At 45.5% G+C, this 60,948-nt stretch overlaps 1 protein-coding gene across 1 annotated transcript; it reads left to right on the top strand.

Moving 5' to 3' along the window:
- The first annotated feature begins 211 nt into the window (after positions 1–211).
- On the top strand, positions 212–55,279 carry LOC118770862 (potassium voltage-gated channel subfamily B member 2-like). The gene is made up of 3 exons (XM_036518613.1): positions 212–621; positions 3,301–3,993; positions 53,158–55,279. The coding sequence occupies exons 2-3, from the start codon at positions 3,415–3,417 to the stop codon at positions 55,108–55,110; spliced, it is 2,532 nt and encodes an 843-aa protein (XP_036374506.1). The 5' UTR covers positions 212–621; positions 3,301–3,414; the 3' UTR covers positions 55,111–55,279.
- The last annotated feature ends 5,669 nt before the right edge of the window (positions 55,280–60,948 follow it).

The following is a 60,948-nucleotide window of genomic DNA, read 5'->3' as shown; positions in this document are numbered from 1 at the left end:
TTTCACGAAAAGACTTGAGCGCACCCATTCACGATCGGCATTGTTTTTTTCCCCGTCAAACACAGGCTGAAGTTGTTTGCCTCAAACAAGAGATGTAAGGGGAAAATTAACAAAAAAAACCACGACGTTCTCGCTCAAGCGGAACTTCAAGGGAACGAGGGAACTCGATCCTCTCTTGATGATTCCTGCACACGGGAGAGATCTGCTCGGGCTGATCTGCCGCTGTCCTTGGTGATGTACGGTGCAATCCAATTAGGTTTCACCTCTAGGCTGTGATGCGGCTCGCGAATCCTCAATCCTCCATTCAGTCGATGCCGTGCGCGTCGCCCTGCAGCTCGCTCCGCTCCATGGTGCGCTCTCCCCCGTCGCTCTGCTATTTTTACGCGCTCGATACGTCCGCGCACGTCCCGTTTGACCATATCAGCAACCCATGGAGAGCGAGCTCAACCCGAGCGGCTTTTCCTACAGCGAGAACGGCGATCCCGTCTAGCTGTGTGTCCGAAGACGCCCGTTTCCTTTTCTGAGGGATTTTTTTTTTTTTTATTACAAGAACAATGTGGGATATGGACACTGAATACACACCTTCCCCTCAGAGCCTGGAGCCTTAGCAGCCTGGAGAAGGTAATCACAATGCTTTCCTTTTCCCTCTCACTGGAATAGATGCTTTTGTAAGAATAACGCGGTTGTGCGTGTTTTTGTAGAGGTGTAAGGTGATTTTACGTAGTTTCGGCGGAGATGTAGTTGCTAATAAACCAAGCTCTTTACTTTGACAAGCTGTGGAACTTGGTGCGACTCTACGTTCCAATACACTTGTGTCGAGCGGTTATTGCGATTTGATGTAAGACGTTCGTGTTCACGAAGATCTGCGTGAATGCTCAAATATACGCTGCATGAAACATGTGTAGCAACTCGTGACGAAGAATTCAAGGGTGATGGTAGAACTGAAAGGTGTAGGCAACATATCTAATAAAATCATACGATATACGTTTTAAGACGTTAAATGAATGTTTGCTCTTATCAAGACGCCAGGTTTGTGCCCTGGTGTGTCTCAACTCATGTCTTAAAACTTAATAAAAGGAATATATTTAAGTACATTAAATGAACGCTCTTTTTGAGTGTAATGGACAACATTATTATAATAACTGAAATGTGTGGTCATGTTGAAACTGAAGAAACTTGCGTTTTTGGTAATATCAGAAGGTCAAGTAAGCAAAGATCTGGTATAACATAACACATGCTTGGAGCGTGAAAATAGTTAATAAAACGTATTACAACGAATCTGGAATATGAACAGAAACGTGTTAATTCACGAAAAGCTACCTAGGCCAATTTTATCGCAAGATCAATAAATAGTAGATTTGCTTGCGTAAAACTCAAGCAAATCTACTATTTGTTGATCTTACGATAAAATTGCGTGAAAATAACACCAAAGTGCTCAATGTCTCCCTATCCTCACTGTTGTGTGTGTTCATGTAGTGTCTTAAAATTCGGTAATTAAAGGGAAAACACATGTATTGTGCACCACATAAACTTTTTTTTCAGGACAGCACTGCACCTCGGGGCCCCGCTCTGTCTGGCTTATATAATAATACCGTCACCTTGAGGAGATAAAACGCGAAGGTAAAGATTTATATTGAACACGGCAGGCAGTGTAATACCTGTATGTGCGCTCTGCCGGGAGCTAGTAAACGTTTTATTTCTCCACTTTAGGTTCATCGAACATAGCGCAATCGATGGCATAACGTCCGTTCTGTTCGAGAGTTTAAAATAGTATGGCTATTACAAAGTCTTTTAAGTGCAGTAAATATAAACCAGCTAAATACCCCAGCTGGGATTTATAGCTAAGACTCTGAGAGACACAATCTCGTTTAAGGCCTTTTGTACTTGGAGAGGAAAGTTAAGGGACCATCTTCACCTAAGTATTCTGTCAAACTCAACTCACAATCGAAAATGTGAATTATACCACTGTGCCACAATGTGACTAAGTTGAAATAAATTAAGATAGTTCAATTATAATACCAGGTATTTTGATTGACACACCCAGAGTAAAAAAACTGGATATTTAAAAGAGAGGATTCATCAAACATCTCTCAGTGCAGGAAATAGGTCCTAAGTGCTCGACAGTCCTGAAAGTGATGTCAGTTTGGTCCTACTCTTACTCCTAAGAGTAAAAGCGATTCATCAAGCTTCTTTAGACTTAAAAGTACTCCTACCTCGGCAGGTATGTAGGAGTCCTGGCGAGCTGTCCTAAACCGTTAGGAGTTGCCGACAGGTGGCTACATCGAGGCGGCGGTCATGCATTTTCGGCAGAGCAAATACGTTTTGCATACATTTGACGACAAAGAGCAGTTACGAAGATATCGGTGGGATAAGGCGGGTATTTTATTTACCAGCGACCTCGTCAGAGACGTTGTCACTCCTTCCATGAGAAGAACGTCACCACTTACCGCTCTAATAAAGAGTATTTTAAACTTTGTTTATAGGCGGTCGGAATTTTTTTTTTATTTATTTAAGATGACGTACCACGGCTTGCTACATGTCAGATGATTATGTTGCATTTTAGTATTTATAGCCATATATGGCAGTGTATGCGACCCATCAGTTACTTAATCAACATTTCACATATCAGTTGTGTCATCTATGGGGTTCATAAGATCACGTGCAGCGTTGTGGTATTGGGCAACTGAAAAAGAGTGGAAACCATCCGTGCAAATCTGGTGGCATTTATTCACGTTTATGACGTGTTTGATCATGTTCAAAACTTCCAGCGCTATGACTATTATATTTAATGGGCATCTTCTCAACATAGGGGTCGACCTGTGAAAAATGTCATCACTATAGTTCGTTTCGTAAAAATCAAGGAAACAGTGTTGCTGCCAACCAAGAGTAGGTAGGCGTAAACCTTCATAAGTTACCCCACTTCCTACTCTGAGGTGGGACTTTTTACTCTCAAAACTGCTTTTAGCAGGACTCTTAGCAGTAACTCTTGGACGCATGGTGAACATGGGCTCAGGTATCTATGACTGACTGTGAGCTAATAAAGGAAAAATGCTCACCCTCAGGGGAAGCAGGTTTCCCCATTCATGGACTGAACTTCCACAGGCCATTGATCTGGGTATCATGTTCTCAGTGATGCTAAAGAGTGCATCCGCTTGCTCTTATGACATCGCAGCATCTCCATCTCCATCTCCGCTGAAGCTGCATATATGTTTTACTACGTTTTACCGTTACTGTCTGCAGGAATACGGATTTGATGTGGCCCCAGACTAAAGCTGTGTTCCTGCCCTCTTTCCCTCACAGTGTCCGCCATGGAGGGACTCGTCTAAGGACGCGTGCGTTTCCCATATCTCTCACACCTTTTCGTTCGATTGCTTCTCTTCGCCGTGAGCGTCGCGCCTCAACCCCCGCCTCGCCATGGCCGATAAGGTTGGGTCGGGGGCGCCCAAGGCGACCGCCCGGCCCGGCGGGGCCCTCCCGCCCGAGCCCATCGAGATCATCCGGGTCAAGGCCCGGTCCCGGAGGGTGCGGATCAATGTGGGGGGGATCATCCACGAAGTCCTGTGGAGGACCCTGGACCGGCTGCCCCGGACCCGGCTGGGGAAACTTCGCGACTGCAACACCCACGACACCCTGATGGAGATCTGCGATGACTACAGCCTCAACGACAACGAGTACTTCTTCGACCGGCACCCGGGCGCCTTCACCTCCATCCTCAACTTCTACCGCACGGGCAAGCTGCACATGATGGAGGAGATGTGCGCCCTCTCCTTCGGCCAGGAGCTCGACTACTGGGGCATCGACGAGATCTACCTGGAGTCCTGCTGCCAGGCGCGCTACCACCAGAAGAAAGAGCAGATGAACGAGGAGCTGAGGCGGGAGGCTGAGACGCTCCGGGAGAAGGAGGGCGACGATTTCGACAACAACTGCTGCCCCGACAAAAGGCGCAAGCTGTGGGACCTGCTGGAGAAGCCCAGCTCCTCTGTCGCTGCCAAGGTAAGGCGGCCCCCGCCCCCCCTGAAACGCACGCGCATCCCCTCTGGTGCCTCTTGCTCCATTTTGAGCTACGGAAAGGGGTCACACTTCTTCGCCCTAAAGGCCCTGGCCAAAAAAGCTCAGCTCCGCTTTCTTCTCTGCTGAAGTCAAGCACAGAATACATTAGTTTAAGTTACTTGTATTTTTTGTGTTGATTGTGTAAGGACAAGGCTGTCAGATCATATTTTAGCAAAGATAAATTTTTATAGCCCAGTAATTCCACATGGGGTCCTTGGCCTTCATGCACAGAGGAAACCAGAGAGGATGAAGGAGAAGCTGTTCTCCAGAGTATAACAGTTAAATTGAGTCTAAACTTAGTGCAAAAGAAACAACATCATATGGGGTGGGGGAAATCATAAAGATTGCTAACAGTTTAGAGCTGATGGCCCTACACAGACTTATGCATTGGGGTTAGTGAAAACATATGAAAGAATACAGATTTCCTGATTTCTGCTGGTGCAAGGTGAGAACCTGGAGTTCACTATTATTTCGACTCCTGTTGGCTGTAGGTGTGGGTTGAGGGAGGCTCCTCAATGATATACTTCCACTGCCCTAAGTGCAGTAAGACAGACATCCTCTGATAAACAATGGCTCTGACGATTGCGTGCGCACATGTTCGAAAAAACTAAATCATGTGTTTGTCCCCAAGCACAGTATGAAACTCCATTACTTTAGTGTAAATAATGACTCCTTCCAAAGACATATGGATTCATTCATAATTTCAGGCAGGCAAATGAGTAATATCAATAAATCTGTTATTTTATTCAGGGCTGTAAGACTCCCCTTCATTAATATTGATGAGCTAGAGTATCCTATTCTCTGAAAATTGTTTCATTATTTATTTTTAATGAGTCATTCAAATATAGATTCAGATAATCGAACATGTGATCTCATATTCAGATATTTGAATAATCAAATATTTGGTGTTGTGCCTAGAATTCACTGTCAATTTTCCCTGACCCACTGCAAGACAGCTGTCAAGCAGAGGATACTGCAGTCTGGTCGCCTGCCATATGCGGTCAGCACGGCACTCAGAATATCAGATGCTGCATGTCAGAACGGTGGTGGGCATGTGGGTAGCGTCTGCAGTTCAATCCATACAGGAACTATCTACATTTATTTGTCTAGCAGACGCTCTTATGCTGAGCGAGTTACACAGGTTACGCAGTTCCTGCATGTTGTCCACGGCTGCAGATGGGTATTTACTGAGGCATTTCTGGGTTAAGTACGTTGCCCAAGGGTACAGCAGCCATGCCAGAGCAGGGAACCAATCCAGAAAACTTCTGGAGCTTTCAGGAGCCTCACTCCTTGCCGCTACGCCAGGCTGATGCCCGTATGTGTGTTTGGAGGTGTATGTAAAGACTATCTGTAAAGATAATCCCATCTGTATGTTGGGACCTATGCGTGAACATACTCTGATCACCCTTGGGCTAATCTTCTTCAGAAAATAATCATCGTTCTTTTGGTTGTACACTTCCACAGTTGTGGCAGGAACTCACCAGTATTATGTAAGTACATATTTGTTTTGCAATGTAATTTCACTTGTATACAGTGCTGTACTTGTTTTTTTTTTTTTTTTTTACTTTGACAGTTACATACTTTATGCATATGTAATTAAACAGGCACAATACGTCACTGAAACGTAAAGTAAGAACAAACAGTATTATTTCAGTTAACCTAATTTCATGCTCTCTAAATCAAAATGTGATTGACCAGAGAGCCTGATAAAGTATTTGTAGCGGGCACCATGAAAGATTAAGTTTTATGCATTAAAATGAATGGATTTATCATCCTTTTGGAAAGGATGATACATTTTGCTGATCATGATAAATCCTTCAGTGAACCGAAAATAATTGGGCCACCAAAAAAGCAAGAGAAGTGATATAATACGGACCCAAGTGCATTGCTTTGCTGAAAAAAAAGCACAATTCATACATTGATGTCTAGACAAAAGCTTTGTAATCACAGGCCAGGTTGTATTGCTATTCACAAACGCTCAGACCTAATTTGTTAATGCGGATGCACGGTTGATCTATTTTTAATGCCTGCTCATAATTTTGAATAATGGATGTTTACAAAGCCCCCATGATTTTCAGTGCTGATGTATTTTAGCCATGTTTGAAGACAGCGGTGAGTTCAGGATACGTTTTAATGCAATATTTAACATGCAGGTGCTCGGTTTTACAGGTCAAGGGAAAGTCTTATTAGACCGTTTCCTGTTACCTGCATGTGTGGGCCGTGTCTCTGAGAGTGAGCATATGCACTAAACCGCGTAGACGATGGCTAAGAACAGGACAGATCTGCAGCAGATGAGCCAATCAGAACTTAGGAAAAGTCTGCCTTCAGTGTTGTAATAGAAGCATGATGTTCAGCAGTGGAACAGGACACAGCAGAACCTATTCGCAATGTATAATAGGGCAGCGCTTACTCTCAATGATTCAACAGAGCAGCTTTCATTCTCAATGATGCAATAGAGCAGAATTCATTCTCAATGATGCAATAGAGCAGAATTCATATCTCAATGATGCAATAGAGCAGCTTTCATTCTCAATGTTGCAACGGAGCAGCTTTCATTCTCAATGATGCAATAGAGCAGCTTTCATTCTCAATGATGCAATAGAGCAGCTTTCATTCTCAATGTTGCAACGGAGCAGCTTTCATTCTCAATGATGCAATAGAGCAGCTTTCATTCTCAATGATGCAATAGAGCAGCATTCATTCTCAGTAGTGAAAGAGGGCAGCACTGACTGTCAGTGTTGTAACAGGGCATTGTCATTCTCAGTGCTGTACATGGGGCAGGTTATTGTGGTGATAATGCTTGCTGCATGTTAGCCAAACCCAGTTAATTGAGCTGAGCTGGATCGAACCCCAGCGTGCACAGCGGTTCCCCGGGACTGCGATCACTCAGCTCTCCGTGTGAAGCCTCGGCACCGAGCTCTGCGTCGCCTCTTCCCCCTCCACAGTCTGCATCCGCAGAGGGCAGCCGTTCAAACAGAGTTGAATTTTGGCACATGGCGAGTCTCTATAAATACATAACCTCCACTTACGGCAGTACCCTGAAGGGCAGGTAAAGCAAAGCCTCCCTTCCAAGGTGATCTTTCGCAGGAGCCCGACCGGAGGCAGCAAAACTTTTATAGTTCGGAAATGTGTCTGATTATTCTGAGCCCACGGGAAGCAGCACACAGACCCTCAGAATGGATTGAGAGTCGGTAAGGGTTGAGAGACTGGAAAGGGTGAGACGATAGGTCCGACCCTGCCCATCAGGAACAGGAGCAGCAAAGACACATGGCACGTTGTGAGAGTTTGTGTTCATTTTTTAGGATTATTCTTCCGATGTTCTTTTTGTTATTCACCTGATTTGATTTTGTCATAGCATCACCCCAGCCACCTTGTAGTGCCACCTTACTGAATCTGGTTAATTTACAAAGGTAGGACCATGTGATTGTGAATTACTTCTAGAACTGCGGTGTTTAGTGTTCACTTTTGGAGGCCGTTAAAACTATTTTTTCAGCCTACTTTGACAATGAATTGTCACTTAGTAGGGGGATACTGCATCATGTTATGTTACGGATATGTGGTGCTACTCTGCATTCACAAGTAGCACTAGTATCGTATTCCATGACAACAGATGGCAAGCATTTGTTAAAGAAATTACTTCCAAGACTGATGCACAGCCAAGATACTATATTTTAAAAACACACCGTCACTGTCTGTTGGATTGTTATACATTCAAGCAGGAGTTTCCAGGGAAGGAGGCTTAGTCAGTGAGTGAGTGGTTGGTGTATTTGAATGTTTTCTACAGCCTTAAACATCAGCAAAGATCACAGAAAGAGATAAAAGTCAAAATGGGACTCCATTCAAATACAAAAGACGATGTTGCAACGTGTAACCATCCCTCATGAAATGAGCTATTATTTGATGCTTCAGTGAAAATGATGATGCGCCTCACAAAAGTGGTGTAATTCGGAAAGTTTCATTTTCTGTCAGAATGTCATTAAACCGTACAGACTTATCGAAAAATAAAACAAAGTGGCATAACAATGCATTTCACAGATAGCAGAAGTTTCTGAAAATGACTTCTGACATGTGAAATGTGACCAGAATGGTGTGCTGTCTCAGATGGAAGGAAGGGATTAGAGCATTTTCATGCTGCTCAATTTCTCCCAAATCTGATTAGTTTGTTTTTTTTTTTCACTTCTTTTCTCGTTCTCTCTTCTCTTTCTGTCTGTCTTGCTGCTACATTCAGTCTTCTTCTTAACCATTTTAAGCAGCCCTTAACAATTAAGACTATTCAGAATATCTGAAAACTGTCATGGGAAGTTCAATGTATCTAATTACTCAGTTATGTATGGTACTGCAAAACCCTAAATTTGTCCCAGTTTGAGTGGCTGTGCTGATTGTCAAGGTGGAGCAGGAATCCTCTAGTAAGTGATTTTCCTTTATCTGAAGTTCATCTGGTGTGATTTTGTCTGTCTGATTGTCAGTAGGTAATCCCTTTTTTCACTGGGGAGAGCAAAACCAGCAAAACAGAATTTTAAAAAAGCAAAGTAAGTCATATTACATGAATTACTTTGCTTACTTTGTTTTATAAGGGATTTTTACCATGCTTGAAGAATGGACTACCTTATTGTGTGTAACAATGTCATACAAACCGTTTGTTATAACTTCCAGTCAATGCAATGTAACAATCTGAAATAATAATCTGAAAACTAGTTCTTTTGTTTTGTGGCAGCAGAGATTTAAGTTCGGGTGTAATTTACACAGCATCGGGTCCCGAGATCAGTTCTCAGTTCTTTGTGCAGCGTGTTAACATCGTGCACTCACACGAGAATCACTGCAAGCAGAGATTCTGCCAGCCGCTCTGAATGGGACATGTTTCAATGTCACCGAGAAACAGGATCCTAAATAGAGCAGGGAACCTTTTTTTGGACGCCCGTGCATTTATCGGAGGCTGGTCCTGGGAACGTTACTATTATTAATAATCTCCCGTAGAGAAATTATGCTAAGTCATGGCAGGCATTATATGACAACCAACCCGCAGACTCCCGTTACACTTGGATGTTACACTTGGATTGTGTATTGTGTATTGTCACTGGTGTGCCGCTGTTTCTTGCTCTCGGTCCCTTACATATCTTTCTCAGACAATCTGCCAATCAGTTTTCAGACTCCTCCCACATCCTCAGACCCGAACCCCCCCCCCCCCCCCCCCCCCGCCCTACAATCCCACCCACACCCAGCGCGCCCGTTGCATAATATTTTCCAAAGGGACATAATCAGTTCAGGCCAACATTTAGGCCCCGCGTCCTAAATCCTCTTTCTGCCCCGCATTTGTAATCAGATAAGGAAGGACCTGTAAGATTATGGGTAATGTGCGTTCTTACGGCTCCACCAGTGCCACAGAGAGGCTGGTTGTAGGGGTAAAAGCCAAGCAGTTTCAGCTCCGGAGTGTGAAAGTCTTTCTGTACACAGCAGAACAGGCACGTACAATGACGAGGCATGCAATGATTGGCAGCATTTGAATTTAGCCTAGAAAGATATTTCAGCTTTAGTTTGACAGGGGTTACCAAGTATATGTCCAATAACTGTATTTGTGCTGTATTCACTGTGCTTCTGTTGTGGACAAAGCGTCGACAATCCATTTTTCTTAACAAGGGAAAACATTTCAATTATTTCAAGGTGTGGTGTCCCCCACAAAGAAGGAACGAGGAACCCTGAGATTTCAGTGCTGTGTCCGTGATTGGTTAGCAGTTGAGTTTGGTATGCAGGACTGCTTGTGATTGGATGAACTGCTGTTTCCCTTCAGTAACCATGGAGACTGTTTTTTGGAAATACGAGTGGTCGCTAAAGTGTGCCCTGTGAGGTGGTTTACATTTCCTTGGTATTTGGTGTAATCATACTAATTATACTAATTTTATTTTGAGGATATCTGGGGTGTGGTAGGACCCAAAGAATAAACACAAGACCAGATTTAATCCAGCAGTACTGTGCTTAACCTTAACCGTCAGACATGTAGTCCTGCAATCAATGACTCACGCATCTAAACCAATCACAGAGTCCTGGACTGTAAAGTAGAGTCTTTTGATTGGCTCATACAGGTCAGGTATTTACAGCACACTGACTCTCCCGTTACTCATGTAATGTGGTGGTTTTCTGTTCACAGAAATTGACGAAATTAAAGTAAACTACAAAGCAAACTAAAAATAAACTATAAAAAAGTTCACAGAAAGTGTGCACTGCAGGTTGACTGGCTCTGGCCCAGAGCTAATCATGCAGGAAGAAATCAGATAAAATGAGTCTGATTTTATAAAGCAATGAAAAAAGAAGATCTTTGCCACCATTATTATGTAGCCGAATTCATTAAGAACCCGACCACCGAGTGTTTCATTCAATCAATCAAATACATTTAAATGCAAATTTTTTCTTGTGCAAAGATTACTATCAAGAACATGTGGACTTAAGAATTTCTTTTTTAGATTCAGATTTTCACCAATAATCAGTCTCCCAGATTGGTTTAAACCAAGCCAGTTCCATGCCAAATGGATAAAATATGCCGTAATAGCAACTCATAACCAGTGTGTCCTAAAACACGTCCTGTTGTGTACAAAATACATCCTGTACTGTACAGTACCTGCGGTGTTGCAGATTGGTCATGGATGGAATGCTGTCATGCCCTGGGAACAAACTGAAATCTGTCCTGACAGACAGAGGTGAGTGAATCTTATGACACGCTGTTCGATGTGGAGAATTACGAGCGAGGCCCTCTCTCGGGGAGCAGAGGGGTAATGAGCGGAATTATGTGTGGAAGTGTAATGGTGTGTAATGGACGTGTAAAGGAGTGTAATGGACAGAAGAATGGCCCAGTACGAGAGCAGGACAGCGGCTTTGCACAGCCTACGCACAACCTAATGGTCCCGCCACACCCAGTTCCAAGAAACGCCACGTCCCATTAGAAGAAAAGGCTTTTATGTTTATTTGTTGTTTTGTAGAGCAGAGTGGGAGTGGGGGGGGGGGGGGGGGGGGAGACAGGCGCGGTGCGGTAATGAACCGCCTGAGTTCCCCCAGCAAGGCGTTCTCTGGCCGCAGTCTGAAACGTTTAATGGAAGCCTCTGGGGGGGGGGGGGGGTTGGTTGCCATGGTGGGTGAGGGGGGTGAGGATGACAGCATGGGTTCCGGAAGGGCGATTAGGGAGAGAAGTGCCACGCCTCTGTTGTTCTTACTGTCCCCTGTGCTTAGCATTTAGCATGTAGCATTTAGCGTGTCCCACGCCTCTTGTGTGTGTCCCAGTCTGTGTGATGTGACTCTGAATCCCAGGTGGCAGCACCTGACAGTGAGAAACCCCCCCCTTCCCACCCCCACCCCCTCCCTTGGGATGTGGGGTCCCAGGGGTGTGGGGTGCCTTCGATTCGGGGAGATAATCTGTTGTGTGAAAAGCAGTGAGAGACTGACAGGCCCGATTCGCTCACAGCAGACCACAGCTCCCCCCCTGCATCCTCAGTGACACGCTTCCTGTTTCACGTGAAGCGCCTGCCTGTCTCAGCTCTCCTTCTCGCCACTTCCTCTGGGGGGACAGAGCGTAGGAAATGAGGTCACGGTCACAGTTACTGAGTCACATCTGGCAGGGACGCGTTAGCAGGAGTGCCCACGGTTCAGGGAGCGGTCCGTTGCGGTTGGTCACGTTCGCAATTCAGCACAATGGCACCGCTTCCATTAAGGTGTCTTTACGACCCCTCTGCTGCTAACCGCCTCTTACTGTAACTGGGCCGAGATGTCCGCGGTTTTTATTGTTCTGCGCAGGGTGTCATTCGGTGTTCCGGCGAACGACCAGACAGGACATTTGATTGCCTCGTGAAATCCATCTCTTTATCTCAAACCATTCTGGCTGAGTGCACATTAGCAGAGTCGTTTCATAAAAAAAATAAATAAATACAAAAAACATAACTCTCCACTTTTTATTCTATTGAGGCCTTTTATGTCTGTTTGTTTTCATACGACATGCTCACGAAAAGGGCTGAGGTTGCACTGAGTGCTTATAATTAGGAGAAATGCTGGTGGAGGATCTGGAAATGTGCCTGCAAACTTTGAGATTCAAATCATAGGCGGTGCGGTACCATCGTTCCCTTGAAATAGGGCATTTTACCAGAATTGCCTCAGTAGATAAATGTCAATGGCTGTTATATAAAAGCGTGAGGTGGGTGAATCACCCTGGGTGCAGGTGTCTGCTAATCATCTGATTACCGTGGAGTAATGTAATAGAAATGAATTTAGCTTTAAAGGGCTCGGGGGGGGGGATCCAAGGAGCCAGCTAAGGTCATACCGCACCATTAGCCAATGAGTGACATCATCGTTAAGTGATGATGTCACCCCCCCCCCCCAACGTGTCATCACCTCACTCCGCTGCAGTGTAACTCCCAGGCTTCAGGGTGGCGGGCAAACAGCATGCGCAGTGTGTGCGTTCGAGGCTGCTGACCGCGGCGCAGTAGTCTGCTGTCCGTGCTCTGGGGCGGGGCTAATCAGATTACGGAGTGGAACAGAACGTTTGAGGACCATATGTCTCCTCCGGGGGCGGGGCGCAGAAGTGCCCTGTGCAGGTGGCTCTGTCTGTGATCATTTGTCCGTGTATGTTGTATTTTTCCTTGCTGTTCACACTCCACCATTTAAGATTAGTTAGCTAAGTGCCGCCAATCCCTCTGAGATTTACCACAAAGACCAGGGGGGCCACTCCAGTATCCCTTCTCCTGTCTAATCATATCTGACTGTAATGGGCTAAATATCTCCTTGCTTCCCCGTCCGAGCTGATGTGAGGTGTTCTGGTGCAAAACGGCCACTATGCAGCACCAGTTTGGGAGCGTACATCACAGGGCGTAGAGCTGCGTAACCTCCTACCCCTGTAAAGCACTTTGAGATCTCTGAAATGCACTGTGCAAATCCAATTCATTCTGGCAGATCAATTGTTTCTGCAGGAAATGCTTTTAGGAAGTATTTTCTGTTGGTGGATTATGATAAATGTCCGTTTTGAGATATCCTCATTAAATAAACGTCCTGCATTATGTCATATCAGCAGCCAGTGAATGGGTCTGCGTGCGTGGCTGGACCCACGGAGTCTGAAGGTAGCGTCTCCTACGCATGCAGTCGCTCCTGGCGATGAAGGCTCAGATAAGCAGTCAGTCACAGTCCTCTTAATTCCATAACATGCCTTATATTTTTATCAGGAGTGTATGCTGTGGGTAGCATGAGAATGCTCGCTCACAGTAAGGAGAGAGAGAAGGAGAGAGAGAGCAAAGAAGAGAGAGAGAGAGAGAGAGAGAGAGAGGGAGACAGGGAGAGGAAGAGAGGGAGAGAGGGAGAGAGTGAAGAAGAGAGAAACAGGGAGGGAGAGGGAGAGAGAGAGAGGGAGAGAGGGAGGGAGGGAGAGAGAGAGAGGAAGAGAGGGAGAGAGGGAGAGGGAGAGAGAGAGAGGAAGAGAGGGAGAGAGGGAGAGAGGGAGAGGGAGAGAGGGAGAGAGTGAAGAAGAGAGAAACAGGGAGAGGCAGGGAGAGAGAGAGAGGGAGAGAGGGAGGGAGGGAGAGAGAGATTACAGCTCTCTAAAGCTCTTTGTTTCCACATTGGTCAGGGAACCTGTTCGATGGCGTCACATCTGTGTAACGGATCTAACCACATCATGGAAATGCATTGAAAGCTAAAGATTACCCCTGAATCACGGCAAAGCCATAATATGATTTAAAGGGGGAAAAGCACAGGAAAATACCCTTACCCTGGCGTTTTACATAAGCACCTCAGAGCAGAGGGCAGTCATACCCTCATCTGCTCCCTACCCAATCACTGCATGCAGGACTGCTGAAAGCACTCAGGTTTTACAGAAGAGCTTTACATTCCATAGAACCAGGTCCTGAATGTGACAGGCAGGATGGAATCCTGGATGGAACACACAGGACGGAATCCTGTATGTAACACACAGGACGGAATCCTGGATGTAACACACAGGATGGAATCCTGGATGTAACACACAGGATGGAATCCTGGATGTGACACACCAGGGTGAGCGAGACCTAATCTCCTTTGTCGGATTTACCAAGTCTGCTGCCACAAATAGGCTGTAGCCAAGGCTCCGCCACTCATCTGTCCATTTGAACGCCGCACAGTCACACGTCACTGAATGCACTCATTGCGCAAAATTAGCGTGTCTCCCTGTTTCAGATTACCGCTGAGCTGGTCTGCCTCCACAATGCATCACCTTCCGCGCTGTGACTTCACGCGGTTCAAACTCAAAGCCACCAGCAGCTGAATCCCACGGAATTAGCAACTGGTACTGAAGGTGGCAGAGAGACACCTAATCCACTGACCTCCTTCCTGGAGCACAAAGTTACAGGCCCCTTACAGGAAGAGCAGGGAAAGGTTAGAGCAACAATGCAGAGGAGTAACTTAAAGTTACACGAAGAGGACGGAGAAGTTACAGGACCTTAAGTAAAAAGTGCAGAGAGGTCACGGGATATGACTGGCAGCACAGCGAAGTTACAGTAACAACAGAGAAAAGTTAGACCAAAGTGCAGAGGAATGCTGTCCTGTTGCTGTAACTCAAAGTTACAGAAACAGGACAGAGAGGTTACAGGACATTAAATGAACAATACAGAAAGTTACAGGAAATGACTGGAGCAGCAAAGTGAAGTTACTGGAACGCCACAGGGAAGTTACAGGAAGCGTGGTGGTCAGAGACTCTGCTGACCACAAGGGCTAGTTGGGGGTTGTGGATGGGAGCATGTGGTTGGTCCATGCACAGTGACAGAGTGGTACACATCAGTACACAAACAGCAGAGACTGACACGGTTTCAGTGAGAAGAAAAGAAAAAACACATTTTGGCCACGTTCAGCGTTACAGGTCTAGCCCTAATCCATCAGCACCCTGCGCTGTGAGACAGTCACAGATAGCAGTGCGGTAAAAGCTGTTTAGAGCCAGAAAAGCCACAGTGTTCTCTGGAAAAGCCATAATCTGTTCCTTGCTCTCTTTACAATATCGGTTTGGAATCAGAAATCCATCTCCAAATGGTATTTCAACATGAGGCCGCTACTCATTTTTCATAACCGCAATTCGCAGTTTATCTGTCACACTGATTCCTCTCACATTTTCATATTTCCATTTAAGCAGCTAGTTGAATGTAATAAAAAAACAAAGATGATGATTTTTTGAGATTCAAGAGGACTTCCTTTGTCATGGTAAATACTGTGGTAGCAGATATATTTTTTTTCTGTTTGACAGAATGAAAAAAAAATCCTTATCAAGTCATCTTTTTGCTGACAAAATAAGCATTGATTTCCAGGATTTTCAGCTTATACATTTCCTGAGAAAAAAGGACTGAGAGGAGAGAGAATTTCAATAAAATTGAATAAAACTGAAATCCAAAATTGTCCTAAAACCCCAGAGCCTGCTGCCAAGTGGTTTCTGATTGGAAGGGCAAGCGATTTTGGGTTAGCCACAACCATTTTTCATACATAAAAGAAGGTTGTGTAAGTACCAAGAAAAAGCAAAATGGTCTTAAATATGATTTCAGTGACAGTAAAAACATAGATTAGATTCATTCAACCCCTAGTGCATGTACATCTCCTTTAACAATAATCCTCAATGCTGCGGTGGACCTCACCAGGTACTGACTTTGTGGTAAAAGTGTAGGCATAAACGGTAGGTGTAAGTGCTTGCACTTATGTTTTATGGCACTTATACAATAAAGCAGGTGAAGAGATTTAGAGGATGAGAGTTGAGTGTTACAGTTACAGGGCTTTCAAGGTGTAAAATAGTGTGTGGTAAATGACTGTACATCAATGCCTTTCCGCATATAGCACAATGACTGCAGTCTAATTAAGAGCCTAGCCGCAGCGCGGGGTTATCCTAAAACCCTATGGATTTGAAGGTCACGTTTTTGATCCCTGAACCTCAGGAGAGACCTAACCCTTCCCTGGACAACCAGAGACAGAGGACCGAGGTGACCAGTGTGCCGCAGATGAGGGAGGCCTTAGAAATGTACTCCTTAAACAGATAATTACTCTGAATGTGTTTTTGATGTGCGTGACCCCCCCCTCCGCCTTTTTTCTTTCTCTGCCACCCTCACTGTCCCTGTGACTCCTTTTCTTTCTCTTCCTCCATCTCTGTCCCTCTCTCTCTCTCCTTGCCTTAGCGAGAGTGCAGCACATTGCTGGGTTCGACTCACAGAGCTTCCTCTGTTGCTAGGGTTAAGACTTCTTAGGGAAATTAGCGAGGAGAGGTGTGTCTGCTGTAATCCGTTATAAACATAGCCGGCTATTTTAGGCCCTGTTTCCACTGAAACATGTCCATCGTAGAAGCCTATAGCAAGCAAACTGCTGCCACATTATCCCCTTTAAATCAGATCTCTGTCTGTGTAATCATGTGCGCTTGAGAAGGAATGTAAAGCATAGAGTGAGGAACATTTCCTTATCAGGGATCACAAATGTGAATGGCTTCATCCCCATTTCTGTCCCTCTAAGCTGGTCAAAGTTCAGATCACATCAGAGGACTCCCAACAGACGAGTCCAAAATAGTTTATATGGCTGGGAGGGTTAATCTGGAAAAAGTCTATTGAAAAATGCTTCCAACAATATTTATCTCTGTAGAACATCCTTAAACGTCTCTCTGTAAAGCATTCGTTTATACTTAATGTATACAAGCAGAACTTGATTAACTGATGATTTGTAACATTTCCTGAAGCGCGATTGCTTTGATTACCTCTCTCCGACTGCAGAAGTAATATATTTGCCTGGTGTAACCGATGACATCACAAATGGAATGTCTTTATGCCGCTTGTCTAATGACATCACAAACGTGTGATCACATTCTGACGGCAGTACTGCTGGGAGGCCAATGAGAAGAGCAAGTGGGAGAGTCCTCTGAGGACAGGCCTACGTCTGGTCATCTCCACACTGAGCGTGCCAGCATTGACATCACTTTCTGTGGCTACTCACTGCCAGCTCCTAATGGCCTAAGGGGAGACAGGAAGCACGCGGCAGATGACCAGTCACAGGATTTCAGTCACAGTCGGTTGCGTAATCAGACCTCATGGGCCAGCTCGACAGCCACTCGCACTTAAATAAATTCCGCTTGAAAAGTTGACAATGTAAGATGATGCTGGAGAAGGAGGGAGGGAGACGAGAACTTCTGTGAGATCAGACACAAGCACATGGGCAGGTCAAAGTGAAAAGCGAAGTTGTCTAACAGCACTGCATTGTTCTGCCTTCACTGATCTCTGATCAGTTTAAGACACAGAACAGGCTCTGTGTCTGCTTCACCATATACTGTACGTTACCACAAAATTCTATGGACTTTTGTAGTGCTTAGATTACTCATACAGGTTCATATTGTTAAATGGTCACTGTAATGTAGCTCTATTAATATCTTGTTCTGCAGGATTTACAGAATTGAGACTCAGTGTGTCTCTGTGATGTCCTGAGACTCTCTCTGAGGATCTCTGTAATATAGTGAGAATCAGTGGTCAGTTTGACAGTTGTGAGTCAGCTGGAGCCCAGGTGCAATTGTGTTTTAGGAAGATTAGTTTTCCTGGGGGGGGGGATGGTGGGGAGAGAATTTAAAAAGTCATAAATAATATGTGAATGATATAAATCATAGAGCCGTTCAAGTCCACTTGCCCTGATTAATTGAATCAGTTCACGACTTTTTTTCCGCCGCAATGCTCTGTTGTAAATTATTCATTATTATTATTGTTTTTTTTTTTTTTCTGCTACCGTATTATCCCTAAGCAGGCTGCCGGGGGGCTTGTAGTTCTGGCTCTAAAAGCCAGTGTGACCTCGTGTCAAATGGGTGCAAGAGATCAGGTGTGGCTCTGTCTCCGTTTCCTGAACTGAAAATGCAACACCAGTGGTGGCTCCACAGCTACAGCAATTTTTCTGAGCTCCTTCTGAATGTGCGCAAACTCCAAAGACCTATAACGTGGTGTTACTGCAGATCACCTGGCTTTGAGACCATCATGTCTTGTGGCTTGCGATGTTGCCATGTGGTGTAGAAGGCTGGGTGTGATGCAGTGATCACAGAATGAAGGCGCCATGAACCCAAAAAATGGGTGGAGCTGTCATGCGTTTGAGCAATTTGGTTTGAGCCAACCAAATGAACAGAGTCTGTTGAATGGTTCAGTATGAGGCACGTGGTAGCTCCGCCCATAATGAAGTTTGCTGAGTCTCCCGTCATTGGTGCAAAGTGTCCAAAGTGCTGGCAGAACTGTAGCATTTTGCTTTTTTTTGTTCCATACATACACAGCCCCCGAGGCCTTCTCCTTCTCATCCAGGTGCTTTGAATAAGAGCAAATAAGCTGCCTCAAAAAATAATAGTCAGCTCATTTCATTTTGGAAGACGCAGGTGACCTGAAGTGTGTTAACAGACTCGAACCCTGAACCTGAACCTGGCTGTGTGTGAGGAAAGGGACTTGGCGGAGTGGCAGCAGTTCCTCACTCTTCGGGCAGAGCCCTGGACGGCCTGGGGGGAATATTTACCCCTCGGAGACGCCATCAGGTGTAACCCGCAGCGGTGTTCTGCAGGGCATCTGCTGCTGCGGTTTCTCGGAAGTGTGGCGGCGGGACCCGGCGCTGAAGCCCGGGCGTCAGTCAGCCCCCTGCCGCGCTCCTCCGGCTCCTCCTGTGTTTGTTAAACAAACGCCGGACCCCCTGCTCCCCCTGCTCCCCCTGCTCCCATGGCTGGCTGCGCTCTCAACCCAGCGGCTAAAATCATGAGTCAGCAGCACGCCGGTTCAGGGGATGCATGCAGTACCCTTCTGTGATGTCTCCAGCCTCGCATGGTGAGAAATATCAGTGGACCGACCATTGTAGCGAATGCTGAAAACTAATGCTAAATAAATAAATAAATAAATAAATGTAAATGAGAAAAGACGGCCTTGATGACAAGGTTTGTGGTTAACAAGCTGGTGGAAAGAAAAGATCGTTGGACCTCAAGATCCAGATCATGAACCGTTGTAAGATTTCTGATGACGAGCTTCTGCACACGGCTTGCAGAGATAGAATCTGGGTTGAATTGGTTCATCCTCCATACCGCTGACAGGGTAATGTTCCAATTTCCATTTTCGCACGCATGTGATTACACAGGCAGACTTAATTTCTTTACTACTTATGTTAAATGAATCATTACAATCAGGGAGGGGTTTACTCATTAAATGCTATCCAGGATGGATCCTTTGCGAGTCAGAAAGGGTCAGAGCATTATGCATGTCTGTCGGAGGCACTGGCCCAAACTTGGTGCTGATCCGTTTGGCTCTGAGCCTGGAGTGGGTCCATGCACATTGCTCATGGATTGATTTCCCCCTGGATCGATTCCCGCCCCTTTTGTTGAGGGCCGGCCCGATGTCTTTTAGCGGGATTGATTTCCACCTGTTGTGCTGAACCGCCGGAGTGAAGGACCAGGGTTTTAATCTCTGAGGGAAACGGGCCTCCTTGATGCGTGGATGCATGTGTTTGCACCGCTGCCAAACGTGGGGCTTGGATCTTCAGTTTGAGATCTCAGTCTTTTAATTTCTTGTAAAATGTTACCCAGGGCTCTTCTCTGAAAATAGAAGTAGTTTACTGTACAGCTATGATCGAACATGGATATCTAATTTTAAGCAGAAATTAAGTCACTGAAATAAAGTTTTCGCAGAAAAGTGGATTTGAAAAATGAACCCCAGGGAAACTGCTCAGTTGGACACGCAAAGCACCATAAACTATCGGTGTAAAACCCACCCTGTCCCTTTTTCATCAGTGTACGGGGGCAAAATCCCATTTCTTCAGTAGCTTTTCCGAAGTTAATTGAGTGTTTGCAGTCGATGGTGTGGAAAGGGAGCAGAGAGATGTGTGCTGTGCATTTGTTCGCCCCTCTCCGGAGCACCGGCTGGTAGCCGAAGGGCAGCCGCGTTGCCTGCTCACCCGTGTAATTCAATTAGCTGGCTGCCATCTCTCCCAGGAGTGAGCGCGCTGCCGTCTTCATGCCACTCACTCATTTTACTTGCTCGTCGTACCAGCGTTTCGCCTGTAGCTGTCAATCGTTAATCACCGAAGCAATAGTAACGGTAGCCGTGGTAACAGTGTAACAGCGGCAGCAGAAGGCATTACAGGCATGGGAGCTGTAGTTGTAACAGGAGCAGATGCAGAATAATTTAAAGAAGTGTTAGTGCGATGTGCTGCCGAAAGTTTCATTAGTAGTGATAACAACAGTGCTGTTTGTATTGTTATAAAGTGGTAAACCATTTTAGAATTTTGTCACACTAAATACACTGTTCAGCTGTGTTGAAGAGCCAGACATATATGGTAATGGCCCAATTATCTTCCTCTAATTTTCCCCCAATTTACTCACATTAGAAGGGTAATTGCTGTATGCTGCGTATCCTCTGGAGGTAAAGCATGATCTGTTTAATGTTTTGTAAAATGAGAGCGATATTAATCCAGGCACATGGAGGCGTTAACCTCACCTCTACATCCATTTTTAAACAGTTCAACAGTAGCCGTTGAGTTATAGTAGATTTGAGTGAAATCTGGCCTGTTAGTCAATTTAAAGTAGGCCGCCTCCCTCCGGTACAATTGGAGTGTGAATCTCTCACTACATTGGCTGATCCTGAGTGCAGGTCATTATTACCCATGATACTCTCTGCCCTGCTGAAGTCACCAGCCAAAGCTGACCTTGGAACGCTCATGCAGGGTCCGTGAAGAGGCCTAACCTTGGGCTCCCTTCTGGGCATGTCTCTGGGAACAGGGCTGCCAAACTGACCCATTGAAATGCACATTCTGGGCATGAGGGACCAAAAAAAAAAAAAACGAAGACACTCCTGACCAGACGGAGGGTTGGCACACCTTCTGGCTTCTGTTCCCCGGGGCAGCATCTGACCTTGCCCTCACGTTACTGTCGCCCTGGCTGTATTCAGGACGTGCTTACTCACTTGTCATAGTGCCAGGGGACGAGTTCCAGTTTGTGGGGTGCTGTCAGATGTGTTTGTGTGCATTTTGTGTGTTTGCTGCTGTGCTCTCCACAAATCTGAAAGCAGAAGGCTTGGGCAACCCTTTGTACCTCAACACTGTGCCACGACTGTGCCATAGATCTGGTTCATATCTGTTCAACAAACGGACTCAACCTTTTTTTTGGGGAGAGGGGGGGGCACAGATTCACCTCTGAGACTTCTGCTGATTGTTACTCTCTGGAAACATTTCAGCAGGGATACCACCGTCACCGTCACGTTCTGGCAGCTTGCTGTATTCGGTGTGTTTTGTACTCTGAATCCTGAAAATTGTTTCCTCCTGAGCCGTCCACCAAGAAAGGTGGATATTTTTACTGCTGCCGTAAGATTCACCTGTTCTTCTGTCTTGGGGTGCGTTAGGTACATGACAACACCTTGCTCTTTATGCTGTGAGGTGTGTGTATGTGTGGGGGGGGCTTGCAATCAAAGAGTCTGAACCCTCTCTGGCACATTCCCTTGATTTTGGTCTTGACTTCATCTGTGCATAATATTTTAAGACATGAATACATGGGCAGACAAAGTGTGTGTTCCCACTGAAAAAGGACAGTAAAAAGAAAGTCTACATAAGGGCAGTAATTACAGTAAATCTTAGTCTCAGAGGTGTTTTAATCTTTGCTTTATTTACCAGTCTCTAAGCATAGACATATGGTATTATCATAAATTACTCCTGGGATTATTTGGGCACGCCAACGTTGTCAGCAGCAAAGTGAATTTAGAAAAATAGGCTTTGTAATCCAAGAGTTTAATCGCAGACTACGTTTTCGGTGGGCCTGAAACTCCTCTCTGCACGCACACAATCCTCACAGCATATCAGTATAACTTTATTGCTTATTAGTCACTCTTGTTTTGAGACGTATTTACATAGACAAAAAGCAGGACACCCAAAGGCACACAGCCAGGGTGATGAAATTCAGGGTAACTGAAATCTCCCCTTTTTTGGGGTGCGTTGCATGTCAGCTGGCCGGGTCATACTGGATGGCGTTCAGAAGCAAACAGCGGAATTTCAGGATTTTAGCATCTGTTTAAACAAAGGCTAAATCCGTGACAGCAAGACAAGCGTTTAGCCGTGTGTCAGTAACACATTTTTTTCATACGCATGGGTGCCGTTTTGAAATTTTATCACGGAGGCACGATTTTAAAATTGGCAAGCGAGCGAGGAGCTGCGTTAGCTGTTCGAACCTGCAGGTGACGTCAGGCAGAAGCACGAGCGGCTCTCGCGGCTCTCACGGCTCCCGCGGCGCTGAGACACTGTGTCCTGCCTCCTCGTTTTGCACGCCGAGCTGCAGCGCGACGTCCTGACGCGCCCGCGCCCCCTGGCAGGACTCCCAGACACCCGGCCTTGGCAGAATATGTTCGTCCCGCATGTTGCGTTTCTCCCTCCGTCCCCGTGTGTATGGCGACGTTGCGTAGCTCCAGTCTGGCTGTGACTGAAGCTAAGCAGCTCTCCGTCTTTAAGTGGGGGATCTCCCTCACATCGGCATGCAGCTCTGCCTATCGTCCAGTAGGATAAGGCCCAAAAACAACATGCTGGCGGTTTGGATGTAATAATATATCTCGGAATCTCCTGAGGTCCTTCTGCACTGTTCACCGATTCCTGTAAATACAGACACTTCGCTGTGTATTGGTTATCCAACATGGCTGCCTTCCAGTCTGTGATGGCCCTTGTGGTTTACTCTGAATTAACACCTCTGATGAATAATGGAGTATAGGGCATGCAGTCATTCCAGGTTTGGCCACTCCAGGTGCAGTTACTCTCTAGCTGTTTCTCCACCTGGGAGATGCCTTGTCCGGCAAACCATTGAAACCTGGTCATGCAGCGCTTCTAATATTGTTGACTCCTTATGGTTTTTTTTTTTTGCTTGTGTTGTACTCTACCTCACTTGTAAGTCGTTTTGGATAAAAGCATCTGCCAAACAAATAAATGTAAATGTAATGTAAATGACGTGCTTTATTTCTCGGAAAACCAATTTCCAGGAAAAAGAAGAGCGTTACATGAGTGACAGGAGCGTCATCACATCCAAGTATAGAGGAATACCGTCTGTTATCAGGGTCGCTATGTACAGGAGGAGAAGGAACCATGTCTGTGGACAGATTTAGGAGGAATATAGGCTATACTGTACATATACTATATAGCCCAAGCCTGAGATCCCCTGAGTGTATTTTCTGAGCCGCAGCGCATGCAGGGTACTCCGGACCTATCACGCTCGAACCGTGACAGAAATTATGACAGCAATAAGAGACCCTGAAGGAGAGGGGTTTAAATTACGCACCATAAAGCCGCGCACAGATGGTTTATGCGCTGCGCTATTACACCGGTCGAGATTGGCTGGTTCGCCCGGGGGCGAGCACTCTGCCCTCTTTGCATATTCAGTTTTCAGTCTGAGGCTGTAAAAGGGAAACTCGGGGTCTTCCTGCGCTTCGCGAGCGTTTGTTTCCGTACGGGCGAGTCCTGCCGCACGTCGGGGTGCTCGGGCCAGTGGTTTCCCATTAACAGGCTGTCGTGTTTCGAAGCGATGAAGAGGAAGGGGTTTCCCTGGAGCCCTGGCGCTCGCAGTCACACCGCCTAATTGTAAATAATCCCCTCCCTTCCCGCCTCAGCCGATGAGCGGTGAGGCGTCTCGGGGCAAAATGGCTGCCGTACATCAGCCAGACGGGTGCTGCCTATTGGTGGCAGAGTGGGATGTGTCACCCCTCCTTCGATGGAGAGGGCTTTGAGAATCTTAAAAGGGGTTGAAAGATGCTACGTAAATGTAATTAATTAATTATGAATTTCAGTCATCTTGTATCCTTGAACATAAATGTATTGTAGACAGGAATGCCTCAGAAATTACTCCTGTGGGTCTCGTTGGTAGAATGGTTTACGTAAATCAGGAAGCAGGTGCTTTGCCCCATGCTTGCCGCGGCAGGTAGGTGTAGAGCAAGCTGCTCCGGATGAGGGTTTTTGTAGGGAGCATGACGCTTCGTGAACCCCAAAATGGGGGTGGGAGTCATCATGTGCTGTAAGTGGCTCAGAGATTTGAGCCAAACATATCATTTTGCCTTGGAGAGCAAAGCCTCCTCTGATTGGTTCACACAAATCAGTGATTGACAGGCGTTGTAGCTCCATAGTTTGGTGTTTGAAGCCTTACTGTTCCTTGCATATCCCTGCAGCCTCTGCTCGGTACAAAGGTAGCCAAAAAAGGGGCAGGACAACAAACTGAATCAGTTTTGATTGACGTTTGTACCCTGAAATACAGTTGGCTTTAGAATACAGAGAACATGCTGCATGAAAAGACTCCCTTTTAAAGGAATTAAGATCCAGCCTCTTTGGTTTTCTTCCTAAAAGCTATAATCGTATGTTCCATTGGGGATTATCTCTGACTTTGTGGAATTTTTTTACCATAAAAGCCTATCTGCTAATAGTTTTTTTTTCATGTTTCTTTAAACGAAGAGCAAGTTTTGCTTGTCCCTTGTGAGCCCCAGATTAGTTTTGAAAGTAAAACCCAAAAAAAATCCATTCCATAAGTAAATGTATCAAAATAAAGTACATAATTCATTAAATGGCATAACATAATTAGAATTAATTACGATCAGATATTATGTGTATATGCTGTGTATGTGTGTGCGTGTCTGTGTGAGTGTGTGTGTGTGTGAGAGAGAGAGAGAGAGAGAGAGAGAGAGAGAGAGAGAGAGAGAGAGAGAGAGAGAGAGAGAGAGAGAGAGAGAGAGATGCTTGAGGATGCTTGAGGGTGCAAAGGGTGTCCTGATAAAGTACAGGAGAGACAGACATAGAAACAGACAGGTACAATGTAGGTTTGTCAGTCAGTAAAACGTTAAAGGTGTGTCTGGGAACTGAAATATTCTTCAGAATGTCAAATTTCAGGCACCATGTGTCTGTGTTCCCATGATTCACCTGTGGATGAGCCAAGAACAGTGCTCTGTTTCATTTAGGGTCACATTTTAATCAACACTTAATCAGCAAGTGCCTTCCCTCAGCAGAAAGGTTTACCTTTTTTGTAACACAGTGAAATTAACTTTCAGAGCGTGACGCTGGGTAGTCCGTTAATGTGGCCATTTTTGGGCGAACGTGACAATTCTGTTTGCTTTTAAAGAGTGGGGGGTCAATCGCCAGATCAAAGAAACTCAAAGAGTATGACCTCAGCAGTTGCCATGGTGATACAGTGTAATGTCTTATTACCATATAAGGGCATAGAGGCTCAGTTTGTGTGTTGAATGCAAAGCAAGTAGTTTGGTTTAGCCTTCATTTGCTTCAAATCCTGGCACTCTTAAAACTTTTGCCTTACCGTTGTTTTTATTGGGAGAAATATAAGTAGTGTGAAATTTGGGGAAATAAACAAAATATTTGATATTAAAATGTATTATCTAACAGCAAAGTAAGCAGCATCATTCCATAAACTAGAGTCTTTGCAGAGTGCTTAACTGAGGCCCATCAGGCGGGGTGGGGGTACGAATGGCGGGGGGGGGGGTGGCCCCATCGTCTCATTGGTTTCAGACCCTGTGGCTTCTCTCCAGCACCAGAGAAGAGTCTCCATATAATGCCGCACAATCAGGCAAAGATTAAGTCAGAGCAAAATAAAAGGATTTGGGTTTAATCTCTCCTGGGCATGCCGGGAGGGAATCTGTGAAATTTAAAGAGTTTATTATTTTTTTCTCCTGCTGCTCGGATGCGCGGAGCTTACATTCTCTCAGGTGACGTTTGCAGGTTGGAGAAAAAGTGGTTTGTACCGTGGTAAGATTGAAACGGAACCTGCCATGAAGGAGTCAAATGGCTTCACCTGAAATGTAGCCCTCTTAAACTGATGAAGTATGTCAGCACAGGGCAGGTGGTTCTGTCAGCTGCATTCTTAATGGAAGCTCCATTTAAAGCGAAAATGTTCTGTTGTGGATTCAGATGTTTTATTGGTTTGCTTATTTAATAGGGTCAGTCGGCAGCCAGCTGCCTGCCCCAGCATTAGCTATGAGGCTAAATGTCATCTGTGGTCACTGGGCAGGGACTGTTCTGTAAACCTTGCTTGTACTGTACAGGTAAGGAAACCACCTGCTCTGAGGATGTCCTCACTGAATTCTAATCTAATCACCCAAGCATATAGGTGTGAGATCTAATGGACAGACCTGTGGTTGGTCAGTTAAGGAAGGCTTATTTATTCAGGAAAGAAGGAAGAGCTTCCAGTGGTCAGGGCTGTCAAAGGAAATACATATCTCATGCATATATTGTGCAGGAAATGTTTTATAACACAGAATTACACGCTACATTCCCATAATATATGCATAACATTACATCTGTGAAAGTGACAATAAGTACAATTATTTCTAATATGTAATGTATTGAGATTGCATTATATCAGAGGAATGTAAGATTTTATATATCATATATCAGCTTGTAAAAGGTAAAGCAGGGACAAGCATATGTGCAAAGTACAGCACTGCAAAAATGCATTTTAATTTTCTTTTGATAAGTCCATCAGCCTGTCCTTAAACAGCTTTGGGACGCATCCAGGAGAGTCTAAAATAGCCTTCGGGCACAGCGCTCTGATTCAGAGCCCACACCTTTTCACCCTCTGCACAGGTACGGCTGTGTGCTGTGATTTCACCCGCAAACGTCCCCGCAGGACAGGTGGGACCGGCTGCCGCGTGGCGTTTTTACCACAGCGGAGGTGTCCTTTCTCCGCCGGCAGGTTTTGACGCGCGGGGAGGTGGGGCTTTCAGGAGAATTACTCTGCCTACCGCCCCCCCTCTAGATTTACAGCTGTGTGCAAAATCTCTTCCATTAAGGCGATGTGTGGCCGTGGACCCCTTCCAAAAAACATCGCTCATCCGCGCAGACACTTTGGCAAGGCTTTCAGCACACTCTGAGGAATTGGCTGCTACACTCTGCCTGAAGGTGTGGGGAAAGCCACAGAGTCAAAGGACCGCGTGTGTTTGGCCCCGGATTTCAAGCCAAGGCAGCTGTAGATTTCGGAAACCGTATGTCTGACCCCTGAAATTAGGGCCTGTAGCCTCAGCCATTGATCTTGGTGTTTTATCCAATGATACTGAGTATGATAAAGAGAGTACTTAGTAAATTCTGGATTGCTCAGTTTGGCTGTTCAATTCCGGATAGGTAAGTGTGAACTAGAAGGCATTGCTTTGCTGTAGATATGACTTAATGATTTAAAAAAATTGACTCCTTGTGCCTGGAATCGATTCTCAATTCAAGTCAGAATCTGAATCGACTCTTTTAGGAGCTGACTCCCACGGTTAAAGAGCAGATACAGTACCCATTAGGAAGCAGCCCTCAGAGATTCATGCTCTACTGTAGCAATGATGGCAGCCATTAACCTGAGCTCAATTAACTCACAGCAACATAATCATCGCTGGCTGTACACAATCCTCTCCATGTAGTGTTACTTCAAATGGCCGAACCTCTTGAAAAAGTACCATCAATAAGATGCAAATCATAATTATCTGTGGCAGATTATCAATTGCTCTTTGCTCTCCACCTGCTTAAGACGAGACATGTCCAGGTGTTGAATTTTAATGGAAACACCATGGTGATGTCTTTGACAGCAAATGCCAAAGCGGCCAGAATACCTCCTGTACGTTTTTCTGAACAATCCTCAGACCTTTCTGCGTATACCACATCGTGCTTAAAATTTGGCATGCTACTCCTTTGAAATGGTCAACAAATATATATACAAATATAAGTCCAGATTTACTGACCAGGTTATTTTAAGGAGCTCTTTGGGAAATATGTCGGGCTTACTCTTCTGCATTTTACAAGATTTTCCCAGATCTCCGTAAGAGCAATTCCTCATGGATTTGAGAGAGTAGGCTTGTTCCTCACTCTGTATGTGCCTGTATGTGTGGTGTGTGTGTGTGTGTGTGTGTGTAAATTCGGAAACTCCTGCATATCTGTATATGCAAAGCACAACATACACTAAAATATGATATATTGCTGGGAAAAAAAAACTGAAGGCTTAATGCTGTGCGGAAATGTAATTTACATTGTTCATTTGCATTTTTGTTAATCTCCTAATTATTTCTGCCTGTGTTAAAGCTAATGGGATTATAAATTATGATAAAGCTAATTGCAATATATCACTATCAGTTGTCCAATACGGGAAGCACTACAGTATCATCATGAATGTGGAATAACGTAGGAGCCGTGTAAACAGGAAAAGAGAACGATCTAAAACCGGTCTCGTCGCCGAAAAGTCATCCATTCCACAAAGACTCTTATGAATGGGTTTCTGTGCCCTATGCTCCACACAGTTATTCTTAGCCGCTGTCGCCCCAGGCAACTGTTGCCATGCATACATATCCATAGATACATTCCGTTGGCATGGCGTAGCCGCAGCGTGGAAGGTGTTTTACCGGGGAACTCCAAAAGGCATCAGAGAATAAAATCTTACAGGCCCTTAATTCACGATCCCTGTGGTTGGTTTTGTGTGTGTGTGTGTGTGTGTGTGTGTGTGTGTGTGTGTGTGTGTGTGTGTGTGTGTGTGCAAGCATCATTTCTCTCTGTATGTGAGCCGTGATGTGTGCAGATGTTGGGTATAGCACCACGTCAGCATCCCGGGAGACATGCCATGTAGAATGAAACAACACCTTAAGCTCCTTACGGCTTTGTTTATCATTATACTTAAAGGGTTTTAAGTACAAGCTTTTCTCTTCCAATTGCAAGGCATTATGGGTTGTATTTAGAGAGAAAATGGAAGTGCCACTGTCTTCCCTTTCAAAAGCACAGTATTCCAGTTAATTTCTGTAAATAGGATTGTTGCAGACAATTGTTGTGCACATGATAAATATCATAATGATAGCGCCTGGGTGGGACAGGGAAATGAGACACGCAGTGCAAAAGTTTTAACGTGAAAGATATCACAGGGAGTTGTGGCTAGGCTTTAAGTGTGTGTGGCTGTAATTACTGTGCCAACTAACCTTCAGAAGTCATGTCAGTAATCTGACCTAAATTTGGACCTGGGTTAATGTTTAATGAGTAGTTATTCTAAGATGTGCCAAACGTACGCTTGGTGCTATTGACTCCTGACAACCCGAAGCTCACTTAAGACCTCTGCAGCTGTCTCTGAGTGTGCCTGGGCTTCTGAGAGACGTCGGAGATCAAAGGTGCGGGGAGCTCAGATCCCCTCATCCTTCGGCGCTTCTTTTCAACTGACGGACTCGGCTGTCCGCTTGTGTAGAAACTGACCCGTCCTGCGACCAGGTGTGAAACACACCCTTTCTCTGCTGTGCGCTTAAGGAATACAGATCGGGTTTTCTTGGGCTCCAGGACATTGGGAGTTGTATCGTTAAGTAAACAGAACATAACACTCTTCAGTTATTAATACTTGTGTGTATTCTTAAAATGCTGCAAGCCTATTAATCCTGAAATTGTCCCGTGCAACTTTCACTCGGTGAATTTCTATATTTCTATTCTATGTACACCAGCCTGTATATCACGTTGTACAGAGGGCGGGATGTGGTGCTAGCAATAGGCACAAATCTATCCCTTGATTTGTGCCAGTTGCTAGCAGTGCTGCTAATTGATTAACTTTCTCTTCTTTGTGCCTAACTTCTCAGTGTAGCTGCCGTGGAGATGGTTCATCATAAGGTGGATGTTCTGTCAGGATATAGAAAGAGAGGAGAGGTTTGCGATGGGGGAACAAGATACGGTTCTCTTGAAATATGAATGCTTTTTCCCTCTTCAATCAAGGTGCTTCATATCATACATAAATAGGGAGGCAGCTGATTATCCCTCAGCCATTGGAGCAAAGATACATGAGCAGAATCACGGCTCTCCTGACATATATCAGATCAGCTGTGAAGACTGAAGTGATATTTACACCTAACATAATTCTTCCACGCCCCCTGAGTTTAACCTACGGCAGGTATGGATTGATCTGTTTGGGTGAGGCGTTGGACGGGGTGTTACCATAGTGATAAGAAAGAATCCTGAACCGATGTGTTTGATGAAGGGATGCTGATATTGATGAAAGAGGTGTGTGTGTGTGTGTGTGTGTGTGTGTGTGTGTGTGTGTGTGTGTGTGTGTGTGTGTGTGTGTGTGTGTGGCCATGTGCTCAGCACCCTTGCAGTGAAAGCTTTACACTTGACACACCTGGTGACACACCAAAGCTTGACACTCCTGGTTACAGGTAGAGGGAGCCCTGGGGTCTCTGGAGCCACTCCCACCACTGTAGGACTGCCTCCCTTTTTGACATCATAGTCGACATAGTCAGGTTTTAAAGGAACTTCTCATGTTTCAAACTGTCTCCTACTAAACCATAAAATAAAATTTAAACAAAAAAAGTGTAATCTCATGGTTTAATGCACTCGTTAGCCTTACCTGCTAGTTTGCAGTGCTTCTAATATTGTTGACTCTGTATGGTTTTTCGCTTGTGTTGTATTATACTTCCCTTGTAAGTCGCATTGGATAAAAGCCTCTGCCAAACGAATAAATGTAAATGTAAAAATGTAACGTAATGTCATCCCACCATGAATCACCTCTACCCTCTGTGCTCAACACCCAGCAGGTTTTACACAGAGTAATGAGGACTGCACAGTCCTTTTGTCCCCTAATTAAGGGGTCTTTGCTTTTAACAGATCTTGTGACTGGATGCACGTAACTATAGTAACCAACTGCAAATATACAGTGAAAAATCCCTTCTACAAGACTCTAGGAAGTGCATCCACCTCTGAAAAGCCTACAGGAAGTGGCTTTACCGCTTAGAAAAAACCTACAAACCAAAACTTTCAATACAACACTGACTGTATAGGGTTGGATAAAATATAATCATTGGGTTATTATTTTAACATAAGATGTAGCTCTTTTTGGGTAGTGATGACAATAGCACAATACTTGATGTTCCTTTATTTGGGTGTACAACAATAATTGCACATCTGTGTTTCTTCTGGTAAGTCATACTGTATCTTCTTGCTCATTAAGGGTATACATAAATTTGGAGGCTCCAGAACGGCTACAGCTGACACACAGATAATCCACCCATATATGCATTTCTAACATCGCGGATTCATCATTTAAAATTCAGATCAGAGGCAGCGTGTGTACGTGTGCGGCGTGCAACGTTTAAGACGCCGCTTCTCAATAGCGGTTAAAAATAGTGTACTACGGTGGCCTGTCTGAATTTTGGCCCACGCACGCAGTATAATCACATAGAGACGACGCTGCTATTGGTCCCTGCTGCCCGGGGACTGACAGCAGGGACACGACGCAGTCAGGGTCGTCACAGAGATCACGTTCACTGCTCAACCTCTGCGGTTTTGTGGAAATAACGATCGGAGAGACGTGTTCAGCTTCACGGGCGGCAAACTGTGGGTCTTATTATTGGCCAGTTATTGTGGTGCTTAGCCTGCGCTGATTCTTGGCACAGAGTACTGTAACACCGTTTGATGTTTCGACACTGGTTCTGCTGTGGTCTGACATTTCCTATGTCCCGTTGTCCTGTTTTCCTTGTGGGCTTGTTACAGGCGGCTACGTGCCTTTTGCTTTGTAAGTAGCTCTGGATAACAGAATCTGCCCAATAAATGAGTGTAAATGAGACGTGTCTTTAAAGATTGGTTGATGAACAGAGTATATGAACAGTCCATTAGTCGGGTTTACACAAAACGCTGTGACGGGGCTGTGTGGGTGTTTAGCAGACAATGCTGTTAGTTAACTTATTTGCGTTAAGGTTCTTTTGATTGGAGCTACACGCGATGAGAGGATGTGTCAGACTCTAAAGGAAATGATACACGCGCTTGTACTTCAAACATATTCCAGCCAGGGAAGCTTCTCTTTGTTTCTGGGACCCCACACTGACCCCTCAATGTGTCTAAAGCCTATTGCTTAGAGACCCTTCGTTCTCCTGCAGGACTCTGGCACAGGGAATGACTCCATGTTTGAGCTGTTGTTTGCGAGTGGATATGGACTAAATTGATGGTATAACTGCGGCTGATTATCTCTGATTCAAAAGCACCCATTCTCTCTAGGGGAATGTAGCGGTTTAACACCAAATAAATCTTTCCCATGCAAAAAAAAAAACATGACACTGAAAAATCCAATACCATCCATGTCACCATGTTATAAATACCCCCCTCCAGTATTGATCAAGACACTCTGAGTGCTCTCTTCCCTCCCCAGGGGAAAAGAAGGTAATATTTTTTGGCCATGATTCCATCTCCATCGTCGCTGTCTGATTTGTCTAATTATAAACTCTGTCAGGCTGAAAACAGGAGAACACGTCTGATGAATGCTACTGTCTCGCCTCGAGCACACGTCCAATTGTATAAATTAATAAGACGTCAGATGTAGGCTGCTACCTGCCAATGCATAATGTCATACAAAAACAGCAGATTGCTCCGATGCCGATCGCGAGTCCCTCTTTAGACGCTTAAACGCAAACCCACAAACGCACCGCCGGGCGCATTAGCTGCCCGCACATTAATCTCTGCAGGTAATGCCCCAGGCTATGTGATCCTGCTCCCGTCCGTTCTGAGGTCGGGAGGTAATGCCGTCGCTTAAGAAACAAGCCGCTCTTGACCAAAGTTCAAGGAGACGGAGGTGGCAGAGTGCCCCTTGTTCCACAGGAAGCGGAAGAGGATAAGTGGGATGTTGCCGATGATACCTGTCTGCTTGGCTACCGGCGCTACCGTGCTGCTGCTGCTGCTCCTACATTCCGTGGCCCTGAATTTTAACAATGCAGGCACTTGGTGGCTTTGCGAAACTTGTCCTTAGGTGAATGCCTTCAGGCTTTTGTGGAAATGACATTTAATTCCCTTTGCAATCTGTTGCACTGGTAATACCTGCATGTGGCTGGCCGAATCGCTTCTAAATCAGGCATGGCCGCACTGTTTTGTCTTTTTTTTTTTTTGCAGACTTTTGTAGGACAGCTCTCTCTTCAGTGTTATCGAGCATTCAATCAGTCACAGTGGTGCTACATAATTTGTCTTTTTTTTTTTTCCTAAATCAAAAGGCAAATTAAGGAAAGGCTGTGAAATGTGTTTATATCACATATTTCAAAAGTGTAAAATTGTGTTCATTTTGCTTTTTGGGAGCATAGCAAAGTCACTGTGTGGAGGAGTGCTAGGTATAGGGGCAGGTCCCGGGGTGACCTGGCGGTGCACGCGTTGCATTATTCACTTAACAGACACTCTTATCCAAACTTACATCATCCTTTTAAACAGGTGGACATATGCAGAAGCATATTTATTATTTATGAGGTATTCTCAGTAATTCTGCAGTAATTACAGTACTTTCAAGTACCTGCCTCAGGGATACAACAGCAAGCAGAAATTCCCCGTCTGGGACCCAGAAGACTTTGAGCTGCAAGCCCAACTCTGTAACAGCTACGCTACAGTTCGAACGCACACCGCATTCATTCACTTTGAGCTGCAAGGCCAACTCTGTAACAGCTACACTACAGTTCGAACGCACACCGCATTCATTCAGAGGGTTCTGTGCCAGGAAACACGCAGTGCCACTGTGCCCGGGCACTCTGTTCCGGGTTTAACTACCTGGCGTGAGACGGGGCACAGCTGCTGTGACACTGTCCTGCAGAGTTCGTTAGTTGTTTGTTTTTTACAGAGCGCCCGATGCCGACCGCAGCCCAGAGGGCATTCGGAAAACAGGCGAAGCAATCAATGCCCCGGTGCAGACAATCCTGTTATGTCACTGAGGCAGGGTTTTTTGAGCGGGTCTGACTGCTTTTTTGTTTTTGTGTTTGTGTTCACGGGTGACATGAAATTACATGACCTTAACCTCGTAATTTACATTGTGATAAAATATGTCAAAACTACCACAGGTTAGCACTGAGCGTGTTTGTTGGGATCGTAGATGGAAATGTAAATTAGCGCTGGTTTCCAAAACAGTTGTAATGTGTTTATTCATGAGAGCTAGCTTATTGAATGACTCGGTAGACATTTCTGTCATGTGTACCGTCGGAAAGCTCAGGTGTGTTGTAGGTGTATTTGTGGTTTTTGTATGGAAGGCTCAGTGAAGCTTCCAAAGTGCTCTCATGTAGGGTAAGTCAATAAACCCCAGGGCTAGAATTGGAAAAGGTCATTGGCTATTGACAGTGTGATGTAATGTTGGAACACTGTGATGTCGCTCAGTGGGGTGTTGATCTGACCTCACAGTCGATTGTGCGTTAAAAGGCCCCTGCGGTGGTACTATGAGAATATAACTCAGAAAGTGCGTTGGCTGGATGCTCCAAGCGTTTATACATCAGCTTATTAAGCACCATTGATTTGGCATGCACTTGACATGTCCAACTAAAAACTTTCACAGGGGTTCCTTTTCAGGTAATCACTCCTATTACCATGTACATTTTTAAAGATTACTGTAAGATAATCCACTGATATTTCTCCAGAAAACTGCCAAAGGTTTAAGGGAAATGGGTTTATCACCTAGGGGGGTACCCATAATCCCCTGCCTTCCCCGAGTCGGACACCTGAGAGAGTGATGGGGGAGGAGGAGGTCGTCACGCGACCGATTTCACCGATTTGCTCGCGATTCTCTGTTGCCTTGGAGATGGCATTGCAGCGTTTACACCGTTGGCGGTACAGAGCTGGAAGGTCCGCCCGCGTCGAAAACCAGAACAATTGAAAAGAAGGAATAGTTTGTAAGTTTGGGTGGGTGGGTGTGGGGGGGCGTATTCCTACCCACCAGTAGCCCTGAGTCTCTCAACCCCACACCTGGGCAGGACAGAAGAAGGGGGGATTTAAAAAGACCACAGGTTTAAATTTAGGAACTTTATTTGCTTAAGATTGTTAAGAAGAGCAACTCACCTAGCCTACATTTTGCTCATGGTTTCCTTTTCCATAGCTGTATAGTTATTGAAGATTAAGTGTCGTTAAGGTTAAGTGGGCTCCCAGCCCATTACACCACGCTGCTTTCATGTCAACTAAAACGCTGGAGTTAGATCTAATGTTCATGCTTATTGGTGTTCATTGCTTTGTAATCGTAAGGAGAAATCTTGTAAGAACTATTGATCTAGCTGTGATCCTGTGAAGGAATGATGTTGTTTGTGAGGGCTGGGGTCACTGTGTGAAGCAGACGGTCTTGACACACAGAGACACATTTGCGTTCCTCTCAGGGTTCACATTATTGTTATTTTTACATTATTGACATTTAGCAGCTGCTCCTATCCAGAGCGACTTACATAGGTTACACTTTTTAGATGTTGTCCACTTATACAGCTGGATATTCACTGAGGTAATTGCGGGTTAAGTACCTTTCCCAGGGGTACAACAGCAGTGTCGCAGCAGGGAACTGAACCAGCAACCTTTCGGTCATGAGTCCTGCTCCTTAGCACGCCCCACCCCAGTTTCTGACAGCTTGATGATTCCTGTCGGCGTCACGGGGCTCGGATATCCATCATGTTTTTCTCCGCGTGATTTTCCCCGAAAGGCTGATCTCCCGTCGGGCGATTACAGACCGCCGGTCCCGCGTCTGGCCCGGCTGCCCCCTGTAAGGCGCTCGGCTTCCTCCCCTTTCCCCGGGTTCTTTGTGAAGTTGTGCGGGCACTGGGGAGGGGGGCGGGGGGCAAAGCCGAAACGCAGAAATCCAGATCTTTGCATTAATCTGCTTACCTCCCAGAAGCCAGATGTTCAGGGGAGTGTGCCCGTCAGCCGTGACAGCTGCCCCCACAGCCGTACCCCACCCTCCCCAACACACACACACACGCGCACACACATGCGCACACACACACACACACACACACTCACACACACTCACACGCACTCACCGCCCTGGCTTTGCCCAGAATTGTCATATTGTTATATGCCAGGAGAGCTCTAGTATATACAGAAAGTACCCCCCTAAAAAAAACACCTACACCTCTCTTGTACTTTTGTTACTGCCCACAGCATGTAACAGTTGTTACTCTCCCTAGTCACATGGTCACTGTTTTAGATTGATGTGTTAAGTACAGCGGTTCCTGCACAGGTCTACTGCTTACAAAGATCCTTACTGATGGCAATGGAGTTTACTTAGAGTAATGGGTCAATTCACCTAGAGTGAGATCAACCACGGTGCGGTAGCGCAGCCACTCTCTGTAAGTCACTGTGTTTTTGGAAAGTACTCCCACATTTCTGAAATAATATGTAGACATTGCTTTTGTAGTCTAACATTTATTTTAGGGTTCCAGGGTTCGTCTGTAAATCAGACAAAAGGTACTCCAGTATAATGATATATAGGTAAGGGACAATCTCTCACAAAGAAGCTGATGCTGATGTGTAATTGCAGAACTGTGCATTTCACAGCAGCTGAAGTCCAAATTCCGATCTGAGAGTTAAAAGCAGGGGTCGAAAGCAAAGGGGCTAAATGCAAACGTGAGTTTGATCAAAATTTATGAATTTTGCGACGCCTTTGCGGTGAAAATGCAGCTTGCCATTAAATTCCCTGTCAGCTCTCTGACTGATTTAACACGGAGTGCCGGCTCTTCCCATCAAAGGCTGGAGATCATCCTGTCTGTCACTGCGAAGGCCTCAAGTATGCCGTCAGATGTAGACTTTACAAGAAAGTACGATTAAAAAACATGAGCTATTTGCACTACAGAAAGGGTTCCCGAGCTAAATTGATGTTAGAGGTGAGTGACCGATTGAAGATGCGGCAAAAAGCTCTCTTTCATGTTCAACAAATCTCGTGCGCTCTTCCAGCTTTGATTTTTAGCATATTAAAAAGGGTCCCCAACATCGATTTCACATTAGCACTTTGTAGACCACGGCGATGACGCATAGAACAATGTGATACAATATCAAAAATATATTTCTGCATCGTTCTCTTTGCATTCTCATGCTAATGTCATCCGACATGGAGGGGAAGGGCTGTAGTTAAGCTGATGGATAAAAATAATCTTTTATTTACATGGTACGACTGTTGCTTAGTTACGTATATGTATTTTTGTGGAGGGACAAGAAAGTTCCTGAAAAGGGCAGCGTATATGTAAGAATATATGTAAGTATTTGTAAGAAGCAGGGCTCATAACTGAAAGGATTCTGGTTCGGTTACCCACTGGGCCACTGCTGTTGTACCCTTGGGCAAGGCACTTAACTCACAATTGCCTCAGTAAATACCCAGCTGTATAAATGGATGACATGCAAATATTGTAACCTATGTAAGTTGGTCTGGGTAAGACCATCTGCTAGATAACAATGATGTAATGTAATGAAAAGTCAAAGTAAGTCATAAATGGCATTTGTAACAATATCTCTGCTGTGCATGCCATGGTGATTGCGCATGAATAGGCAATATTGATTCCAATCAGTTTTCAGTCCTGGTTTGGGGGAAACGTTAATGTGACTCTAATTTGGCGAGAGGGGTTAACCGCTGATGTATTCAACAACCAACTGATCTGATTAAAAATGGCTGGAGCTGAGCAATCAGTGGACTTTCATTTTCGGGAAGAAGCAAGTCACCCCCTGGCTGTCCCTGTCTGACAGACTGTGGTGTGGCCGGATGTTTTGGTGATGTTTTTTTCTGGAAGATTGCTGACTTCCTGTCCTGTTTCCTTTGCACCCTATTAGGAAAAATACATGTCTTTATATTGCAAGCCCGAGTGGACACACACTGTATGTGTGTGGCAAGGATGAGCTACAAGCTACAAGCAGGAAGCATTTCGGTTAAGGGTCTTGCCATGGATTAGCAAAATCCATGAATCTGCAAAAAAAAAAAAAAAGAGGAAAAAAGAAGCTTTCATCAAAGCTTTAGTAGTACGTCACAATGTAATCAAATTTTGGATTAGTTAACGTAAATACTCTGAGGTCTTAAAGAGTGCATCCCAGAGAGAGAGATCGGGGTAAAGGCTTTTGCTAGGCTTCAAAGCCTCCTGTGGTTACTCATCTGCATGTCTGAATATGATGCAATCACACTGCACAAACAATACTCATTTGTCACTTAATAAAATTCATAAAAGTATTAGTCCAACTCATTTTTTTATCTTATTTAAACAAAAAAACCTACGCTGTAAGCATTCCTTGTTGTTGCACTGAGGGATTTTTGAAAGAATGTTGCATTGTGGGAAAGATTAGCGCTGTAAGGATATAATGTTAGCTCACTCCAGGCTGTGCAGTCTGCAGAGCTGTCCAACCATTGTGGAGAGAGTCTGCTGTTCGTTACGGTTTGCTGCATTCCTGTCAGGTTAAGGTGGGTTTGCAGGAGTGCTGGCAGCAAAGGGCAGGGCGTTTTACCCGTGACACTAAACGACGGCCTCCGTGACCGTTGTCCGCCGTTACATAACCTGAGTGGTGGTAGGCAGACAAGGCACATTGGTTTTTGTTTTGTTTTTCTCTTTTGGTGTATGTGTGTGTGTGTGTGTGTGTGTGTGTGTGTGTGTGTGTGTGTGTGTGTGTGTGTGTGTGTGTGTGTGGAAAAGGTTGTGTGTCAAAGTGTGTGAATGTGTGTGTGTGTGTGTGTGTGTGTGTGTGTGTGTGTGTGTGTGTGTGTGGAAAAGGTTGTGTGTCAAAGTGTGTGTGTGTGTGTGTGTGTGTATTAGTGCACATGAATCTGTGCTCATGTGTTTCTTGCAGATCTGTATATTTGAGGCACATGCCCGCCCCTGTGATGACTGCATGCTGTACAGATGCATGTTTGTTTGGCCTTTCACTCGCAATGTACCCTCAGCGCCCTAAAATAATGTAGATATTGATTGGTTGAGAAGCTGAGGTTTGTGGCTCGGAGCTTAGTGTCCTGCTTACTGGAATTTATCCCCTCACAGAGAGATAAACGTGTCTGAAACACAAAGCTGGAAGCCTTCCATCCTGTACAACAGCACAGGGGGTTTCTGGCATTAAAAGATCATATAAAAACACACTTTCATCCATCATGTCTCATAAATATTGTAAATAATACACATACCCCGCTGGTAGAAACACTTATAATTTATCATTACTCCAGCATCTGGGCATACTAATTTTCTGATTCACACACAAGCACACGCTCGCTCTCCAACCTGAAGACAAGGACTGTAATCTAATCTCTGTGCCCTCCCCTTCACCTCTTGTGGTCCCACACTTTTTTCCCTTTGTTTCTCCCTGTCCCTTTTGCTCTTTCTCTCTCTCTCTTTTGCTGTTTCAGTCCTGTTCTCTCGCTCTCTCTCTCTCTCTCTCTCTCTCTCTCTCTCTCTCCCTCCCTCGCTCTCTGCCCTGCCCCCGGAGGAGTAGGTGACATTAGCCTCCTCTTTGGAAAGGTTCCTCTCCTCATGATGCCACTGTAAATCTGTGGAAAGATGAGTCAGGAGGGAGGAAGCGTGAGAGAGGGAGCGTGAGAGAGGTCTCAACGGCTCGAACGCCCGGCTCGGGCCAAGGTGAGAGGGTACAGTCCACGGTCACCCGCGGCTGCAGCCGGTGAGCGCCACAGTCCGTGGTCTCTTACGAGGCCAGACTGTGGTCTCAGGGCCGATTCAGAGAAGGAGGATGATGGGAAATAAAGCTGTGACTCTGAATAAGGTGGACAGAGCTGAAAAGAAGCATAGAGAGGACAGTAGTCCTCATGTTGAAGACTGGAGAAATGTGAAGGAATCACCTCTATACACATGTACACACACACACACACACACACACACACACACACACACACACACACACACACACACACACACACACTCACACACGCGCGCGCACACACACACACACACGCGCGCACGCACACACACATCAGAAAGTGATGCATAAGTGGAAGCGTGATAATTAAGCACTGATCAGAGGGAGATCAGTGAGCTGACTGGATGAATGAGATGGCAAGGTTTGACAGATTAAATCTGAGAGGTAAAGGCACTCGTCCTTGAACATCTCCCGATGACTGTCATTTCGGGGGGAAAAAAGCTCAGAATGTTCTGAACTGTCTCCAGTTTTGCAACCTAAAAGTTGCTAGTTTGATTCCTTGCGTGGACACTTGGGCAAGGTACTAAACCCAGAATTGCCTCAGTCAGTATCCAGCTGTATAAATGGATTACTTGTAAAAAAAAAACCTGTAACCTATGTAAGTCGCTCTGAATAAGAGCATTTGCTAAGCAACTAAATGTCTTCTGTCTTCCCTCTTCCTCTCCAGGGAAGTATCTGTCTCTCAGGGTACGCGGTATGAGTAGAGCGTTTCTGTTTTTTCCCGGTTGCGTGTGAATGAAACACCAGGCTAAGACCTCACCAGGGAAAAGGGAACTCAGGCTGCTTCATTTTTACATAAATCATAAATCACAGCAAAATCAATATTAATTTACACTGAACGTCAATCAAGGAAATTAATATTGAAGAAAAAAATAACACAAAAAGAAACTGGGAGTTGTGTGTTTCCTTTGGTAATATGGAGCAATCGATATGATTGCATGGCTTTGAATGCTTTTTTTTCCCCTCTTCCTTTTGTCATTTCGTTTCTGCTTTTACAGATTATGGTTAAAAAATATGGATTGGATGTACACTGAGTTTCGCTTGCAGCTAGATATGACTTTATTATTACCACGGTAACATAAATATAACGGTGCGCTGTAGAGTGTCATTCAGCCGGGCTGTTTGCTGACACATTTCTTCTGTAATATATAGCACAGGCCCGTGTCCATTAACAGTGGAGGGAAGGGCTAGCTGCCTCCATCTGACATGAATAATCAATCGACATTTGGAACTGAGACAGAGCTCTCAGCACTGGTAGACCCAGCTCTCAGCTTCCTTTTGATATTTCCAACATTACTAGTTTGTTTCTGGCCAGGTCTGATTTGGGATCTTTATGACAATGCATCTTCATCGTCACATTAACCCCCCTGTTTTTTTTTTTTGTCAGTGCGCCCCTATTGATGTATCTTTTATTGATTTATTAGTTTGACAGACATTCTTTTCCAGAACGAGGTCAGTGGCTCAGTCAGTGAGGCGCTCACCCTGAATGCAGGCTGAGCTCTATGGCCCGGGTTCGATCCCAGCCGTGTCATCAGCTGACAACCACAGAGCACACAGCAGCAGACCTGAAACTGGCTTTTAGCCCCCAGGGCAGGGCGGGTTTGTTTACAGGGGGTGCTCGTCTCTACCCTCGCTACCGCGTGCCTGTGGACCACGTAAATGCCATCAGCAGAGCTGTGCCTGTTTTCCAGCGGGTGCTTTACGGACTGTTGTGTACTGTGACACAGTTCTGCAGAACTCTCCAAATAATTTAAGAGTAAAAATGTGTTTTCGTGTGTGGCGTTTGCAGGCTTGTCTGTTGTGTGGGGCCAGACAGGCACATGGAGGCATCTGCTGTGACCTGTGTTCCTTCGGTCAGAGTGGGATTGTAGCGAGGTTGCCGAGACTGAAGCCGCTGCCTTTCCTGAGACAGATGTTCCTCTCTCTCGTGTCTCGGGTCCAGACTGGGTTTTTACACACTAGGTTTTTACACAGTGGGTGACACGCGCCTTTTCCTGCCGGAGTGTTGCAGGGCATGACCCCTCGGCTCCAGCTTGATTACCCAGACTCTGCTGATCCAGACTGACATGTCTGCTCACACTTGCATACACTAATACACCGTCACAGAGATACTCTCTCTCATTTTCATACACACATGCTCACATATGAACATGCCTATACACACAAACACACACCCATTGTCTCTCTCTATCTTTGTCTCTCTCTCTCTCTCTCACACACATTCACATACACACACTCACACACACACCCCCACACACACACAGTCACACAGTATCTCTCCCTCTCGCTTTCTCTCTCCCCCTCTCACATTCACTCTCTCTCTCACACACACACACACACACACACACACACACACACACACACACATACACACACACAGAGTTAAGGGTTGACCTGTGACCTCTGACATGTTCCCAGCATACCGCCAGACGAGGAGTTCATCCCTATCAGCCCCTAACAATCCCTGCAACATGTGATTGGTGAGTGTGACCTGAACACTATTTCTGGTCCCTGCTGCGTCACACAACACCTGATTCTCTGGCCGACGCCTACTTCCTGTGGCAGGGGCGTGGGGGGCATGGCCTGGGAGATGGAGAACAGTCTGACACATTCACAGGGAACTTTCCATGGCGCACTGTACCGCTGAAACTCATGTATCACGGATTTGCATTTTCTCTTGATGGGTCTGTTCTGAAATTCTTTGGGATGGAGATTTCACAAAGGTGTTTGCGACGGTGCCATCATCAGATATCAAAATCAATACAGTATTTAGTGTTTTTTTGTTTTTTTTTGTTTTTCTCTTTGACTGAGTGGTCAGGGCTGAACAGAAGAAGAAAAGCTGGTGAACGAATGAAAAATCCTGAGAGGTGATGAGGGCTGTGAAAGCTTGCTAATGATGCAGCATTAGGAGTCTGCTGCCCTGGAAAAGCTTTGACCATTCTGCACCAAGCCACTCTCCTCAGACAGCTATGCCTCATGGCCCTGTTACAGGAAACTGGATAATGACAGTTTGCCCACTTTGTTCAACAGAAGAATAAGGTGTAGCTGTTTGTATAAATGTACATATATAGTCTATGCAGTCTATAGACTATATATACTACATATATGAGGTCTAAACAAATATATGTATATCTACATGTATATGTACAGACTTTATTCATTGGAATTTTTATAATTAATACGTTCCATATGTTCATAATCGCTGCACTCTCTTTTTGCGTGAAGCTGGAGCTGAATAGTTAAAATTTTCAGCATACTGCCTTCTTTGAATTAACGTCTTTTCAGTAACTTTCTGGCAACCTTTTTCTAACCAGCTCTAACATGACAACACAGATGCACACAGTAAGGAGAGAGGAACTTCTAAACAGAAAACCCAGCCTATGTGTTTTATTTTTAATTGATATGACAGGGAGCTATCATGGTGTACAAGCCCTCAACAAACAGAGCTTTGAAAGAACATGAGAGAAAAGCGAAACAAAAATTGTTAGTACATTAATGTCTTAGTTTTTGACAAACACCCATCAATATACCCTTCAGCACATTTTAGTAACTATGGAACAAACTTCCTAATTGCCCAGTATTACACAGAAACCAGGTTTACACAGAAGCTCACTTATGATCTAATATAGCACAAAAAATGGAAAAAAAATATGGATGAATTATGTAGCAGAGCTAAAGCCACGTGGTTTGAGCTGTTTAATATTCCCTATCTGAGAGGTGATAGTGATCTTGGATGAATTAACAGCGGAGATCATCTCTGCCAGTGTGGCTGTGAAGCCCCCCCCCCCCCTCCCCATCTCCAACACACCTGAGAGTGAGTCACGCCTGTCACCTGGGCTGCTGGAAGAGTTAGCCGCAGCCAGGGGAAACAGCACTAACCCTAAGTGTGTGTGCGTGCCCGTTGAGCGCCCCTCTGAGGGTGTGAGTCACTCACACTCACACGCACACGCGCCACTGCCGTCTTGTCGCCACACCTGGAGAGGGGGCGGAGCCAGGTAGACGCCTCGGAAGTGGGTGTCCGCACACTCTGCTCCCTGAGAGGACATTTCGGGATAATTGTAATAGGATTTGGTTTCCATCTTTAGCAGGGACGTAAAGAGGTTTGAAGTGCTTACTCATTCTTTCCCCCACAGGAAGAGGTTAGAGAATAACCTGACGCTTCCTCTTCTCAGACTCTGGCCCATGTCATACCGGAGGTGCCCTCGCCGAGCTCCGATTGGCTGAGAGCTTGCCAGCCTTGCTTTACGAGTGAGGGGAAATGTGATGCTCCATTACCCGTGAGCTTGGGGGTATACGCAGTGTATTGCATTGCGTATCTATGCTATTAATATCTTTTCTTTCTGTGTTTTAAACGAATGATAAAATCTCAGCTCCTAAACTCCCAGGTGTATTTCTAAGTGTAGGACTTGAAGAAAAGCTCTCTATACTGAGAGAAAGGTGGGATTATTTCCCTTACAAGGCCATCTGTGAGCATCACTGTAACCCATGGCAACGGCCAGGTGTTCCTTCCTGGAGTCATTCTTGAAAGGAATGTTTTTGCACCTTTTGAAACTGGTACTATGAGTCCCACAGAGAGGTTTCATTTCCATTTAAGTTTAAAGACTTGTGGTTTTTGGTGTATTGGTATATTTATTTCTTCACTCCAAGTTTTGTCCTTGCTCCACGATATCTACCTCTCTTCTCCTCAGCTAGTTGATGTCTTATGTGTTCAATGAGCCACTAGTATATCATAGTGGTTAAGTAGCTAGTATTGTTACCTACCCCTTCCAGGTTGTAGTATGCAGGTGGGACTTGATGAAGACCTGACAATTATTGAAATGCTGTAACCTCTGCTCACAGTATGGAAAACACCCCACACTGTGGAGCTTGAAAACAGTGCTCCCAGGATAGGAAAGTCTGCAAAGCGAATACGTGATGTAGATGTCTTTACTGAAGTTGGAACAGAGGCTCTTGGTGCTTAATCTTGGGGTTTTGCACAGCATGCTGCCAACTTGGTTTTTCAACAGCCTTATCAATGGGGAATCCTTGAGTCTGTTGCCATGGACACTGTGTACACCGGTGTTTCCTGTTTGTGGAGATGGCAGTCCCTGAAGGCCCTCCCTCTCTGCACGCATGGTCGGGCTGGCGGGCTGGCACGGAGGCAGAACTCCCCAGCGCTGATTAAAACAGCGGCCTTCTGTCCGTTTTCATACCTCTACAGATCGAAAGGCTAGATCTGAGTCATGTGGGCAATGGTGGTGGCCTGCTAGCATAACGAAGCATGTTATCTGCAGGGCTCTTTGCCTAAGCAGCATGGAGCTCTGAGATGGGCCTGTCCTTTCAGCTACAGCCCTAGAGCCAAGATGGAGGGTCAGTATTCCGGAATTTTAGTTTACTGGTACTGGAACTATTTACTGGTACCTATTCAGATCTGTGGGTGTTTGTGTGTGTGTGTGTGTGTGTGTCCGAGTATGTATGAGTATGTATAACTGGCAGTTTCTCTTTGACATGGAGGTGATCCTACTGTCATGAAGCAGCAGTTAGGAGAGTGTCACGCTGAGGTCAGTGGCGTGTAATGGCCACCACTGTGGGTAACTCAACGGGAAAAGCCCTGAGCTCTTGTTGCGAGTGGGAAACCCACTTCAGTGCCACTGAGAGATTGAGCGCCCTCTGCTGTTAAAGAAGAGCATATACTCTCACACTGAGGTGTCACCTGCTCTTCCTCCATACTGTGGGTGTGGAACAGCTCATGCTATGTTATGCTAACCCAACCAGACTAGCATTTGTTCAGCATGACTCGTTTCTCATAAGTGGACTAGACTTTTAAGTGCAGCTCTCTGAATGAGTTTTGTTTCTCTGTATTGATTGTATATTTTTTGTCATTTCGATTTTTGTATCAGTGTGTCCAGGGAGATAAGAAAGAAAAGACTAAGGTTTTTTAGGACAAAATACCATTAAATTCTGGAACAACGTTCTCGCGTAGCAGTAGTCTTTTGGGTGTGCACATGTTGCAGTTCTGTAGTTTGATGGCGGTGGGTGACAGTGAAGCAGTGTTTTTTCAGAGACTGAGGTGTGGGCAGTACAGATGCAATCTGGAGGTGCTACAGGAACAGGGACAGTGTCAGCTACCCGACACAGGCCTGCAATGTTGCGACTGTCAAGGACAGTGTGGGGGAGAGGGGGTGACTAGGACAGTGAGGGAAAAAAAGCCCCCCCCATTCAACTTACAACGAGAAGAATTAAACCCTAAAGTCCAGTTAAAAACACCAATAGATGCTTAAAGCCATCCAACTTAATAGACCATGCCATTTATACATGATACTTCAGTTAGTATTTTAGTATTTTAGCAAGGTCAGCAGTGTTAATTCAGACTAGAAACAGAGCCTCTCAGCTCTGCAGATGTAAAATCATCTCTTCCGTTCCACATTGACTGACCGTGCTTATGGGAATACAGTAAGCACCAAAGACAAGGGGGAAACAGAAGCTCACATGTTTACCTGGGAGTGCACCCAACTGCATTGTATAGTTAAACACCATGAGGGTGAGGGTGCTCTACCTTAGTAGAAGTACGAAGACACGCAAAAGTGGTCTTTCCCAGTGGACCTATCTAAAGCACTGCCTTTTCTCTGTATGAGGATGGGAGGCAGGGAGAGAGTCAGAGAGAGAATCGACACTGAAGACCACCTGCAAAAGGCTGTAGACTTTGCTCTGGTATCTGGGTGATAATCAGTTGTATTACAGCTCTTAGGGGAGAAAAATATCCTCAGATCAGTCAGATGTGCCCTCCTTGAGCTTCAGAACCAGCGCACCATTAAGGTAATGGACATCCACACGACTATGATGGGAAGATCTGGCTTCAAGTGTCCCAAAACAGTTAAAGCCTAACAGATGAATGAAACTAAACTTAGCTCTAACTCTTTATATTACAACATGTCAGATCACACAGCAGTTATCCGGTATGTCTTTACAGTTGCAGCATTGGGACATTTTACTTATGGTTGCTACCAATTCAAGTAACATGAGGGAAAAAAGTCCCCTTCATCCATGATCATTGTTGGAGTCAGTTTGGTGTGATATTTTGCTGACCAGCGTGCTCTCCCTCAGAGTTGTCTACCCTTGAAGCTACATGACAGTCCCCAAGGTTTTAATGAGCACTAATGAGAAAACCTGTTAGTTTCCCTAACTCAGGTGTGTCATAAAATGTCTCTTCAGGTGAGGCGATACGCCTGGCAGGTAATGTTAATGTCGGAAACTGAGAAGGGGAGGGGGGGGGGTGCGGGGGGGAGATGGAGGATTGATCTCATTACACCTAATCATCCATCTTCCAGAATTTTCCACCTTTTTAATCACGCGTCTGATGCCACGGTGAGGAGAGGCGGCCCGTTGGACTCCACTGGCCGCCCTGCGAGTGCCGGCCGAGCTGCGGGAATGAGATCGATTATCGCTCCAGCGAACTGAATCGCTGACGGGGCAGAAATGACAAAACCAGCGGAAGAGGAAATATATGTATTTAAAAAGACACTATCGAATGTCCGTTAATAATTAATTCGGCCGGGCAAATTGATGCGTTCTGACAAGGCTGACTTTTTTTTTAATGTAGTATTTGTTGTTAGGTGGCTTTATTAGGTCCCTGTACTGAGATCCAGTATCAAAGGGTCCTGGATACTGTATGCAGCCCAGGCATCAGGTTTCCAGTCTGGTACTCTATCAGCTAAGGCTGGTTCTCCAAGCCTTAAAATAGGCCTGGCATCAATATTCTTGATTGGAAGGGGGAACCGTTTAATGTTCACCGAGGTTAGAATTACAGTTAAGGCGAATAGCTTAGGCTTGGCACTGCAAGTGACACCTCATCGGCATTGTGTGACTCCCTGAATGCATGTTTCACACACACACACACACACACACACACACACACACACACACACACACACACACACACACACACACACACTCACACCTGAGGAGCATGCCCTTCTGAACCTATGTGTGTTCTTCAATCACAGTCATGCAGCTGATCAACACACTATGCAGTGTGAAACAGTGACGCTTCCAGAAAAACATTGTGTAGAGTTATTTGAAAATGTAGCTTGTGTGATGGTAGCAGAGATACTCTTTTCAGCACCAGAAATGAAACTCCTTAGATCTATAGAAGACATAGATGGGGATGGCACCGTAAGGGCTTTTTTGTGCATGGGCAGAGAGGCATCAGTGATATGAAGCGCAGGGACTTGTCACTTCGTTCACCCTGTCATGTAAAGGCAGTGGATGTGTCTGCCTGTACGGCTTGCCGTGATTCTTTATGAGAATCTAATCAAACCCTCACAGAGGGTGAATTCCCGGCCCAGCAGTGCTGGTGTCTTATTTCCACTTCCTGGCTTCTCACAGGAGAAGGGCCTGTATTTCCCTAAACACTATCTCTCTGTTGCACCTCATCCTCTCTTTATTTATTCTTCTTTCATTTTTTGTCTGTCCCTCCCTCTTCTTTCAATATTTTGTTCACCACCCCCCACCCCATCTCCCTACCATACAGCATATGGCACCCCCTATACCCTTGAAGAAGGTGCTTAACCTGAATTTCCTCAGTGACTATCAAATCCGAAGCTCATAAAGGGATAAGTAAAAACACATCTGCCAGGTGCATTGTGGGATACCCACACAGTCGGGGGGTAAATAACGTTTGTGTCCCGCATTCTGGCTTTGAGCATAAGAAACGTTCCCGCTGGGTGCACTTGTCGAAAGACAGAGTTGGAGGCTGTTCCACAGTGCGGTGAAAGGTGACCACAGTTCACTGAAGCTCGATGGTGCAGGAAAAAATAAACTTTAATCGAAATGAGACTGCATCATGGCAGCACAGAAACCCAGTGATCTGTACCATGGTAATAGGTTGTTATACTTCAAATTGCATTGCGGCGTGGTCAGCAGTAAGTGGTGACTCTGGGTCACTGAAACTTGACACCCCAGTGATTTAAGGCCCTCTGTTAAAGAAATTCTCATTCTTGCTATTAATTAATATACATATACATATTTATATATATATATATATATATATATATATATATATATATATAATCTGTATGAATGCACAACATTGAGGGCAGCGGGTAAAATGGTAGCAGGAGGTAAAGTAAAAATTCATTATTCTGCACTGGGACACACTGTTAATTTAGGAGTTTTAGCAACCTCTGGTACCATTTTGAGAGGAAGTGGACAGAACCCAAATAAACAGCAAAAGGGGTTGGGGTTGACTGAGCCAATGAGAGGAGGCCCCTCCCCTCTGCTGGGCTGAGTTACCCACAGAAAACCAGCAGACCTGCAGTATAAGATTTAGTGCCTCATTTAACCTCTCACCAGCTCCCACTGAATCTCTGACACAGAAAAAAAGCGCGAACAAATTAAGATCTGCTCAGAAATCAATTTGGGACATAATGACTGCTATTCGGTGTGTTGCTGAAAGCACAGCAATTGTGCGAAGGAAGCTTTTTTCATCTGGATCAGCAGTTTAAAAAAGTGCTTTAAAATGATAATCGGATTCCTTAATAGCAATTTTACTATCTTGTCGTTTCAGATAAAAATGTGTTTGACTTTGAATTACCAGCTTTTGTTGAGGGTTTTTTTAAATAGCTGGTTCTAACTAATAATTCAAACAATGTCAACATCATCAACAAATGAATTTTATGAAATTGTTAATTATTATTACTGTAAATGCTCTAAATGTCAAAGCAGCATTTAAGCACAAGTTGCACCATCATCACAGATATTGCATTTGTTATGCCCAGATATTCACCTCTGCCTTTGTTGAAGCTGAAGGAGTTATGATTCGCTGGCTTGTTATGAACATTCTTGAAGGGGTGTGGTCTAACATCCACAGCTAGCATAGGAATGCAGACAGTGCTGGAACCCCCTGTCAACAATCGGAACCTCCCAGGAGGACAGATAGAACACAGGAGTTGAATATCATGATAAATAGAACATCTGTCTCATTATTCTCACAGTGCTTGTAGAGACAGAAGGTGATCGATTAACTGATTTAGGAATTAAAAAAAAAAAAAAAATTAATGACACAGGCCGGCAAACTGAATTACTTCAAGTTGTACAAAGTACCTGATCAATATTTGCTTGGTGGGGTGCTTTCTGGCTGGTGTCTGTGATGTGATGTGATGTGTGTGCATGTTACAACCCCAAGCTCGTTTGAAACTAATAAACCTTGCCGTTAAGGTCCGCGGAAAATGACACATTAAAAAAAGGTCTGTATTAACCCTGGTTTGTAACCTGAACATGGCCTCACTTAGCACATAACCCTCTAAGGCTGACACTTTTAGGATTCTACAGTTTAACCGAGATTGTCATCTTCACCAGCTCTTTCAGTGCTTCTCAAGAAGTTAACTTCACCAGTTGACACTTCTGGAATTGCAATTTACCTGGACTTGCCAACTTCAGTAACTGACACGCTGGTAATTGACACTAATAACGTTTCATTTGAGCAGTTTGACAGACGCTGGCTCATTCATGCTGTCATCCTCACGCCTCAGCTTACATTACACTGACACGGGCTACGAATACATGATATTAGAGCCCCAGCATACACACACACACACACACACACACACACACACACACACACACAGTCACACACACACACACACACACAGTCACACACTCACACACAGTCACACACACACACACACACACAGTCACACACTCACACACACACACAGTCACACACTCACACACACACACACATGCAATGTGCAAACAGCCGTCTCATACCACCTTCCCAGAGGATAGTTGCATACACTTTCTCATGCTCAGCTAAACACAGTTAAACTCCGGAGAAATTAAATGTTTTGCAGAAAACCCAAAACTGATACTACACTCCACTGAGATGCAAGTGTCTGACTCTAACAGAGGCGAACCTCTGATGTCAGGGTCGGACAGGTTAGGGCTGGTTAGAGTGTGGCACAGCCTGCAGTGAGCACATGGCCCGTTTATCTGTGTGACGCTGACGTGGTCAGAGATCAGGCCTTCTCCCCCGCAGCCTAGATCTTCTTACCCAATCCCAGTTAATTAAAGAAGACTAAGGCCTCCCATCTCTAAATGGTTCACGTAAAGCCTTGCTAAACTGACCCATAGGAGAGGCCCATTTACAGCAAGGTCCTAACAGAAGGATGTGGCGTCTCTTTGCACCAAGAAAGGATATGTTAGCTAAAAGTCTCTGCGTGTGAATATTTCTGTATGTTTTTCCTATGCCTGTGCTACAGCCTTTGTTCAGTCAAGATTGCTACGCTCTATAACTATGGGGCAACTGACTGTCCCGTCCCGATTGGGTCGCTCCTCTCAGACACGATACCTTTCTGTACTGGTCCCTCAGTGGTGGGGTGAACCCCGCATGGGGGTCAGGACAGCGGAATCACTGGTCATCTTCTGTCGCAGACAGAAGACCCACCTCTTCAGACGGCATCTCAGTTCCACCTCAGTCCCCTCCCCTTAATACCTGCTACCTCTAGTATTTGAAATTTATTTTGTGTGTAATATTATGATATATTTTGGATTCTGTGTTCTAGTGACTGATGTATCATAGCGGACCTGACCTCCATTGCCTAGTAAGAATGCACAAGTTAACTTGTGGTAGGGCTTGAATGGTGTTATGCTCACACTCACTGGTTTGAGTGTTGTTAGCCTGGTCTGACAGTGTTGCTCATTTAGCTTGAATGATTACCCTTATGTTATATTGTGCTGGAAATTACTCTGGAGAAGAGTGTCTGTTAATTGCATGTAATGTAATGTAAAGCCAGTCAATGGTCTCTCTTATAGTATGCAAACTATAAATGGTGTGTAAATGGTAACCCTTTAACTGGTGCCCCCCTTTCTGTGAAGAGTAGCTGGGGTTTCTGGCAGTCATTCTGTGGCCCATGTTTTCCTTACCAGCCCCTAGGGATGCTGGGTAAGTCCTTCATTGGGTCACGGGTGGTGTCCCGAGGTCAATGTTAGTGCACGCTGGGGATGCTCCGCCCCCAGGGGAAGAGTGGAGATGAGCTTCTTATGGGTTTACAGTAAGCAGCGCACGTCACTCCACTTCCTGTATAACCCGTGTCTGCTGTGAAGCCAAACTGCCGCTCCGAGGAGCACAGAGACGAGCAAAATTTGCTCAGTGATCGTCACGGTGGTCAAGGAAACTGCGCCAGTAAGCGGAATACTGCGGCGTCAAATCCCGGGGGGGGGAGGGAGAGGGGTGCACTGTGGTTTTACCTTAAAGCAAAGGTACTTAACCTGAGGTTGCTTCAGTAAATATCCAGCTGCATAAGTGGATAATATGTAAAACTCTGAGCTGTGCAAGGCTCTCTGGATAAGGGCGTCTGCTAAGTAAATTAATATTTGCCTTGATTTGATTTTGGGTCGTGGGAGGACACAGTCAGCTGTCAGAGTATTTCCCACAGGCTGACGACGGCTCAGCAGAATTCATTTCTAAATACACGCCCGAGCTTTTCGCTTGTCCAGCCCTGGGGCTGGAAAAAAATAAATACTTTTTTTTCCTTTTTTGAATAAGGGTGATAAGATAAATAACATTCACACAGGAGGCGTGGGGTGGCCGTGCTGCGACCGTAGAGGATTGCAGAAACTGCAGATGTGGCATCTAATCCTGATGTCAGCGCAGGCATGGCTTATCCACAGATGGCTGGGCTATCCTGAGGAGTCCTAAAGCATCTGTCTGCTTGCTGCTCTGGCGAGGACACGACTCACAGACCACTTAGAGTCAACAAGGGGAAGCGAGTTAGGCCCGCTGCCCTCGCCTCCTTAATATCCACCGTGATATCATGAGAAGGGGCTTATCGTGCCTATGTGTTGTCCACAGAGCATAAACGCTGCAGACGGTGTATCTCTACCCTGCTTTACTTACGAAAGCGAGGCTCAACACCCGTTCACTCACAACCATTCGTTTCTCTTCCACTTTAGCTCTAGCAGTTACTTTTCCTCATCCGAGGGAATCATCTTCCCGTTTTCCCTTTGAGCTCTGGCTTTCCTCGGGATATTGCATTCGGTCCTGCTCTTTGTGACAGTGCAATTGTAATGATTCACTGTAATAAACATATTTTTGATGGACTCATCAACTGGCTTTTGTAGAATTGCCCAGAAGTAGGTTTGAAGGCCAATATACTCTTAAGGCCTGGGTGTATAGGCTTGCAATTTGTCAAATGACACAGCTGTTCAAATATTACAAAATATGACTGTAAAACAATTTCAGAAATGGTAACGTACTGTTTTACTGTTATCAGACTGGCTTTAAAATGAAAACATAATCTGTCATTATACAGATGCGAGTTTTTGTTCATTCCAGCACCTCACTATAATCCAAACATACTGCAGTCTCTGTCAGTCTTTCTTAGTCTTTTCAAGAACTGCAGTGCAGCAGTCATTAAAAGACTCACACAATTAAGCGTGTGTGTGTGTGTGTTAGTAGAGAGTCCTACCTGTCCACCCACACATTCCTCCTAAACGTGAAATCAGTGGCTGCTCTCAGTGACTCTGTACTCTCATAATGAGAGCTCATAATGAGCACATCCTTGCTTAATCACATACTGTGAACTGTGGTAAAACAAGAGAATGGGAATAACTTCATAGTCATGTTATAAGATTTTTATTAAAATTACATTACACCTGAACGTTTGATGAACTAGATACAACCTGTCCTTTCATTCAGTGAATGAGTTGGCCTAAAATTGTTTGAATGAAAACTCATTACTCATTATTTCTCTCTCTCCCTCCCTCCCTCTCTCTCTCGCTCTCTTTCAGGTGTTGGCCATCGTATCCATCCTGTTCATTGTCCTCTCGACCATTGCTCTGTCGCTCAACACCCTGCCTGAGCTGCAGGAGATCGACGAGTTCGGCCAGGCCAACGACAACCCCCAGCTGGCGCACGTGGAGGCGGTGTGCATCGCCTGGTTCACCATGGAGTACATACTGCGCTTCCTTTCCTCCCCCAGCAAGTGGAAGTTCTTCAAGGGCCCGCTCAACGTCATCGACCTGCTGGCCATCCTGCCCTACTACGTCACCATCTTCCTGACCGAGTCCAACAAGAGTGTGCTGCAGTTCCAGAACGTGCGGCGGGTGGTGCAGATCTTCCGGATCATGCGGATTCTCCGCATCCTCAAGCTGGCGCGCCACTCCACGGGCCTGCAGTCGCTGGGCTTCACCCTGCGGCGCAGCTACAACGAGCTGGGCCTGCTCATCCTCTTCCTGGCCATGGGCATCATGATCTTCTCCAGCCTGGTGTTCTTCGCCGAGAAGGACGAGGACGCCACCAAGTTCACCAGCATCCCCGCCTCCTTCTGGTGGGCCACCATCACCATGACGACGGTGGGCTACGGCGACATCTACCCGCAGACGCTGCTGGGCAAGATTGTGGGCGGGCTCTGTTGCATCGCAGGCGTGCTGGTCATCGCCCTGCCCATCCCCATCATCGTCAACAACTTCTCCGAGTTCTACAAGGAGCAGAAGCGTCAGGAGAAGGCCATCAAGCGCAGGGAGGCCCTGGAGCGGGCCAAGAGGAACGGCAGCATCGTCTCCATGAACATGAAGGACGCCTTCGCCAGGAGCATGGAGCTGATGGACGTGGTGGTGGACAAGGCCGAGGACAAGCGCTGCTACTATCAGGAGAACCACGTCTCCCCCAGCAGGTGGGGGCAGCAAAAGAGGGGGCCGTACGACGGCAGCCCCAAGACCTATGACATCCGGTACCAGGAGGTGGCTCAGCTTGGCTCACCAGCGTGTGGCAGGAGCCCTGGAGCTAGCCCGCAGCGGCTCAACGCCCAGAAGCTGGAGGAGATCTACAACCAGATGACCAAATCGCCCCCCATCCCCAACCTCAGAGGCGGGTTGTCGCCCCGCCGCAACCCCACGCCCAAGCTGGACGAGGAGGTGGAGATGAAGGAGGTCCCGCCCCCGACCTCTGCCCCGCCCACCTGCGACCCCCCGCCGCAGAGGGAGCGGGCGCCGACGGAGGTGAGGAGCGTTTCGAGCGCGGACAGCTTCGCCAGCTGCACTGCCGACTTCGCTGAGGCGGAGAGGGGCGGAGCTCCCGCAGAGGGGAGGCACCCGCGGGCGCCCCCGCCCCTGGACCTGAGCCGGATCACGGCGGCGGTGGAGGGGCCAGCGGGGAGGGGGGCGCAGGGGCTGTACGAGCTGATCCACAGCAGCCCGCAGGGGGGCGCGGACTCACCTGAGGACGACAACCCCACCTTTGACCGCATAGTGGAAAACATCAGGAGCTCCCTGCGGGGCTGCAACCCTGTCAAAACCAGGGGCCTCCAGGTCAACTTCATTGAGACCCCCGGCGAGTCCCCACAGAACGTCAGCACCATCCTGACAGAGGACAGGGGCCCTGCTGAGGAGCAGCCCGCCCCCGACGACACCCCCGACGATGCACCTGACGATGCACCTGATGACGAAGAGCTGACTCTCGAGCTGACGCTCGAGCCGACGCCCGAGTGCTCGGAGGACCACGCCGAGGACGAGGCAGAAAGCCCCGCCTCCCCCTCAGAGGACCTTAACGAGAAGGAGGAGCTGGATGTGGAAGCCCCGCCTTCACCTAAACTGGGCGTGCCGAACTGCACGCTGGCCGGGGAGGGAAAGGCCACCGATGGCGACGAGGCCGAACACATAGTGGAGAACCACATGTTCGCGCCGGAACTCCACAAGCAACCGAGCGACGGAAGCCTGTCTCCGCCCTGCGAAACGAGCATGTGAACGCGGAGGAGACGCGACCGCTGTAAAGACCCCCCCCGAAAGCTTCGGCCCGTCCGGGGGAAAAGGGCACGCTGACACAGGGGAAGGGGGTGCTTTTCGCATGGGTGTGATAACTCCCCTTTAACCGCACCACTGTGCCCCTGGACTAACGGGACTGCCGTCTATGCAGACAACTAATGTCACAACCAATGGGTTAGGACCAAGAGGCTCTGTGGAGGGTAACACAGAGCAGAGAGAAGGCATTCTGAATCCAACTGTAAATACGAATCTTGTTTTATTTCTTTGTTTTCTTAGCAGTGCACTCAGAGAAAAACACTTTTTTTAAAAAGTGCATGCATTTTAAAATCATAATTCACTGCTTAAATTTGCCGAATGTATTTCATTTCAAATATGGTAAGAGTAAAAAGCCTTGGCAGTGAGCAGAACAGTGAAGGAAGTAAGCTGACAGCTATTAAGATGATTTAATGCTTATGTTTCAGGCATTACACACAAGAGACTTCCGAAGTAGCGCTGCGGAGTACGTCCATATCATGGACGTACTCCGCAGCGTGGATTACGTAACATATCATTACTTACTGTGGATATTCAGTGGGTTCCGGAAAGATGATATAAGGATTTAATGATTTATGAACTGTAACATATATGAATTGCATTACGATTGGTTACGTTTTCATTCGTGTCACGATTATGAACCTTAGACGTAATGGCCAGAATGGATCACGTAGTTAGAACCCTCTAATTCTTCCACCTAAATTTCTGTTTAGTTGCCAAATACTGGGAGTCACTATCATAACTGTATTTCAGCGAGGTTACAGAAATACAGATGACTCGGGAAGGAAAGACTTGTTTGAAAGGCAATAATGTCCTTTTTCACTCCCGTTTTTGATAACAGCTAATGAAGGATTTGTTCCCCTCGGACGTGTGACTTGCTCCTGTTCCTATTCAAAAAAGGGGGGGGTCTGTGTTGCTCTTTGTCACGTGACTATTCACGTGGACGCTGGAGTTCCAAAATAGATCGAACGCATCATTTAGTTCAGTAAGCCCTATCATTAAATTTTACACGTGATTTTCATAGATTTCGCTTTCACAATTAATTATTGCCCTATGGTCATGTTTTTTTAATTTTATTTTACTAGCGATCCATCTACAGAGCACAGTTGTTCAATCACGGTAAGCTCTCTGTGTACTGTAAATATCACTATATTGTCAACTGTTTTTTTTTTTATGTTCCTCGTGGATTGCTGGGTTCAAAGTGCGGTCATATCCCACTCAGACAAAGATTGTATCATCTGTCTGTTCTGAAAAAATCAAACGTTATCCAACCATGTCAAGTTTTTACATAATTTATCTTTGTATGTATGTATTTACCTACTTATTTTGCATTACTGTAGTGTCGGACTATGAATTAGTGCGTCAGTCACTGAGCTAAACCAGTTTTGTCCGATTTAACCCTACAGCTTTCTCTGTAGCTTTCGTCACAGAACGAAAACGTTGCCTTTTGTTCAGACACTGCTGGGACGCATCACCTGCTTCAGTAAGGCACCGATGTGTTTTAAAACACTTTCCTGTATCCGACTAAGCCACTCAAACCCGCACAACACTAAGATGACCCCAGTGGCGGTCTTCTCAGCTAACCAGAAGTGGAAAGTGCAATACATTGCAAACTGTGCTGGCCAAGTGTCGTGGCACCTTAAAAGAGAGGTCTGGTATTTGTTCAACACACTGTATGGGTTGGATGGGAATCTCTCTCGTTATTGCACAAACGAGCATACGTTATCAGAATGAATACTTTTATTAAGCTACTTTTACTTTTCGTACTGTGTGGCTGCCATATAGTACAGCAACCTACGTACTCCAATAGAACTACGACATGCTTGCATAATCCTCGAGATAGCATATATTACTTATATTGTACTATATATGATATAAAACGTAGACTGTGTATATATATATAAATACCTGAATTTGCCACATATTATATAATACTATTAATTAATGAACGCAAGTTGTTTTGTGGATTCACTATTGAAAATGCTTCTATTTTTTCTAAACCTGAGTCAAGCAGGATCACAATTTCCTGCCAAATGGTGGTTGAAATTATGTGTGCCTTTTCATATTTATGAGAAGGTGAAAAGTCGTTTGGATTTGTTCATAGAGTACTGTACAGAAAAAAACTTTTCTATAGGACGAAATCAGGTCTTTAAATAATAGATGCAAGAAATGCTGTTTAAGTTCTCAGGTCTTGTATAACTGACACATGTTACAAAAGTATGATTTTCTTCCTGGCTTAAGGCAATGCCAACTATGTTACTACATTGAAATATGTCTCCTCAATAACGTACTAATGTCAGGGAAAAATCAGGGAGATACGATACATTACCAAGATATTGTACCCCCGTCTCAACATCCACCTTTTCAGAGCTACTGGGGAACACGGGCTGACGAACGGGGAGACAACGGGACTTGAAAGCGCAGTCATAGCTGGATTCAGCGGGCTAAATGAATGCAGAAAGTGAGCGTCGCATGGAGTCGAGCGCGAAGCCACCAGCAAGGCACAGTCGCCCATGCGAGCTGGGAGAGGGAGGACAGCGGGTGTTTCGGAGAAGCGCGCCTCGTCCTCGGTGCGTTCTCTTCCGGCCACAGTGAATGCTGAGCCCAGCCCGGCCACAGTCCCTGCGGGCATCACTGTACTCTCGCTGCGTTTCCTTCCGCGGCCGGTCGCTGCCTTCTCTGTGGACCAGACAGACACACGGGTGCGGAACGCTAGGAGATCACCCGCGCAAGTGACGCGCTAAGATCGCACAGATAGCTCTTCTTCGACAGTATTAGTGAGACAAAAAAGTGCAGGCGCTGCCGTTCAGGGTCACTTGTTTTGCGATTAATTGCGGGGAACATTTTTGGTGAGCTCAGACCGTACAATACCAAGCCATTCCATCGAATGATTTGAAGACTGTTTCTCCTATCGGGGAAAACGAAACTTTGCTGGAACGTAGCAATTATGCTCATTTACAGTTTATGATCACGCACCATCTCCTTGATTAATACCATATTTGTGTCCGAAGGTCAGGCTCTTTTATTTGAATGTTGTGATTGGCATTCTCAGAAGCCCACTTTGTTGAATTTGTTTTCGACATGTCTCCATATGCGCACTGAAATAAACGTATTTCAGCCTCGACAGCGACAAGATAGAAATCGAAAACGTGAGCACGATTGATCTGGTATTTTCCCCAGGATGATTTGCAATGAAGAAAAGGCAAATGGTTCTGTACATATGCAGAGAAAAGTATCGATCTCGAGGGCTCGCCTGAAATCTTTTGTGAAACACGAAAGCTTATTACGAGGGTTTTCTTTTCGTTGAAAGTTTTTTTTAACCTTTCACTTTTGAAATGTTAGTTTGACCATGTCATCTATACATTCCTCCCTACCCTCTGCACAATACGATATGTTTCACGTCCTCGTTTATTCAGCCTGGCTAATTTTGTTTCTTTGTTTTGTTGTTTTGGATTCCTTTGATTTCAAGGATCTTCTCATGTAACTCGGTATCCATAGGTTACTCCGGAGCAGCAAACCGTTTCAGTGTGAATCGGCACATTTGTATGCACGTCGTAGTCTGCCCAGTTGTGTGACCGCAAACACATTGTTACTGTTCTGTATGTCTTCATTTCTGTAAAGAGCGACAGAGTTGTCCCCCTCCCCCCCGAAGTATGATAGCATATGCAGGATAATAAATAAATGTATATATGACTGACCGAAGTGCTCTGTCCACGAGTCTCTTTCACAAATTCCACTCACACCACTGCATGTATACATTTAATTTCATAAATGCCCACAGGAAGTATTTTTGTACAATAAGTTAGCGTGTGTAACATTTCCCTATATACTTTGCCAAGCAAATTAATTATCCTTTGCCGCTATTAATGCTAATCTTTCTATTCCTAAAGGTCATGATCTCGCCTAACTCACTATAGCGTATATGAAATCAATCCATCACACACCCCAGTAAACTGCGGATAAGTCTCATTTCTCTTCTCTCCCGGGTGTACTGATGCAGCTGAGAAGAACGTATATGGCCGCACTATGGTTATTCTTGACATTTAAATTCTAATCTTCATCACTTTAAACATACTGACATTTTTGTGGTCTTCTGTGAAAACGTCATCAGGTAATAATCGCAATGGGGGTGAGAAACGGGACAGACACTGAGACCCCCTGAGAGCAAGCCTAAGGCAACGGTGGCAAGGAAAAACTCCCCAATTAACATGAAGAAACCTTGAGCAGAACCCAGCTCAGAGGGGGAGCCCGTCTGCTTCTGGCCGGCACTGGGCAGAATTAGAGAGAGTCTTAAAGTTGTACAATGTACTTTAAGACACTTGAGTTTGATAGACAGCAGTAATTAACGACATAGTAATTATAAAATCTAAATTCACGTACCCTAATCCAGAATTCTGCCAGAGGAGAACACAACCATACCATTAAATTAATAAAAGACGTGTTTCCAAGGAACCTAACCATCTGTACCTCTCAAAGTATGTGTAGATGCCACCTCTCTCATTGTCTGGCGAAATAATCGATTTGTGCGATTATGACAGATCAGCTTGCAATAATGGAGTGAAAACACTTTGCCATCCTTTCTCACATTCCCTCTAATTTTTCATTGAAAATGTACTTAATTAGAACATTATTAGATAATTAGAACAAGGCAATGACAGCCAAAGCGAGGGGAAAATAACCAGCATCATCTGAGATTTAAAAGCGGGGATTCCCTTAAAAGCCGTGGCGCAGAGGTGTAGGTGAACTCCTGGAGAACTCCGTTCGCCTTTCTGCGGAAACGAGTTTCCCAGAGAGAAGAGCAAACCAGATTCCTCATGCTCAGCACATATTAGCAGTGGCAATAAATGGAAATTTATCATCTAATCATGTAGAGCGGCAAAAGCTAGCAATGAGGAAATACTCCTGGGGGCGACCTCTCCCAGTGGAAACGGGCCATTAAATTGATTTTCTGCAGAGAGGAAACCTTCTCTGCTCTGCGCCATAGAAACGGGGGGGCCATTGTATATCCATGACCGTGAATCCAGACCCCCGTGAGAAATGGACCGGTGTGAGGAATATGAAGAACTCTGCATCTGACACGTACCTTTATCATTTTGGTCTCATTTACAGAGGAGGGTACTGCATATGCATAACCTTTTGAAATATGCAAGGCCAGTTTTCAGACAGTATCAAAAGAGGGGTGTGGAGTGGGGGTTTGGTGACAGCAAGACAAAATAATTCCAAACTGACAGATTAGAGGTATTATATTTATGATAACAGATACTATTATTGTTGTGTATTATTGGGGGCCCATACACCAAGCAAAATCTCAAAAACGGTTTCTCTTATTCACGTGAAACTTTGTACCACTCATCTTTCGCCTTTTTAAAACGTTAAAACGTATATGAAAATATAGGCACTACAAGCAACAGATATTGCATGATTTATGAAGGGCAAAAACATATAAAATATTGCACTGATGTGCATGGTATTTGGCGTGACAGATCTCTGGGGCAGCCCTTTATCAAGGCTCTTAGTTAGAACATGGTCACGAGAGCCAGTCAAATCGCAGCTACTGTATAGTTGAAAGGTTATAAATCCTTACAATTACTTTGAATTATATGAAATTTAAGTGTGTTGCAGACGACTAAAGGAATGATATACTCAGCAGATTTTGTGTTAATAAGTCACGCGTCAGATGTAATTTATTTGCGGCAAAAGCTTGGAAATCAATTCCTCGGCATCCTTTAGCTCTGAATCCAGTGCCGATGCAGTCTCTTCAGTGTCTAATCCACTACGCCAGTCTTA

The sequence above is a fragment of the Megalops cyprinoides genome, chromosome 24, assembly GCF_013368585.1.
Source record: "Megalops cyprinoides isolate fMegCyp1 chromosome 24, fMegCyp1.pri, whole genome shotgun sequence".
In the NCBI taxonomy this organism is placed as follows: Eukaryota; Metazoa; Chordata; class Actinopteri; order Elopiformes; family Megalopidae; genus Megalops; species Megalops cyprinoides.
Note: the sequence above shows the minus strand (reverse complement) of the source record. Positions and strands in the feature narration are given on the sequence as shown.

What these genes read in the sequence shown, in the direction of transcription:
- LOC118770862 (XM_036518613.1), top strand. Translation starts at nt 3,415, where the DNA reads ATGGCCGATAAGGTTGGGTCGGGGGCGCCCAAGGCGACCGCCCGGCCC. An exon ending in GCTCCTCTGTCGCTGCCAAG is followed by an intron (nt 3,994 to 53,157) that starts GTAAGGCGGCCC and finishes GCTCTCTTTCAG; the next exon opens with GTGTTGGCCATCGTATCCAT.